Source organism: Apostichopus japonicus, chromosome 7 (assembly GCF_037975245.1).
Source record: "Apostichopus japonicus isolate 1M-3 chromosome 7, ASM3797524v1, whole genome shotgun sequence".
NCBI classification, from domain to species: domain Eukaryota; kingdom Metazoa; phylum Echinodermata; class Holothuroidea; order Aspidochirotida; family Stichopodidae; genus Apostichopus; species Apostichopus japonicus.
The window spans coordinates 18479158-18538575 of record NC_092567.1 but is presented as its reverse complement, the minus strand read 5'-3'; the positions used below and the strand labels follow the sequence as shown (position 1 = coordinate 18538575).

The 59418-nt window shown below is 37.9% G+C and overlaps 3 protein-coding genes and 1 long non-coding RNA gene across 4 annotated transcripts; 2 read left to right on the top strand and 2 right to left on the bottom strand.

The window, feature by feature from the left end:
* The first annotated feature begins 1541 nt into the window (after window positions 1-1541).
* Window positions 1542-14093, top strand: LOC139969563 (uncharacterized). The gene is made up of 8 exons (XM_071974654.1): window positions 1542-2006; window positions 4065-4291; window positions 6039-6308; window positions 8158-8609; window positions 9268-9443; window positions 9854-10281; window positions 10825-11112; window positions 11663-14093. The coding sequence occupies exons 1-8, from the start codon at window positions 1892-1894 to the stop codon at window positions 11861-11863; spliced, it is 2157 nt and encodes a 718-aa protein (XP_071830755.1). The 5' UTR covers window positions 1542-1891; the 3' UTR covers window positions 11864-14093.
* Window positions 14094-14641: 548 nt separating this feature from the next.
* Window positions 14642-30515, top strand: LOC139969590 (uncharacterized). Its single transcript, XM_071974694.1, has 9 exons — window positions 14642-14755; window positions 18047-18206; window positions 18871-18970; window positions 20060-20211; window positions 22236-22325; window positions 24177-24272; window positions 25451-25733; window positions 26742-26831; window positions 27850-30515. Exons 1-9 carry the CDS (start codon window positions 14723-14725, stop codon window positions 28223-28225), a joined length of 1380 nt encoding a protein of 459 aa, XP_071830795.1. The 5' UTR covers window positions 14642-14722; the 3' UTR covers window positions 28226-30515.
* A 13952-nt stretch (window positions 30516-44467) lies between these two features.
* Window positions 44468-47684, bottom strand: LOC139969561 (soma ferritin-like). Its single transcript, XM_071974652.1, has 3 exons — window positions 47445-47684; window positions 45944-46090; window positions 44468-45246 (listed from the first exon to the last, which is right to left on the bottom strand). The coding sequence occupies exons 1-3, from the start codon at window positions 47547-47549 to the stop codon at window positions 44977-44979; spliced, it is 522 nt and encodes a 173-aa protein (XP_071830753.1). The 5' UTR covers window positions 47550-47684; the 3' UTR covers window positions 44468-44976.
* Window positions 47685-51523: 3839 nt separating this feature from the next.
* On the bottom strand, window positions 51524-55858 carry LOC139969560 (uncharacterized). Its single transcript, XR_011793766.1, has 2 exons — window positions 55445-55858; window positions 51524-53151 (listed from the first exon to the last, which is right to left on the bottom strand). It is a non-coding gene; the product is annotated as an uncharacterized lncRNA (long non-coding RNA).
* Window positions 55859-59418: the final 3560 nt, after the last annotated feature.

Genomic DNA, 59418 nt, shown 5'->3' with positions numbered 1-59418 from the left:
ACAACAACAATCTATTCTTAAAGGCGCTTTCTAGAGGATTAAATATATTTTAAAGTTGAGCAACGATTATCTATAGAAACATTTCTAGGTTCTAATGTCCCCCCCCCCCCTTACCCACTTTTTTTGGACCTTTACATATCAAGACTAAAGTTCTGCCCAAAGGCATCCTTCAGTGGTATAAAGGTTTAGTTTCTATTTTGAGAATTGTTTGTTACACTTGTCTCTTCATGAAGCAAGATTCGTTTGTGACTTATGTATATATAATAAAAATCACTGTTAAATGTGATAATAATTAGATGTTTGAAATCTTTTCTTATTTGTCTGATAATTTAATTTTTTAATTTTTGAAAATATTTAGAACTTTTCTAGGGAAAGTTTTGTGTTAAGGATCCTATCAGTATTGGCTTGAAGTATTAGAACGCAGAAGTTTTAGATCGATTTATAGTGTTAGATCGAATAAACATTTTTCAACCAACTTTTTTCCGGATATAACGATTCTGCAAATTAGTTTCAGAAATAAAATTTGTTTCAACGTTTGTTAATGTGAAGAGAGGTGTACTTGTGTTAAACAAAAACAAAGAGAGGTATTTAAATATAGACAATGAAACAACTCTGTGAGCAAAAATATTTAGAGAGGGGGTAATACTGATATTGTATGTTGAAGTTTGATGCAGCTGAGTGACGAATATTACTTGACTTTAAATAACATATTTGGAGACATTATTGATGACTTCGAAACTTATCCAACTTCTCCAGAAATTCATTCGCAGTTCAAAAGAGATGGGGGTTTTCATCTGCCCGTGGGAGGGGGTGGAGAGGGGGATACATGGCAATTCCCTCTCCACCTGACCCAGGGGGTGGAGCAGGGGATACGTGACAGATCTCAACGCCATCATCAGTTGAGTGGAGTGGTCTGCTGTCCTGGCGTTTCTGGTGTATCACATTCTGGTCAATATTTTATAACATTCTGTAAAGTTTGTTCTACTGTACTACTTTCTATGTCTTGAAAAGTAATAGTAACAAAAATCATATTCTCTTACCTATAGCCTACTCCCATCAGTCTAGTTTTGTTGTTGTAGAATTCGTCATTTTTGTCAGACAAAAAGAAAATGCATATAGCCTATACCAGCAGACTAAGTCATAAAGAAGGAACAATGACCTGTAATACCTAAAAATAAAATCCACAATTCTTGTGTCTAGAAACTTAAAAGACTCCTCTTTATACCGTACTTTGGATTGTGGTAACAGCGCAGTATAAACTGCATAGCAATAATCGTCCGTAAAGCAGACAAACCAACTAGCATATTTAAAGGTATCCTGTATAGGCCCCAAATATGCTCGGATATTAAAATTTTGGTCGCCTTTGGTCAAAATTTTTAAACTGCCTTTATAACCACCCTGGAGAAAGTTGTCCTCACTGAGACATTCAGTCATCTTTTATGCTCATGTAGAATGTCTTACAACAATTATTGGAAATTAAAGACCTCCAGGAAAGTACCGTTTTGAAAACTTCAAGAAATTATAGCACGCTATAATCTTGGGCCTATACAGACTATACCTTTAACCTGTTTGCACGATATTTCATAACAGCCTTTGTGAAACAGTCAACCGGACCATTGACGTAATCTTTACATAATAGTTTTTCAATGTGAATGTCACGCTGGTATAGGCTCTGATAGTTTCCCTGGAGTCTGCATTCCTTTACAAATACGAGTGGAAAAGAGGTGAAACAAAAGTTCCAGTCTCCTTATCGCTTCACCAAACATATTTAAACCTCACTTTACTTCCTTCAATGGTTGGCTTTTCACAAAGGGTGAATATGGGCTTCGTGCAAACGGGATCGACTTGAATATGATAGTTGATTTGTTTGTTCGTTATTACACGGCAGGATATGAAACTTGTTTGTCGTTTTCAAGTATCAGATTTCAAAATGGAAAAGTTATTTGCAGCAACATTTTTCGTTTTTATACAAACTCTTCTCCTTTCTGGATGCTATGCAGACCATTGTGAGTATATACCAAATTATTTCCGTGGCTATGGACGCTGATTGTATGTCCAGAGGTATCGAAACCGGCAAGGAAGGTCGTAATTCCACTGCAGGGGTTTGCCATGTTTGGACATGTCACTTTGCTGGTACTTCTTGACTTAAGCCCGGCTTTTGACACCATTGACCATAATGTCCTTTTGTCCGTATTATCTAATCAAATTGGTATTACTGGTATTGTCCTAAACTGGCTTAAAGGTTTTATTGTGGGCAGATCGCAAAGAGTTAGAATAGGGGCTGTTCTTCTGACGAGATTACAATTAAGTTTGGTGTGCCACAGTAAGTTGGGTCCAGTCTTATTTAACATCTACATTCCTTCACTTTACGCTGAAGTTTCTAGAATGGGTTTTAATATTAATGGCTTCGCTGGTGATCACCAGGTTTATAAACATTTCAGGCACCACAATCAAGGATCTGTTCTGGTTTATTCTCTACAGTCCTCCTTTGGTTGTATTCAACGTTGGAGGCGAAAATACTATTTGCAACTCAACCCTGGCAAGACCCAAATACTTGTATTTGGTCCCCCTCCTATACTAAAGCTGATTCATATCAAGGGTGTTATTCTTAACACTGTTGATTGTGTACGTACGTTTTGACCAAATTGTTCGAAACCTTGGTGTTCATTTTGACGATACCATGTCTTTTCGGCATCAAATCTGTTCACTTAAATCCAGGTGCTTTAAGAATAGAAGAAATATTCCTAAAATTGTCCAATCCATGGTTATTTCGCATATTGATTATTGTAACTCACTTTATTTTGGTATCAACCAACATTTATATGATCAACTCCAATCTATTCAAAATTTTACTGCAAGAATGATATATGGTAGAAGTAGATATGATCATGTGACTGATCTATTCCATGATCTTCATTGGCTTAATGTCAAGGAGAGGGTCTTACTTTAAAATAATATTGATTGTGTTTAAATCTGTTAGACGACTGGGTCCTGAATATATCCATGATATGTAATTGGTAACCTCTGACCGTAGCAGAAATGTGTTATTAAAAGAGCCTCGTATGGGTATCGCTCGTTTGCGAAGGCTGGACCTAAATTGTGGAATAAGCTTCCTGTCCAAAATGCTGCTACTTTTAAGAGGCAATTCAAAAACTACTTATTTGTCAATGGTTCTGATTTTAGCCAGAATCTCGACCAGGTAATATATATATATATATATATATATATATATATATATATATATATATATATATATATATATATATATATATATATATATGTATATGTATATATATATGTATATATATATGTATATATATATATATATATATATATATATATATATATATATATATATATATACATATATATATATATATATATATATATATATATATATATATATATATATAAGCGATGATTTTATTGTTGTTTTCGTATTTTGCGTCTCTTTAACCTGTTGGCATAGGCCTATCTTTCTTATTTTATTATGGCTTTCTTTCCTTTGTTGAGCTTCTAGAAAAGCACAAGAAAAACAAATAAAAACGAGAGAGAAAACAAGAATTTTACGGATCACAGAATAAAATCGTTTGATACAGCTCGCTGCATTTTTCAATATCTGTAACGATAACAAAGCATACACAAACCATTTAAACAACAAACCTGCTGTAGTTTATATAGAGTTTTAATTTTACTGCCAAGGCCAAGCCGCAGTTATATTCAGACAGATACCCAAACTATAACTTAAAATTGATGTTGCTATACTATACCCTTTTAGAGGCTGATGCAACAATTATCATCAACTCACGGTCAAAGCCAGGGTCGCAACTAAATATACACCATATATATGCGTTACAACCTAAAAGGTGGAACGTTCTTCAATATTACTTCAAAACTTTCCACATATAACCACCCCACCCTACCCCACCCCCTCCGGACGACATAGCATATTAGCCCCTAACAGTACCAAGAAAACCATGAGGCTATCCCCCCCCCCCCCCTGAATATTCTTATTCTCTTCAAAATGTTCATTTTCATCTCGACACGATTGTTCTACTTTATAGCTTCAATCAGTCCATTCCACGACTGTTTCCGACCCTGTGATTGGCCCGCCAAACCAATGATATGTAGTTACCATTTCCGAGTAGAATGGTTGTCTTCGATGTCCACTTTTTGTGGCGATTGTCCTCTGAACAACACCCACTGTGATAACGATTACTGTATACCACTCAACGGAGTACAGAGACCAATATTGACAGTTAATAGACAATTCCCAGGACCAAGTATACAGGTAAGACAATCTATAATTAATTAAAAGGATGACTGCTGTAGACACGTATAAACCACTGCTAGTTTTGTCCAAATTGCGGTCATTTTTATGCCAATTTTTACTCTCTGAGAAATGACACCCGTTAAACATCAGAGGTTCTTAAAGTATGTCATCAGTTTTCTTATACTCTATGACACAGACCATAGAATAAGGCCATGGGATTCTTCTAAATTGATTTGTGTTCATAAGCAACACCAAACGCAATATAAATGCATAGGTCTGGATATTGACAAATTGCAGTGTACGAACAACGTATGCATGGAAATCGTAGGGGTACTTTCAGTACCCGTACAGTAAGGGCAAAAAAAAAATCACGCAAGATTTGTAACCTGTGCACGAAACCAAGCTATTTAGCCGTGATCCACTATCAACCAAATATCCTCTTGAATCGAGACTGCGACTGTGTTATTATCGTCAAATATGTAACACGAGGTGCCTTAGATGATCTAAGCAAAATATGCCCGTCAAATGAACTTAGACAAAAGGCATAGAAAACGGTAGGGGTTAGAGCTAAAGAGAAATATTTACTTTTCTCACATTCCTGTCAGAGTTTGATCAAATATTAACAAGCTTTCTATGGCCATTGCAAAAGTATAGTTTACACTGCACAATGGAATATTAGTTGTATATTTTCAATACTCCTCAAAGGTTGGGAACTTCATCTCGAGCCTATACTCAGACAGGGCCTCTATAAGAAATCACTTTCAAAAACTGCTATACAGCAATTTTTAGCTGCTTTATAGCATGCTTTATATGTATATATATATATATATATATATATATATATATATATATATATATATATATATATATATATATATATATATATATATATATATATATATATATATATATATGTATATATATATATATATATTTATATATATATATATATATATATATATAAATATATATATATATGCTATATGTCTGCTACTTAGCTGCTTTATATAACTACTATATTTTAGCTGATCTCTTGATGAAGATCTTTGTTGGGTAGTTGGGTGGGGGGGGGGGTTGGGGGGGGAAGGGAAATACTCTGAGATTAAATTGTTAAAAATTATGGTTATCTCCAAAATAAATTGTTTATGTAAAGTATATTGCTACATTAAAGCAGCTCTTTAGTTTGAAAACCAGTTGACAGTGTGTTTTATCACTAAAATGGTCAAATCGATGATCACGTGGGGTTACGTCTTAGACACAACTATAGTTTTAGGTCCGACTGACGAAGGAAAGGGTTATATGAGGCTACAGCCACGGGATCGTGGTTAAACTATAGGGTGCCCGGGGAAAATAGAGTAGACCAAAGGAATAATGCATTCTCCTTTTTACAGAAGAAAATCTTCATACGTCCATGAATTCATGACTCCTCATACCATCCACAGTTTTGTCCCAACCCGCCCCCCCCCACACTCAATTTTTAAGCTTTCAATGTTTTTCTTTTAAAGAATGTTATGAAATGAGAATACATTACTTAAAAGGTACTCTGAACTACCAAAAGGGGTAATTTATTTTAAGAGGAACCTTTGAAGGTGTTTCACATTGGGGGGGGGGGGGGGGGGAAGTGGGACATATTCCCTGTATCCCTCACCTCACCTCAGCCTCCCCTGTCTTGGAGACACTAACATATGTTAGCTTAACCTCTTACGTATACGATGTAGGCTTTGAACTCCATTCGTTCTGTTGTCGATTTCTCCCCGTTGTATAGGTTTGTGAGGGCGACACCATTAATGTCACAGTGCAGAATGCGATTAATAATCACGAAGAGCTCGCTATACACTGGCACGGTATCCATCAGGTAGGCACGCCTTTCATGGACGGCGTTCCAAAGGTCACACAATGCCCCATACCATTTGGAAGCAGTTTCGTCTACACCTTCAACGCCACCGAGTCAGGAACCCATTACTGGCATGCACACTCTGGTCATCAAAGAGCCGACGGTTGTGTTGGTTCTTTGATAGTGAGACAGGCACCTGAGGTAAGAATGTCATATACTCTTAAAGGGACATTCTGGTGGAAGAAAATGTAACACTCAAAAAGAGAAAGAAAAGAAAAGGTTATTCCCCACTCTGCATGCAAGTTGGGAAACCCCATCTTATCATATACTAACAGAAAATGTCATATCGATTGATTTTGGTTTTTATTAGAATCAAATGTTCCTTTGATGAAAAGCTAAATGTGTTAAAAGGTTCCTTTCATCAAATTTCGGCATGATTTGTACTATTATTATTATTATGAGTATATTTCCAAATCGTTTATCATGAAATTGGCGATAAAATTAAATACGAAGAAGAAGCTTGTTTCTTTGGTTTGATTGGGAAGTAACCCGTGATAGTTTATTGTTTTAGGGTACCAATCACAACAAGAGGGAATATCTACCGTACAACATAATACACCTACCAAAAATATATGAAACAACTTGCTCCTTAATGTTTATTCCATGGGAGTAGCCTTCTGTATAGTTTACTGCTTAGAATGTCAATCACAAGAAGAGGGAATACCTACCACATAATACACTTAACCAATACTTTTAGTTTCATAATATTTCAAATAAGTGCATATAGATACATGTGCTGCATACACTGTGAAAAGAGACAAACGGCGCTAATATTCCATTCATGCATGTGATTAGTAACACACTAAACACAGCCGCGCAATACTTATGCAGTTTCGTGAATACGGGTACAACTTTTAAATCTCCATTTGATATGAATACCGGTATGAGTACAAGGCTCTTAGTGCGTGTACACGGGTAGATTATTATTGTGAGTGGCCTACTCACAATTAAACTAACTCCGTGTAGCACTCACGTCATTGGAAACGATATTTCGGTTAGGCCTATTCTAACGACTGATCAGTCTGCAGTGTGAGTTCATGCGATGCTGCAGCTTCCAAGTAACAATATTGGGTATGGGGGTTTCCGAGTAGCGACATGCAACTGGCTGGTATTAAGTTAAAGAATTCCCGTCGTATACGGATTAACGTCGACCGCAAGTTGGTTTAACTGAGCCTTTCATGCATTTTGTAATTTTCGTCCAATAGTTCTTGTAGCCCACCAAATGTCATTTGTTGGGGAGGGGGAAGGGAGCAGGAAGACATTGACTGGGGTGGCTCCCCCCCCCCCCGCTAGTTACGCCACGGATGGTGTGCCACTAGAATATGACGGTGGTAAAAATGCGGAATCAGTAGTCGGTATATGCATTTGTTTCCGTGTATATATATATATATATATATATATATATATATATATATATATATATATATATATATATATATAAAGTATCTCTTTCGAGATCCGGCTTTAGCAATCACAAATGATTTACAGTCGGTTAGCATTATGTTTGATCTCTAGAGCAAGGCAAATACGTCACCAAACCAGAACTAGTATTTTTCGATACAGGTGACAAGCGCCTACAGTTCGAATCCCGGTGGAGGCTGGAAGTTTTTTCACTGTTCTTGATTTTCCAACTCAGTACGATAAACAGATAGCTAGACAGCTAGACAGACAGACAGACAGATAGACAGACAGACAGCTATACAGCTGGACAGCTGGACAGACAGACAGCTAGGCAGACAGCTAGACAGACAGACAGCCAGACAGCTAGACAGACAGATAGACAGATAGACAGATAGACAGATAGACAGATAGACAGATAGACAGATAGACAGATGGACAGATAGACAGATAGATGGATAGAAAGATAGAAAGATATTTATATACAGATAGACAGACAGACAGATAGACATATAGACAGACAGATAGACAGACAAACAGAACCAAACCACATATCATTTATATTCTTTATCTTATTTCGCCCTGATCACAGAGAGACGCCCACTATGATTCGTATCAGATTGATGACGAGTCACACGTCATTCTGTTACAAGACTGGTTCCATAACCCAACGCTTATGACTTTCGTTGGCCATACTTTGGCTAACCTACCGAATACTCCTGATGCCATACTCATCAATGGACACGGCCAAAGTGTTAGCTTCGAAACACATGACAACAACGTAGATCCACCGGTGTATACTGCCCGGGAAGTACTGCAGGTGCGAACGGCAATGACGCAGAGATTCCGTGTCATCAGTAACGGAATAATAAACTGTCCGTTACAAGTATCCGTAGACAACCATACACTTTCAGTTATCGCGACAGATGGCCGACCAGTGCGAGCGAAACCTGTCGACTCCTTCGTGATATTTGCCGGCGAAAGATTTGACTTCCTTCTGGATGCTGGACAGGACGTTGGTAATTACTGGTTGAGAGTCAATGGGTTAGTTAGATTGTTTTACTCATACGTTCGGATTAGGCCCGACGAGAGAGTGGGTCCGAGGGGTCTACAGCTCTGGGGCCACCAATGGGTTATTTAGGGAAAGGGGAGTGGAAATATGAAGTACCCCGGGAATTGTGGGGTGAAGAATAAAGTCTTTTTCATTTTCCTATTGTAAAAACATTCTTCCTATTGTCAAGACATTTTTTCCTTTGCAATTATTTGACATTTTTTTTGACATTTTTTCCTTGTAAAGCAAATTTTTTCCTATTGTAAAGAAATCTTTTGTCCTACATTATAGTACTAGTAGCAAGTGTATACATAGGTGCAACCACGTATATTTCCTGTGGGTGGGGGGGGGGAGGGGTTGGGGTCCCCGCTCCAAAATTCCTAGTGGATAGGATGTATATGTGATACAACCTAAACCAGTTGAAACTTCTTCGACGTTTAAATAGTAAAATATAGCATATGCATATAAGCAACTCCAATTGACTAAGATTTCTCAAAGGGGAGGGTCCACCCTCCCTTTAGAACCATCCCCTCGGCGAACTTAGCCCCTCCCTCTCCCCGATTACAAGAATGACGGTTCTGCCCCTAAGTATATATATATACTGGTAGTCTTTTTTTTTAATTTTCACCTTCTTTTCGTTTTCAAAACCAGACTTGGAGATTGTTCGTCTCGCCAGGAATTGGCTGTGGTTCGATATGAGGGCGCTCATTCAATCCACCGTCCATTACTTCCTGAACATTATCGAGTTATAGGCTCTGTCCTGAATCCATACAATGAACTTGACGTGTCTGGAGTGTACGAACCATTGCATATGTTGGAGTCGTTAGGTGAGTATAAAAAAAAAAACAGCTGCTGCGTTGCCATGGCTTTACCAGTTGAGACTTCAAGCCGGATTGTTATATGCAAATTAATTTCATATCAACTCACTTCCAAAACAGTTAATCAAAGACAGGATTCTCAAATGGCCCAGATACTTTGTCATTGATTGATTTCTTTAGGGGTGGAAAAGAAGGGTCGAGACAGCTAATATATGCTGTGTAAAATCAATATACTCTTATGGGGTTTCTTTTCATGACACACCTGAACTCGTGGACCCGATATATTTATAGACAAACGCCCCACCTAAAAAAACAACAGGAAATACGCCACTTTGTCTTACAAGAAAAAATAAAAGATAGAAATGAAACTTAAATTTTGCCTTTATGATGAATAATTTCTCTTTGCGTTCATTTTGTAGAGGAAGATAAAGATGGCGTGTTAGGTGATACTGTGACTACGTACTACATTCCACTTGACTTCAATAGTGTCAGCAGGTTTGGAGATTCCGATGATGAAGTCATGACGTCACACGACGATGGAGGACATGACACAGGAGGTGAAAGCCACACCCATGCGAAACGAGCTCATGACCCCCATGGCTCTGACGAGCACCATAATGATACTGAAGATGTTCATCAAAGTACCGGCAGCGGAGGCCACGCCCACGCCCACGGGGAAATAACTGCCCAAATAAACCACGCCTCTTTCCGTATCCCTGCTGCAAATCTCCTTACCCAGTATGACGATATCGATCCATCGACTTTCTGTGACGTCAGAGATATCGATCCGAAGTGCAAAACGACTTATTGTGAATGTACACAAGTTTTGTACGCTCAAGTTGGAGAGGTAAAAGGCTATATACGAGTATATATAGATACCGTTACCGTGGGGCCTGCAATTATACTTTTCACACTAAACTGTCTTAATTACATAGTTATTACATAGTTTAACGCAGATCAGTATATTATTCCAAGGGCATCATTACAGTCATCTAGGCCTGACTTAAATTTCCTGCCAAGGTCTTTGTCGTAACCCTGAACTCTAGAGAATCGGGGGCATGGAGGGGTGAGGGGCATCAAAAATTAATCAATATATATGTATACATATGTGTGTGTCTTGTAATGTTACATAGCCGCTATTATTCGATTTTCATTATAGATTTTCGACTTCAAGTCACGCTGTTTCGACCTATTGAAGATTTTGTTATATATTTTTTAAATTTTACCATATCTCTAGCAAACCACCGTACTGCAGGGAATTGAGCGTACATTTGTTCTCCGACTTATATATATATAGCTTGTAACATAATTTCATGCATTATTTTATTGTAATTATTTTTTCTTCTTCTTCATCATCTTATGTTTTTGTCTCTCCTACTTTACTACACAGGTTATTGAATTAGTTCTAGTCGATGAAGGTTTTGGGGCGGATCAAAGTCACCCTATGCATATCCATGGTCACGCTTTTAGGGTGTTAGCACAGGAGAAGAAAGGGGATAGTCTCACTGTGGACCACGTGATAGAGATGGATCGAAATGGTAATATCGATCGAAACTTGGACTCTCCGCCCTTAAAAGACACCGTAGCTGTACCAGACGGCGGTTATACAATTATCCGTTTTAATGCTTCCAACCCTGGATGGTGGTTGTTCCATTGTCACCTACAGTTCCATCTCACCGTAAGTAGCTTCGTCAAGGCTGAAGGGTATACGGGGACGGTGAGGGGGTGTCAGGGGGAGGTGAACCACCGGGTAACTGAAACTCCAAGACATTATAAAACTCAATTAAGCAAATGAGATTAAAAGCCAATCCAATACACTTTGCACATGTACGATTTCATTGATAAAAGCAGAGTTAGCCGAAAATGCGTTGATAAATGTTGTCACCGAAAGTAGACGGTTATATGTTCAATGGAGTGACGTCCCCATATTGACAAAGAACTTCATGTTTTATTATTACCAATATCGACAATATGGCTGTGTAAAATCACAACATGTCAGTTTTGGAAAAGTGGCACGCGCAGGGCGGGCGGGAGCGGGGAGGCCATGTCCTTCACCTTTCATCGAGAGCTCGTTAGAAAGACGTTCAGTCGGAGTACGTTCATACATTCAGTCGTTGAAGAATAGCCAACCCCCTCAGCAGGTGCACAGTTCTTCCCTTTTCAACTTCACAGTAAAATTCAGGAAGTCAAGCATTTTATTTTGTTCACTTAATTTTCACCCAATACAGAACGGTATGAGTATCGTCATACGTGTTGGCGATAAGGAAGACCAGCCACCAGCCCCGTACAACTTTCCTACTTGTAATGACTGGCGACTCAGAGAATCATCAGCTGCGGGACCTGCGTTTGATTCTGTGATGAAGTCCTGGATTTTGTGGCCTTTGGTCGTGTCACACATTATCTTTACTTTCTTTTCAAATTTGACCTAAGCTGGTGCAAGGTGGTTAATTCATCCAAATATATTCATCTGGAGTATCACTCTCTTTTTAAAGAAAATTAATTGTTGTACATTTTTTTGGGGGGGGGGGGGGGTTGAGGGATAGGAGTGGTATTTTCTTTTTCGAAGATTTTATTTTGGAATTATAAACAGAACGAATCGAATGACGTGTTTTATTGCATACTTGAGTTATTATTGTTCCTGTAACATGAAAATACTGTACTGTATATTCACCTTAGCTATTTGCGAATAGGTATAAATTACATTTGAGGGAAGAACAGGGCTGCAGAAAATGATATCACCACCGCCTCAACTATTATTCATTTATTTGGTCAACAGTCAGTGGCGTGCACAAGGCGGGGGCGGGCGGACTGGAGTGGTGGGCGAAGCTCTTCCTTCACCTCCATTGCCGGTCGGGGAAAAAATGTTCAGTCGGAGACTTTTTTTTACATTCAGTCGAAGAAGAATTAGACACCTTCTTTGGGTTCTATGCATAAAGGGTCATGCCGCCCTATAGGCTAATTCAGTCGAGGAATTTAGAATGTTATTTTTGTACTTGGGGGGGGGGGGTTGGGGGTAAAATGTTAATTCAAACAGGAGAGGGATATGTTCTCTGCAAAATATTACTATATTTTGCAACTTTTGAACGTGTTGAAGAACTTTTGAATGTTTAACGGCTGAACCGCACATAAACGGTTAACTAGACTATATATTTATATACCTTACACAAATTTTTTGTTGTATTCTGTCTGACATTGGTGAAGGGGGTCCGGGCGGGGGGGGGGGGTGTCCTGCATCATACAGCTGTCTTCAGTTGCTTTTGATAAATTTTATCATGCTGTTCGATATTATATAAAGTCCAGCTTGGCTAGATCTTATATGCAAGTTTCCTTTAAGATTTGAAGTATCAAAATCTAATAATTTTAAACTTTTCAAATTTTCAAATTTAACATGTGTATAAAATTTTACTGCCATATGAAATAGAACGTAAGAATTAGAACGTAGAACAAAGATAATGCAATTTTATATGAGGAAAAAAATCTGTTAACTGTGTACGGGTATCATTTGCTCTTATCCGATTACGTGCCTTGCACCATTTTATATGCAAATACAAGTAGCATATACACCAATAAATCCCCCCCCCTCCCCTCCCCATATTGACTTGCATACTAAATCATCATATTAACGTGGTCTCATATCGTTTTATACTAGTTGTTAGCAGGTTAACACAATTGATCTCTAAATAACGACTGGATCGAGCCTCTATTCTTTCATTATTTAAAGATCAGTGGTTAACGCTCATTTTCAATGGATGGCAGCACACGTTGGCCATTCGCGGTGGAACTTTTGGCGTTCCGTATTATGGCCTTGTTGAATTTTTAGCTATGCAGAAAGCCCCAGTCCAAGTGTTTGTCACTGGTAAAGAAGTAGGCTATCTTTCTTTACCTCCCCGAAAAAGCAGAGAAATCACCCTCTTATCTGTACATTGAGCCAATTAAATTTTCTTATTTATGCAACAGTCAAACCACATATACACGTATACCATGCTCTAGAACGCACACCACATAAACCAAAATGGATTTGGTAATTAAGATATCTAGAATATGTTCCTCTGCTGCTTTTTGACACTCGAAATTAAGACTTATATCTCAGAAGTTTGTCGTCTTATCTTAAATTTCGACATATTCTTACTGACAATTTTTGACATTTATCATTATCAGTTGGGTATTTTTATGTTCAAGAAGTTGCGGGAATGCTTGCTTCCAACAAAGTTTTCACCTTTTTCCCACTCCTACTAATACAATTCATGACCATAGTACCAGACAACAGTCAAATGTATTTCACAAACATACCTATTCTGCAACTTCACAACTAACTGTTAGATACACTGGTTCTAGGTTTTGGAATACCCTAGAAACTCAGGTAAATAGTTCAAAATCACTTTTACATTTTGAAAAACAACTAAAACGGTCTTTATTAAATAAGCACGTGTAAAGTTTCTAGTTTCTTTTACTTTTTTAGGTGTATTTTGGTGGTGGTGGTGGGGGGTTGTTGGTGGCCTGGCCTCGATAAGCTCTGCTTCTGCAAGGTCTCCCCCACTTCATATCATTTGTATATATCAATTATTTGATTCCTATGGAATGTATTTGTGTATGTTAAAATGTTATATGTTCACTTTGTTTATGTTACGGTGAAGTGGAAATAAATAGTTTCAATTTCAATTTCAATTTTCAAAAATTTGACGCCCTGTCTAACTCTTTTCCCCCACCCCCACGTTCACATTTCAAACTTGATCCGCGATCCCCGTCGTATGTGGAACCACATTATTATTGCACAATGCACTTTGAAACTAAAGTGAACATATATAAATAGAGTTTGAAGCGAAACATGTTTCATTTTATTCTGGCCAGCCACCTCAATTAATTCCCACATGACAACGCCAGTATAATTGGAAATGTTGAAGTATAAGAAAGCCAGCTTTCCCGTTAGACGTAAGGATATAATCCCCTCTTTGCGTACCAAGAAAGTGTTTTCAAAGCGTGTTTGAATCATTGCGCCAACAACATATTACCAGGGACGCCCTTAAGCTACAGTACCCTGGAAATTACAGTAACTTAGAAATTATCAATTCATTACAAAAAGTTAATAATGTACTATTTTTCAGATAAATATCCATTCAATATGAATTATTTGTTTAAATTTTCTTTGAATAAGTTTAATTACTAAATAATCTTTATACTGTATAAATATCACGCAAATTTCAAACTATATTTGGGGTTCTAGCATTTGTATTTGGACATTCCTTTGCACAACAGCATAATAATAGCAGAAGCTCAGTTGTCTATGCCGCATGGATGACTTTAAATTGAACGCAGCAAAGATAGTAAGACTGTACTCTCGTGATATTACCATTAATATTATTTTTATTAAGTAATGCTTTGTCGTTCGTTACAGTTCGGTGAATGTGAAATACTCTTCGAGGTTCAAAATTTGTTAAAGGACAGCAGCAGTCTAGTCTGTTATACTAACAGGGGTAGTTTCGCGAAATTATTTCCAGCTGTAAATACTATAGTATAGACTAGTATACTGCGTGTGGGAAGTATCGTATGCGTAATAGTTACTTTAGTTAAAAAAATAGTTAAAAGTCCTGGATAAACGTTTAAAGGTATTTAAGAAGTTGTCATTCTTACATTCCTTTGAAAGGTCGTTCCACTCCATAGCATTAACATGAAAATGTTTTCTGATTATACTGCCCGGTATTACCACCCTCTTTGTTTATTTGCATTACCCATATTTACCCAAATATGTTTGCTGCTGAAGTACAGTAGTACCTAGGCCTACGATAACCCTTGGAAGCATAAACTTTCAGTAGCTTATGCCAAAGGGGGAAAAAACGCCAACTTAAAGATCTGCTTTATTGGCTCCAATTATAGCACGCTATAGCTAGGAAAGTTTTGTGATTACGTTTACAATCGACCGGCTACGGTTGTAAATCCACCTCAGCGGCTCTAAGACTAGCCTGCATAGCTTCTTAACACCATTAGGCTCTTTGTGTAAACACTGTTTGGAAATATGTTGGAAGCAGGACACTTCGCCCAACAACCATTTCGCCCAACTGCCATTTCGCCCAACCTTACCATTTCGCCCAACCAGCCTGGTCATTTCGCCCAACCAGCCTGGTCATTTCGCCCAACCAGCCTGGTCATTTCGCCCAACCAGCCTGGTCATTTCGCCCAACCTTGATGAAATATGATACTTGAAAAGTAAACGTTCGGGAATTGTTAACGTTACAGGTTACGAACCGAATATTAAGGAAACTTGAGGACCGATCAGTGTGTTGGGGGTTAGGTTTGATAGTAAACGTTCGAATATTAAGGAATATTAAGGAAACTTGAAGTCCTTTTCTTTGTATAACTTTAGTAAGGAAACGTTACAGAATACGAACTATCCTCCAGAAAGATGAAAACTACAGTTCCTCAAATTTGCAAACGGCTCTTCTAAAGGCCACTTAATGCTCCAGAAAAAGACAACTATTCAGTTCCTCAAACATGCCGATTCTCCTTTGTTTTTATAATAACATAACTTCCATATAATAATAATAATAATATAACTACCAATAATATAACCCAAAATAAATCAAATTGAATTAGTGAAATAGAAACGGTTATATTATTCCACAACGGTTCCCCTTTGTTTGTATAATATTATAACTTCCAAAAAATAACAATATAACTTCCAATAATTAAACCCAAAATAAATAAAATTGAATTAGTGAAATAGAAACGGTTATATTATTCCACACCGATTCCCCTTTGTTTTATAATAACATAACTTCCATATAATAATAATAATAATATAACTACCAATAATATAACCCAAAATAAATCAAATTGAATTAGTGAAATAGAAACGGTTATATTATTCCACAACGGTTCCCCTTTGTTTGTATAATATTATAACTTCCAAAAAATAACAATGTAACTTCCAATAATTAAACCCAAAATAAATAAAATTGAATTAGTGAAATAGAAACGGTTATATTATTCCACACCGATTCCCCTTTGTTTTAATAATAACATAACTTCCATATAATAATAATTATATTATAACTACCAATAATATAACCCAAAATAAATCAAATTGAACTATTGAAATAGAAACGGTTATATTATTCCACACCGATTCCCCTTTGTATAATAATATAACTTCCATTGTATACGTAAACGCCTAAAGTAGTGTAATCCTCACATTATACCCGAAATAACTGCTCAGACTCCGATCGATATCGAGCAGACCTCACTTTATTTACCTATTACGAAGTAACCTCACCCAAAATAAATCAAATTGAACTGGTGGAATAGAAAAAGTAATATTATTCTGACTGAATATTAGTAAAAGTAAGGTTGGGCGAAATGACCAACACGGTTGGGCGAAATGACCAACACGGTTGGGCGAAATGACCAACACGGTTGGGCGAAATGACCAACACGGTTGGGCGAACTGACCAGGCTGGTTGGGCGAAATGACCAACATGGTTGGGCGAAATGACCAGGCTGGTTGGGCGAAATAGCAGTTGGGCGAAATGGTTGTTGGGCGAAGTGACTAGAAAGCAATATGTTCATGTCTACAGTGTAGTTAATCATACAGTGTTCACACAAAGACCCTCATACAAGAAAAAAATATGTGGCCGGCGTTGCAGAATAATTGGTAAAAAGAGGTCCTTTTACGACCAAGGCAGGTCAATTACGTAATCTCAAGAAACTTTTGCATGATAGCATGCTATAGTTGGGATCTATACAGCAGACCTTTAAAGGAAGAATGGGGCAGCAGTTAGTATTTAATTGTATACTTCTTACCCCTGGAAACACATCTACACGGTTAATCTCTGCTTACTATCACCGAATCCATATGGGAGTTCTCATTTATGACAGGTTTAAATTACACAATTGCCTACAATGCATATAATTTCCAATATGTGATTCCATCTTTGTTTAGACATAACAATACATCCTGATCATTTATGATGCAATGAATAATGTATCGTTTCACCAGAAAACTAACTTGTCCCAACTTTCTAAAGGTCTTTGTGATGTTAAAATATTTCGCTGAACGTGTTTGACAATACGTAAATTTATTACAAGTACACATGTACTGTAGCATGCATCAATATCGTGACCGTTTCAGAAGCATGACAGATGGATAGCTATATTAGCCCCACACGCTTGGGCTACATTCTAACATCAGGTACTAGTTAACACTATCGTTGATGTAGAGCTCCAATTCGTGATATTATTTCTTCAGTATTATTTCTTACATTGAGTGTAATGTTGGTTGGGATGCATGGTTAAACTAAGGACTCAGAGTTGCACAACCAAAGAAATATGGTAACCCTATCTTTGTTAAGCTGCTGGGCGAAAATAAGACAAAAAGCAAGAGCACAGCTTCTTCTGCTGGGTGAAACAAAGTTTCTTTTTACCTGACAGCCGGACAAATAGTGAGGACATGCAACATCTCTTGCAAGGCATAACACGATACATTTTCTTATAAATTCACCCAGCAGCAGGATGTATATTGATCATAGCGTGGCTCCATATTCCACCAGGTAATAGGCCCAACCTTTATTATTTAACCTGTATTAAATGTAAGGTACATTTCCCCCTTTTGCGAGTTACAGATTGCTGCACAGCAGAAGAAATCTAGAGCCCAGTCACCCGACTCTGTAAGTAATTGGGATAGTTCTGAACCAGAGGAAACAGTGAACAATGTCAGCTCAGGGGAAGAGATCAGCACTCGGTCGACGAGATCGCAGAAAGATCGCAGGTCTACTTTACAAGGTATTTGTGCAAAAGAAAATTTTTTTTTAAAAATTTTAAAAGAGTAGGTACTTCAAAACTCTAGTTTACTTCTAGGATCAAATCTTTAAGCTCTGTAACTTTTACACATGCGTTTTCCTACACAGACGTTTTACAGTCGATAAGCAGAAGCTTCCCAAGTTTATCTCTCTATTTTAATTTAAATTAAGTTAAATATGTTTATAGTGATAAAAGAATCATTCAATAAGGTTGGCGAAAGCATTTTTAGTCCACCGGCCAGATTTGAAAGTGAAACAATCTTAAAGAGGCTGCATGAAAATCAGCAAACCTGAAGTCAATCCTGTATTTGTTTGGGTTATATTGTTGACAAGTATTTTGTTGTTGGGAAGTAAGTTTATCAGATTAAACAGATGATGCCAGTCGGCAAAGAACATAACAGAACGTAACCTCAGGGCCCCAAATTCGTGGATTTGCGGCCATGACCTCTTCCAATAATCTTCACAGTAACCATTTTCATACAGAATTGGTGCCAAATAAACATAGGTCTGGCTCGGAGTAACTTCGACCCCATCCAGCCCCCCCCCCCTCCCATATCGAACCTGTGTCATGGTCCCTGAAGTTTTATTGCTTGTCCGTTTTCATATCTATATTAATTACAGTGTGTAAATTTCTGTCAACTTTGCAGACAAAAAGCCCAAGAAAAGAACTTCAACATCAACCCCGAAGAAGCAGCAAGAGCGATCAAGGGGCGCACCGTCCAAAGCAACAGACGTTAGCTCCTCAGGGTAAATTCTTCTTCATTTTACTATTAAATAGTTCTCTCATGTCAATACATGATGTATATGATGTACATATGTTTATCTGAAATAAATTCATTTTAGAATATTATTCCTGGACTGCATGTGAAGTTGTTAACTAATATTCTTTGATTATTAAAAAATTCCGTCTATTATCATGGCATCGGTGTCAGTTATCGAAACTGTCAAAATTCCACCTTAAAAACATGAAAAGAGAAATCTCTATAATTTATAAGCTTAAAGGATGATTAGTTGGATTTGTGTTTCCTTGAAGGTTCAATGGAAGCTTGCTAAAGGCTGGCTTTTTATGAACCACCACAGTGTTATTACTATATACAACGAAAATAAATATAAAAGGATCAGTAACAGAGGAATGATCTGCATGTATGGGAAAGCTCTGTGGTCAAATGCCTAGGTCAGTTGGCCTTTCCGCGATCTATGAATTGCAGGTGTGAGTCCTGGCTGTATCATTACGAAGGGTCCATGGGCATGGCTGCCACAGCCTCTCTTCACTCAGATGTACAAATGGGGAGGACCTTGTGAGCTTACTTGAAAATATAGTTGCTTTGCACCGCTGTGTGGCCACACAGCGTCATTTGGGAAGTCTCTCCAAGGACAAACAGTTGTTGCATGCTGTAGTATCCTGGGAGCAACCATTTGAATTGTGCACACTGGTGTTTGTGTGTGTGACAAGTTACCAGTGACCAGGCATTAGCTCTTGTTTCAAGAAGACCTTGTCCTTTAAATATACAAGACTGCAAACTGTCAAATATTAATGATTAGTTGAAGAAAGGGAAGGGGAAGGGTGGGGAAGAGAGAAAGCTAAGTGGGGGGGGAGAGATGTGACACACAGTAGTCAAATGGATTTTGTTTTTATTCTTGCATTAATTGAAAATCGTTAAGCCTTTCACTTTCCTTGCAGTGGGTGGTGGTCGGGGATTGGAGGCATTTTAAGTTCATTTGCTTGTTAAGTTGCTTTCAATGAAGTCACTGTTTACTCCTAATCATAAGATGCAAGAAGTTTGCAAAGTTTTTCTAGTTGAGGAGTTTCATTGACATCTTTTCTGTTCTCCTCAGATCTAACATGAGGAAAGGAGTCAATTCATTCGTAGATCGCCATGCGGACGACTCAGTAGAGAGAACTCGAGACGTCGAGAGCAGAGGCAGCAGAAAGTTAAAGGATGACGACAACCCTCCGTACGACTTTAGCAGCGCTCTCGGAGCTAGTGGTAAGCATCCTTAGGGTACGAAAAAACATTTAAAAGTAAGTTGGCCTGACGTTTCGATCCTAGCAGGATCTTCTTCAAAGGCTAAATGACAAGTAACAGTAACAGAAGGGACAAAAACACGCACAGAATACAGACAGGTTAATGAGCATGGTGAACACAAAGAGATAGATCTTGTAAGGGGATTAGTAGACAACAAGGGATGGAGAGAAGAAAGAAAGAAACCAACAGGGCAAGAGGAGAGGTAGGAGATAAACAGTGGAGGGACAAAGAGAGGATTAAGGGAAGGGGGTAGGGAATAAACTGGAGAAGGACAAAGACAGAAAGGTGTGGAAAAAAAAAGGTGGAAGAGAGCTATGAGAGGAGGAGTGATGGAGGGGGGTACGAAAAAACAAAAGATATTTACATAAAGTGATTAATGAGGAGTTGGTGTTTGATGAGGTAGGGTAGATGGTGGCATGGGGTGGGGTGGGACGGAGGGCCATTGAAAAGGGCTGCAAATTGGCACGGTAATGTCTGGCGATGCCACAGTTGCCAACAAACTTATGGTCTCGTCATGTCAACATTTTTCAGCAAGGTTTAGAGAGCTGTTCACTGCTCAAAATTAAGTTTATTATGTTTACTGTCAAGAACAAAAATAAAAACCCAAAAAAATTTGGGCTTTTGAATTTTTTTTTTTTTAAAATGACACATTTCTGTAGTCACCTTCTAGTTTGTCCTCCAAACTGTTCTTTATTGGCAGAGTAAATGACAGACTTCATTGCCAAATAAGTGTCAAACATGAACAAACTTTACCACACCATGCAACCATCTCGTTTGTCTTGCCACATGAATTTCTTTCCCACCACCTCGTGTTAACACGTTTCTGTCTCAATGTGTTAAGTATATAAACACCTTTCAGTTTTGTAAAAATGCAACCTTGCTGTTTCGCCAAGTCAATATCTGTCTTGACACGACAACATCAGTCTCAGCTGTTAACCTTTATCTTGGCTTAATAGCTTTCTTCCAGTCTTGCCAATCAGTTGCATAACCAAGAATGTGGTGGGGCATTCATGGGGGTCACATTGTACCCAGATGTTTTTTGCCCCCCTGGTTCACCCTAAAGAGATTTGCCATGAAAATTAGTCAGGACAATAGACAACTCTTTGTTTTTAATTACTTACATCAAGCTGCAAAGTTTTGCTAATTTCTGGAAATGAATAAAACTGTAGAGCTTTACTTTGCCCCCACTGGGGACCCTATAGTGGTCCCCTAGATGCCATGCTAACATGGATTTGTGCTCGCCCTCGTCATGGCACCTGATATGCCCCCTTGCATTACCTGCATTCTCTACCTCCCAAACAATGCTCTCATTTGGCTGAGTCTACGCCCCTCGCCCCCCCCTCTACCCCCCTCTACCCCCCCCCCCCCCCCCCCCCCGCCACCATCCCACTCCCCCTCCGAGCTCCCTCCCCATGACACAGTTGTCAGCAAATTTATTGTCTTGTCAAGGCAACATCTTTCAGGAAGATAAATGTTTGCAAGTTGTAGTGCTTTTTACTTTCAAAAACGAATATGGAAGAAGTTTGGGCTTTTAAGAAGTTATCGATTGTTTACAAAGAGCAGATGTCCCTTCTCTTCCTGGTCATTTGTGTAAAAACATTGCGTTGAAAGTCCAACAAGTCATGAGAGTATGTATTATAACGTTTTTGTTGCTGAAGTTACATTGAAATAGAACATGGTTGGCTTACTTTCAGTAGCAATAGCTTATTCGCTATGGCATGACAAATTGGCATGCAAAACATGGGTGAAATCACCGTTTCACAAGTGGAAAAGTTTTTTTTTACAAAAGAAGCATCATATTTTCAGGAATTTTTCTTAAGAGATGACAAATTTCATAAGCCTCGCTGGTTTGCCACGTATAAAAGTCAATCTTGTTTCCTTCCTGCATCTAAACTCTAGATGAGTCCTTGTCAAGATTCCGAACATTTAAGTCACTCCCTTTCTTAGATTTGTAATACATTTTTGTTCATCTCTTTACCTAACAGATGCCAACAGAGGATCCCCTGCAGATCTACGACCCGGCCAATCGAGGAAAGGCAATAATTACGATATTCCAGAGGGTTCTCCGAGGCAAAGTAAGAGAGAGTGGGAAATGATGTGAGCGGTAGTCCAATGCGTGATTTATGTACGGTCAGTAGTGGTACATGAATGAGTGACACATGAATGCATGTTACTGTGTGTAAAAGTATTAAGAGGGCCTGACGTTTCGATTCTAGCAGGATCTTCTTCAGAGGCTGAATGACAAGTTACAATAACCATCCCTTCCCACTCACCCCCACCTCCCATCATTAGTAGGTGGTAAAATGGCTCAGTCTGGGGATTTTTTATTTTACATTCCGTTAGGAAGAATTAGACCACGCCCTACGGGTGTGGACCCACCTTTTAAACCACACACAAAACTTCACAAGTATTTATTAGCACAAAAGTTTTGCATATAAACCTAATTATAGACCTAATTTATAATCTAAATATGCTTTGTAATGCCCCCATTTGACCTCTAAACTTTAAGTTTCTTTTTCTGGGGAGGACCCCCACATTCCCCCTCACCTTCATGGGAGTCAGCTTTAACAACCACCGGGGAACACCTTTACTTTATAAATTCCCTGATTGTCCTCTGGCCTTTCCATGAAGATTCCTGTCCTACCCAAATCAGTCAAGGGAAATTTAGAATTTGCCACCACCCTCCAACACCCCACCCCACCCCACCCCCACTGTGAACATTGAAATCATGTTCCCGCCACTGGTATATGTATAGGTAGTGGTACTCTGCACGTAATGATTTGTGATGAGTGAGGCATGAGTGTAATGACGGATATTGTGAGAGTAATGTTCATACTGTCTGTGTAATGATCTTTAAGTATAATGACTAATGTCGCAAGGAATGATACATTAATGTAATATGTGTATGTCAATAAATGCATGTAAGTCAATGTTTTTCATAAATTCCTATGTTTTACTACAGTGTGTAATAATAATAATAATATTAGTAAAAAAACGGAAACAGGTTTTCGTTCATGTGTAAGGACTTTCTTTGTGACATATCACTACCTTTTCAACTAGAAATGAATAATTTTCAACACTTTCATGTCATGGAAACAGAGTCGTGAAGATGAGAGTGTGGCCATTGAGTCTCATTCTAAACTGAAATGTTTCTTCCGTGGGGCAAAACTAGAGGAAATACACTGGGCGGTTTTGAAGTTATCGTACTAACTAGGTTTACAAATGTGACAAATGTAATAAACATGTCACGAAAAGCCAATAACTAGGTGGTTAAACATTATGTAGGGAGCATGATTTAGCTTCTCTGTATTTTGAAATAGCGCCATCACCTACAGTGCAACACCAAGTCAAAAAGAAAGAAGGAAAATATTCCTTGGCTGTAAATCATTAGATTTGAAAATTGATGTGCATTTTTGAACAAAAAGATAAATACTGCAAACAACTTTCTTCTTTGGAAAGTGAGAAAACATTCAGTTTTCAAAGACCGATGCTTAATTTGTTAAAAACTCAGGCTGCTCTGTAAATTAACCAGTCAGATACAGTGTTACATAAACTACAAGTTCTTTGGAAAAAGAGAATACATTGAGTTTCCAAAGACTGATGCTCAATTTGTTTAAAACTCAGGCTGCTCTGTATATTAACCAATCAGATACAGTGTTACATAAACTGCAAGTTCTTTTGAGAGTAAGAATACATTCAGTTTCCAAAGACTGGTGCTCGATATGTTAAAAACTTAGGCTGCCCTGTATGTTAGCCAATCAGATACAGTGTTACATAAACTACAAGTAAGGATCATCAGGGTTCACCAATGGAAACTGATATTGAAGCACCTTCAGCAATACTATAAAATTAAGTTCAATAATTGTTTTGAATATATTTACATATATTGATATAAATACATATTTTCTTCTTCTAAATACCCATAGAAAGGAGAGGATCATGGGATGTGAGTGACGAGGATGAGAGAATCATCATGGAGGAGCTAGGAGGAACAATGGAAGACCAAGGAAAAGAAACAATAGGTAACAAGTACAATGGAATAGAACAATAGAATAGAACAATAGACTGTTATATATCTTGGTATGGCTAGATCTTTGCAAAGTACTGTGTTCTTACTCTGCAGCAGTAATGATAATTTTAACACTGTATCTCAGAGATGACCCACTTCTGATGGCAATGTTAGTATAAATCATTTTGATGTTCAAATTGTTGGTGAACGCATTTTGTAGAAAGTACAGCAAGTCGCATGAGAGGTGATACCCACAATGGGATATTCCGAGACTGAAGTTTTACAGCCTGTCAAAATTGTTGGAAAATTTCTGTGTCTCTAGATAAAAGTCACATGCATAATCCTCATAGTTTTTTTGTATCACAAAGATATCATTTTCTCCCTTCAAATTTTGTGAAGGCATCTGGCTAGAGCAGCTGGATTAAATGATGCCATTGTTGTGAAAGTTGAGCTGAAATTGTCTTTGTTTTAATTTATAATATTTTAATCATTTAAACAAAGAAGAAATAATATTTTTTTCAAAAGAGGTTGCATCATGGTTAAATATAGATAAACATTGACGGCTAAGCAGACATTCCAGATATGTATCACATTTCCAGGATGAATAAATTTTTCATAAATTAAATATTTATCAATAAATTCCTGTTTCAATAGGAAAGTTGATGCTTTTGAAGAACGCCCATCGTTGTCATGGTGATGAAGTCACAGACAATGCACTTTTATCCAATTCCTGGTGAAACAGAGCTGGGTTTAGCCAGGACTTCTTAATAGGTTATATGCTATCAGCTGTACAACACATTAGCGTCGAAAATATCGAAATTGATGTTTCTAGCATTCCTCTCGTCTGCCATGAGAATTTAAAACCTTTTAAGTTTTACCTGTACTGGAATGTAGTCTTAAATATATGCAAGACTGACTTGGTAATTTTTAGCTCGAAAGTTCAAAACTTCCTCCATCATCACAAAAAACAAAATGTTTGGTAAACGTTTTAAAATTAGTAGTACTCTCTTTATCGATTTTTTTTAAATTTCTTTGCTTGTAAATGGGTCTACTTAAGACCCATTTTGTCACTTGTTCTTTTGTTATTTAATTTACTTTCTTTGTAAAGTGCCTTGAGCAGTGACGTTTGTTTACTGATTTGGCACTATATAAGTCTCATTTATTATTGTAATTATTATTACACGAAATTAGCTTCCAGTCATGGAGGAGGAAGAGGAGAGGCTAAAAAAGAGGGCGACAAACACAAATCAAAGTGGTCGTTGAGAAAAAAGAAGACGACGTCTGGAAGTAACAAAGGAAACATTAACAATGCCATGAATGTATCGCAGCAACACCTGATAGCCAATTCTGGCGACTACGACGCCTCTGTCTTATACAACGAGGAAAAAGACTTCTCGGTGGTGGAGGACCAGGATCCGTCCCGTAACGAGACGGTAGAAGAAGCGTTGATGAGAAAAGAAACCAAAGATGCAAGGTGAGATTTAACTATTCCGTTTTTATCCCTTTGGTAAAACGCAAAAGTGAAAACTGTGTGACTGTAATGGTGTGCGTATGTGTATGCCCATGTGACACCTTGATTTAAAGGCACTGAAGAATCGGCCCAAACCGCGTGCGGCCATCTGAAAAAGTTAATTTTCTGTTGCTTGCAAGTGACGTTTTGTTAGTGTCGCTACAAAATGTAGACAGTAATGAAACGTGATACTTTAATTGAACCTTTAGCTGGACCTGAGATGTATCGTTTGTATACTGTGCTGTGGATATTGACCGCAGCTGTATGTACTGACTGTACACTAGTGTCTTATTACGGACGGTAGCAAGCTATGTTTGTATTTTCTGTGATCGATGGTGGTGTTTAACACTTCTGTTACACCTCATTCGAAACTAGGTCAAATTACCGGCATTAGACGTTTCTTTTTGCGCGAGTCTTCACACCCTTTAAAGGTAGTCAGTATAGGCCCCAAATTATAGCACACTATAATTGCCAGAAGTTCTCAAAAAGTACTTTCCTGGAGGTCTTTACTCTCCAAATTGTTGGCAGACATTTTAAAGGAACACGCAAGATGACTGAATGTCTAAGTGAGGAAAATTTCCTCAAAGGTTGTAATAGAAACAGTTCAAGAGTTTTGACCAAAGGTGACCATATTTGAATATCTAGCATATTTGGGGCCAATACAACATACCTTTAATTGTAGACATGACATATGAAAAAGTACATGATGGAAGAACTTTATACTTTGCATACGGATCCACCTTACCCAGTAAAAGATCACTATTTGCTTTCTGTGGAGGTCAAAGGTCAAGAAGAAGTGTTTCTTATGAATGGACTTGTAAATCAACTAAAAGAGGTAATCTGTGAACAAAAATATTGTAAGTAATAGAAAGAATGTCTGTCTGCAGAGTTTGCAAACTCCAGACAGTAACATCCTGTAACAGGTTTTATTACCCCTCTGCTATGCTCAATTTGTTTTTATTATTTCTCTAGGTACATCTATCATTTTCATCAAGGAAGTACCCGATATTTTGATACCCGAAACGGTCAAAATGAGGTTTACATGAGCAATGTTGCTGACAAGTAAGTAATCCATGCTAATTTGATTTCAGAAAAACAGTCAATTGTTGATAATCTTACCTTATGAGAGTGGATGTTGTCCAGAAACCCCCCTCCAAAAAATGGGAAATAGAATAATAAGGTTGCATATATACTTTAGTGAAATTCTAAGGAAATTATTTATTCAAATATTGTGTAACACTTTTGAGGATTCTGAATTTTGATTTGACTTTTATAAAATACTGTTTCCTGTGTAAACCATCGCTATATACATCCTAGGACTCGTATTGCAACTTGACCATTTTTTTGCATTGCGATAGTGCCTACATTTTATTACCCGAATTTGCTTCTCTGGTGGACTCAATGACATAGTACACAATATGAAATGTACTAGGCTACTGTGAGATGTTTAAGCTTCTGTGTGGTTCAGCCACTTTGCACTGTGTGGTGGATCTTCTAATAGGCAGATGGGCCCCAGTGTCTAGGGCCATCAATGTCAGAGGGACCCCCAAGATCAAGGAGCCTCTGTGAATGCTTCCAGACAAGATATCATAAATATCTCTTGCTGGTTGTACCTGCAAAACTTAATAAGGAGGGAGGGAGGGGGAGGGAGGGGTGGCAGGACCAAGTATATGGTCCTTTTGGGGTGACAGTGGGTGTTAATCTAGTGCTGGCCCTAACTGTAGATGATCGTACGGAATACTGTAAGAACCTGCTCGTAGAAGTATTTTTAACTGTGCTTGACATTTTGTTTGGGCTGTCGTTTACTAAATTTTCAGTCAATGTGCAATAGGTTGGGAAGAATGAGTGTAGAAGTCCAAAGGCTGATGGGGGTCTTTACTTTTAAATGCAAAAACCTTTTTTGAAGATTTTCAACATAAGACATGATCATAAACGCAACAAGGAGACGCATATATTTCTGGTCACCCTTATGCGATGTTGAGAGAAAAATAGACATGCAAAAAAGACCAGCCGTCTTAATAATCCTTCAAAGTCAATACAATTTTATTTTATTTTCACGGTCTTGTTTTTGAATCTGTAGATCGGAAAAATTAGTCCGTCGCTGCATTTCAGAAGTCTTCAGTACCCTTCGCATTGTCGCAGATTTCTTTGTGATACTGTTCTTGGAATTCCTGCGATTTTTAACTTTCCGGATAATCGGCGCGTGTCTGGTCGGCGTCGTGGTGATCGCCGGGGATTTCCTCCTCAAGCCGTTTCTCACGTCCTGTTTTAACAGCATCTGTCAGCCGGTCGCTGCTTTTAGCTACAACTGCTGTGTAGCCTGTAGGACTATCAGTTTACCCTTAAGGGATACACTCACAGCTCTGTGCACCCCTTGTGCAATGTTGCTAAGGGCGATTAGGTTAGTTGAAGTCAATTGGAACAGCAATAAAAGAATGGATGTTGAAGAAGTTTGATCAATCTATGAAATCAATCAGTCTCTAATGCCTCTCTGGATCTTCCACCAAACTTTGTCTTTTGGATGAAGTACTGTTTGAGTACCTGAGGACTACTAGAGTACAGGGTACTTTTCGAGTACTGCTATTCTGTCATCGGGTAGATAATTTTGTGTTTGTGCTGTTTAAAGGTTCACTAGGACCTAAAGAAGTTTTTTTATTGATGATACACGCCAAAAGACCGTCCATTGCTTGACACAGACCCGTCGCATCGTCTATCGTATGACAGAATAGCAGAACTCGAGAACTCCTCTGTACTCCAGTAATACTCGAGTACCTTGTTTGAGAGTCCTCGTAAGGCCTACTGGCACTCGACGAAAAGTACTCGGATGGTACAGTGCTAGTACTTGTAATCAGTTTAAAGTACTTGTCGCTCGCTCGGGACGAGTACTTTACGAGTACTCACATAAAAAGCTAGTTATTTGATACTGACGTTACATCAGGAAGCCGCATAATGTTCTTATACTATCGGCATTCTATTGTATTACTCTCCGCTAATACTGGTACTGTTGTAATTGGATCCTAGAAGCACTACTCAGACACTGGTACTCTGTACTCAGGACCGCAAGTAGTCGGAAGTCCTGGGACGAAATTATTCGACTTCCAAAATTGTTGTACGATACATATCAGAAGACAGTCCATTTGGCTGACGTAGACCTGAAGAATTGTCTATTGGAAGATAAGTCCAGAAGACTGACCATTGGTGTCCATCGGTGTCCATCGGTGTCCATTGGTGTCCATCGGTGTCAATGTGATGTAAAAGTGATTAAATCTGGATCGACAGTCCTCCTAGCACACTCACTCCGGTCAATTGACTATCCCATTTTCGATGTCGGGTCAAGTTGAATTGGGTGTAACGTGAATAATACTAAATAGTGCCATGAAATTTCCAATATTTTATTACATGTATTACTGTGCACAGGTGAAAATTACAATTGACTCTTCCCAGTTACTGAGCTTCCAATAAGCAACAGTTTGGTTAAATTTTTTATTACCAGAAATGACCTTTATCTGCCGAACGGTTTTGGTTAATGCAGATGAATATTCAGCTACCGTCACATACCTTGAGAGCCTTAGCCATCTTCTCAGGAATTTATTGTACGTCGCTTGATTAGAGTTTGATTAGCTTATAAATTTGGAGGAGGGGATGTGTGGGTTACAGATGCCAATGATTCATTTAAAAGCTTAGAATAATTACAAGGGGGGAAGGGGATGTGAAACCAGGACCATTGAAGGGTACCACCAACTTTGCAAAGTACGGGCGGTTAATTGAAACTCGACGGCAAATAGATAGGTTTATCAGTTTTAAAGATAGGCCTGGAAGGCAGTTAGTTTACAATGCCAAGCAGCAACGTATGTATGTGGGAGAAGCCGAATGGCTAGTTACTTACACTGCAGGTCAGATGGCCTTCCAATTTAAAATTTTAGCTAATTTTTTTTTTTTTAATCAATTTGGAAGGCCAGTTCAGATGGGAAACTGTAGTTTTGTCCTGGATGCTGGATGCTTCAAATACCACTGCCGTTATCCACTAGACCATAGCACTGTTTCAAAGTTGAGTGAGGATGTGTGATGAGAAAGCTAGCAGTGGGATTGGAGTTGGGGTTCGGGTTGTTTATCCTCTTCCCATGCACTTCCTCAGCATTTTTCTTGTTACCCTCCCTCCCTCTATTTCCTTCCACACCCTCATTTTCTTCACACTTGCTTAGCTGCATTAAGTGTATGATCCATGTTGGGTTTGTCAGTTAGTGGGGTTTGAAGTTGTTTCTTCTCTTCACATGCCCATCATGCAGCTCTTTCTCCTTACCTCCCCTCCCCCCTATCCCCCTATCCCATTCCATCTGCCTCCTTACATCCCCTCTCTCATCTGCCTCCTTACCTCCCTATTCCCTCCACCTATTCTCTCCCACCTCCTCATTTCCTGCACTCTTACTGAGCTACATTAAGTGTATGATCCATGTTGGGTTTGGCAGTTAGCAGGAATGCATTAGGGAAACAGTCCCCTTACACCGAAGGTGCAAAATTTTCCACTTGAATTGTTGCAAAGTGGCTGCTTATCTGGCTATACCACACATGGTTGAGCAGGTTTTGTAAGATGAGCAAGATAAGAATGACCACAAGATCGCTTATGCGAACTAATTTAATTAAACCAGTTTCACAGGACATAAGGGAGTATATGCACTTCAATGAGCAATCAAGACAGTATAGAGTGTATAGCTGAAATGATATTGACTTCTTAACGTGTACTGTGTTGAGTGGAAGACTTGTATTTAAAACTCATCTCCGTACATGTCAAGACCTCAACTATCTTGTAACTATGTTTCTATGTAATAAATAATAACACAGATTTAGGATGACAGAAAAGCGAAGCGAGGGAGGGGGGCGGAATGATACTTCCGCCCCTCCATATCTTTAACAGGGGGTGCGGGGGGGGGGGGCACTGGCGCCCCCAGCCCCCCGGTTCCTACGCCCTTGTGAAACAACACCGACTCTGTTAAAATACAATCTTTCTCAGTCCGTTTTCTTGTATCTGCTTATATAAAGGCAGTTAAACAAAAGGTTGATGTGTCAGCTTTATGCCTGGCAAATACATAGCTGAAGGGCAAAATTATATTCTTTATGTTATTGCGAGTCCATGATGCATGTGAACTGGATGGAAAACTATTTGAGATAAACTGAAAGTCTTCTACTGTGTTTCAATTTCATGTCGTAGGCACACTAATCCTTTCACCAAAGAGTGATTACAATGATAACTTTTGCATTATGAATCTTATTTGCTGTTTTTTACAATATTTTTTTTTATATTGCTTCCTGGGCTTTGTTGAGCTATTACATTATATCAGCTCTTGGGTATCGAAAGTTTCAACGCGCATGTTGAAATAACTAGCATAGTGTTGGTTTCCAAAACTTTCCAGTTATTATTTGCAAGCCCAATTTTTGATAATTCTTTTATTTCCATTTTTTTTGTAGTTGTCTCCACTTTACAGCGTTAATTGTTTTGTATCTGTACATTTAATTGTTTTTGTATTGCTATTTTTTACTTTTTATGTATAACGTTGAATGTAAAAAGCAGGGCCTTATTGGAAATCAGCTTTTGCTGAATAAGCAACCCTGGATAAAAATGCGAATAAATAAAAAATGTCGGGCATTCGGGCCCTCCATACACTCGCTCAGCGCCCGCAACACAATTTCATAATCTAAGATACCTCCCTCCGACCATCCTATTGATATTATGTGCTATCGCCTCATAAGAATAGGAGGATGCTGTTAGCATTGAATGTTATAAGGGGATCCGTAGATACAAATTGGCACCCGTGATCAAATCTCCGTATATTTAACTCGGTTAGCGTAAAGCTAACTTCTCCCGAGGACCTGAAGTATCATAACCAATAGTGAAATGAAAAATATAATAATATACAATAAACAATAAGAACATTAATATAAGAAAATGAATAATGACTGGGAGTCATTTTCCAAGAACAAGAGCCATTTCTGAAATCACGTAAAGGTTGCCACATATTCCAAACTAGTATAAGCGCATGAAAAGAAGAACGATAGCCGCCCGTTTTTTCCCTTCAGATCTCAGTACGAGAAACATGTATTTTATTTGTATAATAGAACAACTTTCGTTAATATTTTCCTACCCTAGCTATATGTCGATTTTACAAAACCTTCATGAAAACAGACTTTTTGAAAATGGATTTTGAAGCTCAGTCAACAATTTAAGAAATGCTTAGGCCTACCGTTAAATACTGGCGTCAAAAAAATACATTTCGTATTTATTCCAATAAAGATCCACAACAGATAACAATGCTAAGTAGAGCTTACTTAAAGAGAAATAGAAGCTGCATTTACAGCATGGTCATTTTAAGTATCCACTATACAAAGAGATCGAGTTCACCGAAACATCCCTTTTCCTTATCACCTGAGGAAAACCGTCTTTTATAAATTATAGTAGGCCTACCATACAGTACTTTACATTTGATACAAAAGTTTCTTCTATACAACAGTTTCCCAAAATTTGTATGTGTCGCAATAGTTTTAAGTTTTAACCAAGGGCAGTACCATTCATAATTTGCATATTACACCAAAATTTACAATCGGCGTCCAGATGGCGGGAAAATGTAACATAATGTTCAATCTGTTGGGTCGTTCCCATGGTGCGATGAACTTGGGCAAGTTGCCAAGTTCGAATGTCGATGACCTACTTATGTTCCGTGACCAATGTCAATGGGAATTATGTGTGTAAAAACTCGTGTTTTTCCACGTGTAATATATATAGAAGTTTTACGTAAGGGGAGCGAATTTCGGGGCGGCTCGTTGATTGTGAGGAAGCACTTATCTAATCATCAATTTTTGTGAAAAATATCTTACGTTTTTTTTTCTCCAGAAATGATGTTTTTGACTAGTAATTGGAAACTCAATGTATCAAGAAGTACTGAGTCTAGACCTTATCATTGCATTTTGGGGGAAGACAGATCTTCAAGTGCAAAATATTGTTTTTTCATTCAAGGTTATCGTGGTTTTCTTGCGAGGTGTATACGGCGTAACTTTCGATGTAGGCTTAGAATTAGGATCGGCCGATGCCTACCTAGTTTGCATGAATTTTTACCTAAATTCAATTTAATTTAACGGGAATCACTAAGCATGTCGGAAAGACAGGACTCGACTTACTACTAATACTACTTTAAGTTTAAAAGTTCACAATGAAAAGTTTTTAACTATCAACATTCAACAAGTCCCCACCTGTTTGGAACTTCAGACAACAATAATGTAACTTAGGGGCTACATAAATACGGGATTATAAACTACATATATAAGAATAGTACAGATTTATTTATATCGTTAATCGGCTGTTGTTTACTCCAGAAAATATACTTTCAATACGTACAATATCAATCTTCGTACAAAAGTTCTTAAAAATAAAAAAAAGTAGCGAAAGATAACTAGAAATGACATCGTGGAACCCCCCCCCCCCGCATTAATAAACGAATCCATTTCATTACAGCATCAACTCTCAAGTGTACCGAACAGCAGTGTGTAACAGTACCGTACCCTATGCCATAATAATATACAGTCCCGTGCGAAGATGGATTTAATTTGATATGCTCCCTTCGGTTTTGGATCAAAAATTATTAAATCGTTTAATTATTATCACAAAATGTGGTGAAATGCATAAGGGTGAGATTTTGTACATGGGAACCTTCACAATCATCGTTTGAAGGAAGAATAAATAACGAAAATTTCTGAATAACTTTGAGGTCTCGTAACATGCTGAGTTCACTAACGTTCGATATTTGGTGTAGGCTATAGGTCCAAATTACTACGTGAAAAGTTGATTCGTTAATATGTTTAGGCCAGTGCGTAAATTGATAAGATATTATTCAAACTAAGAACACAGGAACCAGAAATAAACGTGTTTTCTTTTCTCTAATTTAAATAGTAACACGTAGATATTTTTATTATGTCCTGGATTCCCGGGAATGATACCGAAACGAATGTAATAACCAGTTGTTTTCCCAATACCGGTAGTAGTTACACATTGCACTGTGATCGGGGTTAGTCAAAGCCGGGATCGGGATGCCGGTATTCACTTGACTACCGGGATCCCGCACCGTGAACCCTAGTAATGAAATAGCCTATCTTCCCTCAAAATTGGTACATTGTACTTAATGCAACTCTTCTCATGCATGTAACAAAGGCTTGTATGTATCCTTGTGTATGTATAGGCCCCTACTAAACCACCTCAGGAGTTTCGCAGAAAAAGAAAAAGGATTTCCAAAAAAAAAATTTCCAAAGATAAAAAAGATGACGATTGTCCGTACCAAGTAACCATGTGTTTATGAATAGCGAATGGCCTAACCTACTAGATGTGTTAATGGCCCGAAAAGCGCCAAGAATAGTTACCCAAACTTTCCATCTCAAAAAGTATCTCAAACAAATCATCCATCTTCAATCTTTACCAAAATGTTAATTTTAATACCTAATTCTTACACTCCAACGTTATTTTGTACTTATGTTCAATATAATTCCGTTTATGAACAAATAAAAAATATGCAGAACTTAGTGTTTAACATCCTTGTTCGTCACTATTATTAACTCCATTCAAGCTCAATTAGAAATTTAAGCTTAGGCCAATCAAACTAAGTAAATAGTGACAACGTAACTAGTGTAGGATTACTGTTTAACGTTTCCAGATTGATATAAAGGAATGATAAGAACTAAAAACAACTCCAATGATGTTTCTAATAATAAAAAATTGCATTTACTTGTGCAGCATTAATTTGAACAAAAATATAGACCGTATTCAGAGGCCGGTTTCTCAATGTTACAACATAGCATTAGGCCTAATGCGACAGCTATGGATTCGGGGCACATGAAAATCTCAGGTTTGGATGTAGTAACGTTTGGGAAATTTCCAAGCGTCGGTTATGAAAATTAGCGGTCGTCTGGTGTTATGTATTAAAGGCAAGCCAGACGCGGAAAAATCAGGAACCGGTGAATAAAAATCACGAAAATCCGAACCGGCAGCTAAAGGGAACTAAGACACGGAATACACTTCATACGATCATATGTCGCGAGTACTGTATGTACGCCTGTAGCTATAGCTGTGCATGCCTGTGAACAACGTTGATCTGTTGATCACTTGCATATAGCTGACACACTAGCTAATGCCGCGAGCAAACCGCATGTTCGTTGGTCCGTGTGATAGGGTTAAGATAAGTGGTGTAAGCAGAGCTGAACCTCGAGATAAGCCCAACCCGAGCTCCCCCGCTTGAGGTCGGGTTGGAAATGCAACTTCGCTGTAAGGGGACTGTTTCCCTAATGGAGGTTGTTTGCTCCCTTGTCTCACCCCATTCTTTCCCATCCTCCTCCTTTCTCCCCCCCCCCTCCCCCATCCCAATTTTTCATTCACACCCACTCCTTTCCAACACCTTTGCTTAGCAACATTTAGGTCTTGATCTAAGTTGGGTTTTATGCATATATCTTATCAGTATCTTGTACATGGGTAAATTGCACATAGACTGTATGTACCATAAAGTTGTGGCAGTTCTTTGTAATGACTATATTGCTAGGAGACTCCTCCATAATATTCATGTTTTTTTTCCCTTGCAACCATGACGACAGGATAGTTAATGTTTGTATGGTTTGTTTAAGTGCTCTGTTTTTAATATGTCTCTAGCTAGTTTTTTTATCGGACCTTACTGTGAAGTGAAACAAAACTGAAAACTGACAAACTCAAGGTTCTGTTAGTAATACACATACATGATTACTACTACATATACAGCATACACACTGAGTGTATATATAGTATGTATTGTATTGTAATGTAATCCCATTCAGTAGGTCTAATATAGTGTGCTACCGTGTAGTATATATGGCACAGGCTTTTTCAGCACATACAGTGCAACAGTGTGGTGTAGTACTGCAAAGGATAGTGTTATCAGTATGGCTTGTAGTGTGTGATTATTATACATCATAGATTGGATTAGTCTTATGTGCAGATCGGCCAGACCAAATAATAGGGGAAAATGTTTTTTTTTTGGGGGGGGGCGGTAGATAAAAAGAGCGGATGGTTGGGGGAGGGCAGGAATGCCTGCCCAAACTGGATTTTGTAAATGGGAGCGTGTCATGTTGCAAACAGGGTAAAGTTGTGTTCACTGTGAAGGGTACTGAAAGGGTTTTTATTGTCATATGTTACTAATTTTTTGTTTTGCAGATATACATTTTCATTTCTATAGTTTATATTCTATCAATTCACAAAACTTTATGATAGCAATATTCTTTTTAGTGTGCTTCACTCCAGGTAAATGTTTTCTACTGATTCGTCTTGAACCGTCTATTACATGTAAAGCATAATTTGTATCTTCATAATTCTAAAGATAGCCAGTTTTTATTATATATTTACTTTTGATAAATTTATTTATGTTTTTTATTTTGTTATTTTTGGAGGTTGAATTTTCCCCGCCAACTCTAATCACCTTGTTTCATGTTCTAACCTTGAAAAATAATAATAAAAGACAGGAACATTTGAATTTTTTTAGTTCTCCATTATTTTATTAAATTGCATGTTTGTGTATTAAAGGGTTATTCAGGTGTGTAGGCAGTGTAATATTATTATTTTATGGGATTAACAAACTAATAGTGGAGTGTTAGCTTAGTGGTTAACGCCGGTGCCTTTCAATCATAAGGGGTCCCCGGTTCGAGTCACTCCAAGATTAATGTATGTCCTCCAGTTACAGAACAGAGTTGTTGACAATTCATAATCGTGGACGTTAAATATGAATGTAAGAGAATGACTTTGGTCAGCTTGCAGCTTTGATAAGCCAATGAGGCTTCTTCGCGAGTTCCTGCTTGCAGGAGGATCTTAAATACACACATAGTGAAAAATAAATTCCTCATGTGTCCTATCTCAATATTTTATTCCTAACTCAAGATACGGTTGATTGAATGTATAACCTATTGTTGACAGGCTAAACCCTCATTTATTCTAGGAATCCAATCACAGTACTTAAGCGGTCTGTGATGTCATCTGAGTTAATTTTTTCTCAGAAGCTTTACATTCCTATTTTAATCTTCCTGTTGATCTGAGCTTAAAGGTATGCTGTATAGACCCCAACGCTATCATGGAAAAGTTTCTTGAGATTATTTAATCGACCTGCCTTGGTCGTAAAATGACCAATTTCTACCAATTAGTCTGCTACGCCTGCCACATATTTTTTCTTGTATGAGGGTCTCTGTGCGAACGCTGTATGATTAACTAAACTGTTAACATGAACATATTTCCACACAGTGTGTACACAAAGAGCCTAATGGTGTTAAGAAGCTATGCAGGCTAATTGTACAGCCTGAGGTCGATTTACGACCGTGGCAGGTCGATTACGTAATAACAAAACTTTCCTAGCTATACCATGGCTATAATTGGAGCCAATAAAACAGATCTTTAATAGGATGCATTTGGAATGGTTTGTATAAGCTGTCAATGTTTCATCTATGCTCAAAATGTCCTTAAAATGCAACTTGTTTTTGTTGTAGAAATATAATTTTTCTTGATGCATAAGCAAGTTAAAATATCATAAAGAGAAACAAAGACATTTTCTGCTGAATTACCATGGTGACTACTGTTGCCAGATGCATTAACAACAACAAAAAACCCTCCAAATTAAAAAAAATAATATATATATATATCCTCGACATACAAAATGCTATATGGATGTAGCTTTGAAAGATTTTGAAAGATACCCAGAAAATTTCTAGCAATCAACTTCATCCAACAGACTATTTCTTTAAAAGACAAAAGAAATTGACAATACCAACATTGTTAATGGAATGGAGTGAAACAATTGTGGAAATATTAACTGTCAATTATTTCTACGAGGATATGCCACGCCTACACTGTTATTCCCCCCCCCCCCCCCCCCGCTTTACTTGGTTTTTGTTTCAAGCGCACAATCTTCATACAGCAGAACCCCTTTAATTGACTGCTACACGTTAACCAAGGAGTTGTTATGTGACTCGGATAGATTTGAATACACAGTGAGCCGCCATTGTTAAAGCTGAGGCGTGATTATAGTAACAATTACCATGACAGTACGTGTGAATTTAACCAAACAGAAAATAGAGATATAGGTCACTGAAGCGGTAAGCCTATTAAGGGCTGACGTAAATGAAAATCAAACACAGGCCCTGGAATCCTAATCCGTGTTGGCTTTATAAATCTACTACTGATAACTAGCTATAGTCACGTTGTCCATATACGAGCCTAAAGGACGAATTATTTACGTTTTACATTTCTTAGTACAAAAACCAACAACAAACTTTACAAGAACACATAATTAAACAAGCGTAGTTTTAGTCAATGATAGTCCACAGGTCAAAGTCTTTTGGTAAATTTAGAGTAATCTGTTTATTTATTTACTCTTGCATAAGTGTAATCTTTTTTCTGGAAGTTTTTGAACTCGTATATCACTAATTGTAGGACCCATTGAACTGATAATAAAGTTGAACATTTTGTTATTGTTTATTGTTTTATCAATGTACTACGTGGCCTTCAATTACCCAGGAAGTTGGAACAGACAGCTCCCCACACAATAACCACGTTTTATTCTTTTAAATTATCATATTCTTTCTCTGTTCAAAACACGTCACTTTCGAACACTACCACGAGCAACTTACTACTAAACAACACAACCCCTTTAAAAGTAACTTCGTGTGTCCGTATCGCGTGACTTTACAAGGTGTTACGTATTACAGGCGTCCAGCTCTTCCATTAACTTAGCACACCCCCTACCCAACAATAAGTATGCTACCAGTAATATATTACAGGACATCGTAAAGTGGTGTCACGAGAAGGACACCATCTCATTTGCATAAACACTATATCGATTTTCAAGGTAAGGGAATGATGGCGCGAAAGCTCGATCTACCTACCAATACCACCAAATCATGTATGTAACCCGTACGGCATGACCCCCGGAAACGTTGATTGTACAGATTAACCTATGCTATAATCGGCGGGTGAGAAAGATTTTGATTGCCAGCGCTAGTGTGGGCATTGACAAATTGCCACTATACTATATGTACATAATGGTAAGCAGTGCGGGTCAGACATAACGTCTATGGTTGGGGGGGTCAAAACGACATGAGTAAAGAAATCCCTTTAAGCGCTTTAACAATTGCTTTTACCACGTTAAGGTTACAGCCAATCAAACCTCCAAAAAGTGAAAATAAACTTTCTTACACGTCAACAAATGTTTTTAAAGGAAACCTTATTTACGCGTTCAAATTCGTCGTATGCTTTAGCAGTGCTATAAATAAAACAGACCTAACGTCTTAGTACATAGTGTGCACATGTTTTTACGTGTTTCGCATGCCAGTGTCAGACTCAGTGTACCACGCCCTTCGTTAAAACATTTGAAGTAGGTGCAGACCTAACCGCGAGGGAATTTGTAGTACGGGCGTCGTATTTATTTATTTATATTTATTTAACATTAAAGGGTATACTCGGCGGTTAGCGTAAAGCTAATCTCCCCCGAGGACCTGAAATAAAATAACTAATAGTGAAATGAAAAAAATATAATCATATAAAATAATAATAATAAAAAAAATAAGACGACAATGAAAATAAAAATAAGAATTGACATGGCATAAAATACAACATGGAACAATCAATGAAAAGAAATTAAGAGCATAATAAATTAGTTTAAGTCCTGGATAGAACGTGTACAAGTATTTAAAGACTTGGCATTCTTACACTCCTTTGATAATTCGTTCCATTCCTTAGCAGCAACATATGAAAATGTTTTCTGGTGATACTGAGTATAACCAGTATCACCAGAAAACATCACCAGAAAACACCAGTATCACCAGAAAACATTAAAATAAATTGTTTCGTGTGGTGGACCTTAGAGAGTGGTTATGTATATTCAGTGGCGTAGGAAGGTACTTTTGAGTGGGGGGCTGAAGACTGATGGCCGGCCTAGGGGAGGGGTCTAAGGGGAGGGGGTGTCCCCCTCCCCTTTGGAATTTTTTTGCATTTCCAGGTGGCCTCAGATGCAATTTGGTGCAATATAGCACACTTCAACCCACCCACTCCATTTTGTATATAATTTTGCATTTTCACCTGGCCTTAGATGCAATTTGGTGCTCCAAATGAGATTTTTTTCTCATTTGGAAATGAAAAAGGGGTTTTCTGACTTGCGAAGTGGGGGGGCGGAATGATACTTCCGCCCCTCCACATTTTTCACCGGGGGGCTGGCGCCCCCCAGCCCCCCCGGTTCCTACGCCCTTGTGTATATTACCGTACTTGTGTAGCGGAACATTTTCACAACATACTGTGGAGCCAGACCATTTAAAGACCTATACACCATTGTCAATCGTTTACATTTTAAACGTTTTTCGAGTGAGGACCAGTTTAAAGTGTTAAAAAGGTCTTCAGATCTATCATCAAATGTTGCATTGAGAATAATTCTTGCTGCAGCTTTCTGTAAACGACTAAGTCTGAGAACATTTCTGGCATTACTATTTCCCCATACTAAACTACAGTACTCAATCATCGGTAAAATATATCCATTATAAAATAGAATACAAGTATTGGTATCAATGAATGGTTTTATGCGTCTAAGAAGAGCCAATCTACTGGAAACAAGCTTGCAAACAAAATCGACTTGTTCATTCCAAGATAATACATTGTCGATTTTTACGCCCAAATTCTTTTCACAGCATACACTTTCAATTATAGAATCTTCGACGGCAATATTTAATTTGTTATTTTGAATGGATTTCAACCTTTGTCTTGAACCAATCAACCTGCTTTTAGTTTGATTACTATTTATAACCATTTCATTTTTCTTGCACCATTTGCAAACATTAACTATATACTCATTTGGTATTTAAATCATCCATAGACTTGCCCTTCATATGAACTGTTGTATCGTCTGCATACATGTCCGCATTGCAATAATTAATACTTTGACCCATGTCATTACTAAACAAAACAAAGAGCAACGGGCCCAGAATTGACCCCTGTGGCACCCCACATGTTACTGGCAGTAAGGGGGAAAATACACCATTTACACATGTAGATTGTTGTCTATTACATAAATACGACTTAAACCATGCAACAGACTGCTTTCGGAAAGACCATATATAGATAACTTATTTATTAGAATAGAATGGTTTACTAGGTCAAATGCTTTTCTCAGGTCTAGAAATACAGATCCTATAAGATATCCGCTATCAATAGATTTATTCCAGTCGTCGATTATCTTTAGTAATGCAGTTTCACAAGAGTGCCCATTTCTAAAACCTGACTGGGACGATCGTATTAGACCAAATACATTTAAAAACTTGGATAAAGCACCATGAAAGTGTTTTTCTAATATCTTAGATAATACAGGCAAGATTGAAATGGGTCGATAATTGGATACTTCTAGATTTGAATCACTCTTGTAAATGGGAACAACTTTGGCTTTCTTCCACTTAGTAGGAAAGACGGAGTTTCTGATGCTACTATTCAGTACATCGGTGATACTGTTTGTTATTTCACTAGAAGATAACTTCAGAAGATAGGAGCTAATCCCGTCCAGACCGGTGGCTTTAGTATAGCATCCATTGAAATAAGCGCTTTGTAGACAAATTCATCAGTCACCTCTGGAATTTGGAATGCAACACCATTGCGTAATTTGGAAGAAACAAACTCTTTAACACTTGCTAAATAATCACTATCCGCATTGTTGTTAATACCAATAAGATACTTAGACGATACAGACGTAAAGAATTCGTTAAATGACATAGCGATATCGATTGGATATGTTTCTAGGTTACCATTGTTGATTATCGTGCTTATTTTCTGCTGACTTTTCATATTAGTATCATTGGACTGAACATTTCTAAGGATTTGCCAAATAGCTTTGGGATCGCCTTTGCCCTTAACAATAGAATCTCTGAAATAACTTTGTTTAGCCGATCGAATTAAACTTACAACTTTGTTTCTCCAGAATCGATATGTCTCTGGATCTTTTAATTTTGACGAAGTCCTCATTTTAATGGCATGACTTATCTCAGCATTGAACCACTTGGGCTGATTTTTTATTTTGACCCTTTTTTTCTTTTTGGGGAGCATGCTTATTAACGATATTAAGAAAAATATTTTCCCAATTTTCTAACGAACGATTTGCATCTGCTACCTGCAACACAGATTGCCAAGAACAATACCTTAGGTCTTGCTTGAACGCATTTACATCCAATTTATTTGTCGCACGATATTTCATGGTTTCGTGACCCGTCTTTTTTGATGATGGTTGGTGTGAGGCAGCGTGTTTCCAAGTGAAATATATCGGGTAATGGTCACTCAACTTAATTTTTGGAACTTCAGTATTGACAATTGGTCAGGGGTATTCACAGGACAGGGTTCATGTGTAGCGGCATGCACCCTCATCTTGGCCAAGAATCTAATAAATGGGTGTGGTGTTAAAGCATGACCGTTCCTTGTGTCCATGACGACCACATGCTCTACACTTAATGGGTCGGTCAAATCGACATCTTTCTTAGTTGTGGTTACTTTCCCCACAGTTGTATAACAACCCCTTTCGTATCTGTTATACGGTCTTCTGGAGAACTGATGGTTGGTCCTCTTGTAATTAACTGGTGTGGGTAATCTTTGATATTTAGTCTGTTCTTTTCGTTGGAGTGGTGAGGGTTGTAGGGCTGAGGCTGATGATGCGAAAAATCCCTATGTTGGCGACTAGATCTGGTTATTGTAGCTGACGGGATGTCTTCTATAGGTATGGCATGTTCCATTATGAGTTTTAGCCCTCATTTGATGATCGAGACGAACCTAGTTCCGGAGACAAACTGGTCCTATTGACGTGAATTTATATTTGAGTTTTATCACTGCCTAGCTGGCTAAGGTGTAGTTTATCATCACAGAATCGGGATGTGTCGACTTCGCCATCACCGTATGAAAACGATGGTATGTTTTCAATGAAGTTACAGTCACATTTCATGGCTAGTTCCTTTAGACTGTTGTTGAATTCCTTGATAGATTCGGAGTGTGGATCCGTCCTTGGGCAGGGACCTAAGATGGTTACTTTTGTCGAGGATGTATTCTTCGTCTGTATTGAAGTTACAAGACCTTTATAATCGCTTATAATTACTTGTACTGGGGTGTTATTTGCAAATATCATTAGTTCCAACATGTAAAATGACGTGATTGGTGTCAAGGCTTCACGTTCTTCGATATTCAGCTTTGGGGCACTGATCGTCGCTCCTCTCAAAGACAACACATTGACATTGCTTTCAAAGTCATCTCTTGAAAAATCACGCCAGATCGAGTCCCCAGCTATGAGAACTTTGGTTGTGGGTGGGCATCGTATACAAAGGATTTCGTTTAGTCGTTTTTCCTTACAAATAAAAAGACCCACGTCCAACAAGAAATCTTCATCTAACTTTAAAGATTGTTCCTCCAATAGTTTGAACAAATTATAAAAGCGGCCGGCTTCAGCGCGATGGTGGTTGGTTGTCTCCCTCAAGTTTCGGTACTTTCCACCCCCCCCCCCCCCCTCCCCCACCTAAGGGACGGGCGGCCTCTAGTTATGCCGCTGGTTGTACCTCGTCAGCCCTCATTTATTTACATCCAAATAAATTGAATAGATCGAAGGGCATCGTTTCTTATACGGCATTCGTATAAGCTTGGACATGTGGCGTCACGACGCCCTCTGAGAATAATAATGGGATAACCCTTCCCGCCATCACCCCTCCCCGACCTGGTTTCTCTTGGGGGAGGGTATTGCCCTTCAGTCGCCAATTTGGAATCTTGTATGGTACTGCCATAGACGTTCACGTTGATACAACCAATACTCCAATATCGTGCTCTCAGAACACTGGTATTGACATTACAAACAGTTCCTAACCTTGATCTGATAGAAACATGATATTCATACTGCTCGTACTGAAAAAGAATGCCCCAACTGGGTGGCATGTTTCAAGCAACTCATGCATATGCACACACAATTGAACCATATAAGCCTTTGTATACAAACCGTTTAACAGAGCCTATGTGGTACTACGAGTAGGTTTTAACGTTAGGGGTTGTTGATGTATAAAGAATGTGCCGTACCTTGACGATGGCTGGGACGAGTAGGTGGTTCCATGACCTCATAGTAATACTACTGCTGATAGTTTGAGAATGGAAACTTTTTCAACCCTTCCCACCTCTGCTTTAAAGCACACCCATCCCTACCCTAACTTGTCCCTCCATTTGGTTCAACTTCTAACTGGTTTAGATATCTTAAAGGAGCAAAACATGAAAGCTGACACTGATCCGGGGAATTTTAAATTACTACCGATGACAGGATATTTCAGGAACTATGGGTTGCAACTGTGGTAATGACACCATTAGTTAAAGCCAGCAACTCACAGAGTTGGCTAGCTTTTAGTTGTTAAATAATTTCGAAGGTCACTTTCGAATTTTACTCTTGCTAGTATTTTTATTCACTCACAAATTTCGAAAATTAACCAGATGCAAAGAGCATTGTGGTTTCATCGATGTAATGAGCAGTTTTCTTCATGGATCTTACGTAATCAATGTATAGAGAGGGTGTACAACATACTTGATCTTTTTTTCATAGTTAAAAGCAGTGTGTTGTGACAAGAATAAAAAGTATTAGCCACTGAGATATATTAAGGACACAAACAAATTTCAATACATATTTTTTCTGTTTTTATTTTTATTGATCACCACACATTTCCTTTAAAAAAAAAATTCATGCATACAAAAAAAAATCATATTTAAAAGTCCAAATCCTGTGGGTCTCAATTTTTTAATCTTTCCTTTTATATTTTTTTTTATTCTTTAAAATTAATTACTTCACATGTTAAATGTGCTTCGTGTGGGTCGGACTCTTCATAACTTGGCTTACTTACAATTGTTACACAGTTACAATGTCAATTAACTTGGAATAGTGGTACATTGATTTGTAATTTTGCACAGCATTGGAATGACAGAATTTGTGCAGACAATATCTTAATCCCAAAGATTTAGTGAATAATTCCCAGGTTGGTCTCTGGCAATTGTACTGAACAATAATTCTTTTTTTCATTTTTTTCATCGGTGCCTAGATTTTGTTTTCGAAAATGTTTTAAAATGTTTCTTTTTATTCTTTCCTAAGGAAGTAGTCTGACCGTTCCACGGCATCCGAGGGAGGTCCGGGTCTTAATCCTCCTTCAGGTTCTCCTTATCGTAGATGAATTCGCCCAGGCCGGTGCCGACGCGCTTCAGATTGGTGATGTGGTCACCGATCTCCTTGATGGCCTCCACCTGTTCCGTCAGGTAGTGGGTCTCGATGAAGTCGCACATCTGCGCGTCCTTCTTGGAGTCTGCCAGACCGTGAAGGTCCAACAGACTCTGGTTCACCTTCTTTTCCAGTTCCAAGGCGACCTTGAAAGCATCCAGCAGGCTGCCCCATTCTTCCTTTTCTGGAGCCTGTAAAAGTACAAAAGAGTTCGGAGATGCTCAATTTTTAATTCGTAGCAGTCGTTGTTGCCAAAGAAAAGGAAAAATTTACCAATGTGACCAATTCACTTAAAAACCATACAACTGAATGACACAACTGTCATATAACTGTGCTATCTGGAAAATGCCTAATCTAAATGTTAAGTTCTCAAGTATTGATGCCTGAATTAATTAACGATCACAGGCCCACCTTTTCCACAAAGTCTGTGCACATATAAGAAGAATATTTTATGTCATATATGATACATATTCCTCCCGGCTAACCCCCTGAATCAAACGTATTCATATCCCATCCAACCCTGTGGACATAACTGGTAAAATAATTATCTTTACGGAAAAAACTGACAAAGAAAAACAGCACCAAATTTACACCAGAAATCAAATACCTATTTGCAATATATATATCTACTAGGATTCAAACACATGCATTTATTATACCCACAGAAGTTTCCTGTAAAGAATCTTTTTTCACCTTTTTTTTTTGGCCAATTTTCCAAATTCTTAGAAAATCAAAAACTTGAAAATTAAGCCAACCAAATTATCCTCAAGTAACAAAATTTTGTTTGGACTAACTCCCCAGGTCTCACTCCTCCATGTACCATCCTGCCATTTGCTTCACTCATACTGCACACATGTACCCGGTTTTTCATTGGAAAAACATACATACCGTGATGTCCTTGAGCTTCACGCGACCACCTCGCTGGTTCTGAAACTTCATCAGTTTCTCGGCATGTTCACGTTCTTCCTCTGACTGCTTCTTGAAGTACTTGTGGGCTCCAGGAAGGGCGACATCATCGCGGTCAAAGTAGAAGGCCTGAGAGCGAAAAAAAACAATAAATAACGATGAAAATAAATGTCTCAAACTAACCAAAATTTACAGAAAGATAAACGATATTAAAACTGGGTGACAATTCTATAAAGAACATGTGAATACCTAGCGAGTCTGTTACTTAAGAGGCGGCATTTCAACAAAACTATAGGTCTGATAATGACAAAGCAAAAACTGCTCTCTATTGTTGATAACAAATGATAACAAAACAGCTCAGGCAGTCATATGACAAGGGTCACCTGGGTGTGAATGCGTGAAAAAAGGCCAAGGTTGTTCAATGAACTGATCTTTGGCACTCGTGATTCATTCGCTAAGTGATTAAACAAACAATGGTAAACAAATAAAGGGAGCCTGATGATTCACATCATAGGATCTAAATATGAAGAGAACATTTCTGCTGTCTCATCACCCAAAACTATCTCTCAGCAAGCTTTTCATGTCATTGATTTTCTACTGTGAGCTACTGTATATGAAGATGCTATACTATGCCTGCTCTGAAAACCTCTTATATACACTCCCCCCACCCCACTTCACCTTCCCTTAAAAACAACTATGATAATAAGCACCCACTCTACTGGTTAACTATAACATAGTCTTTCTTGATATTAATGGGGTCGACTTAACAGTTTGGAGTCACGAGCTGGTAGGCATTTCCTTCCAGGAAGTCAAACCAACAGCACCACTTCCTGAAGTCGTTCCCAGTTGAACATACATGGCACATAGCCAACTAAATGGTCAATGCAATATGATGTTATGCGCATGTATCCTTGCCCCTTCCGAAGTGCCATGAAATGTATGTTCAATATTACATTACACCCTGACAGGAACTGTGTTCTGCAACATATGTAAAGCCCCAAACTCATTGTTCCCTAAACTTAACAATACAGTGAGAGGGCTGTACATCAAATTATCTAACATAACCAATTACTCATGTTACATGACCTTGTGGGATAAAGATATAACAACATACAGACATCGAAAAGAGCAGCAACTTGTGACATGATACACGATTGAAATTAGAAGTATTTGAAGCTTGCAAACTTATTTTATTCTTGAATGTTTCTGGTATACTGTAGCCTAGTATTACTGCTGTGTTACTTTTTCAATCTAGGCGATGACCTTGCACAACTTGCACAATATATTCTTGAAGAGCCTTTAGGATTGCATACTGAACAAGTTCTGGCTGAAATATATGGTCTAAACAATCGTTCAGGCACACCAAAAAGACACACCTATAATACGAACGGTCTTAAAACCTTAACGTTTGGGCATGTTCGCTAAGCCTACGTTGTCCTTATCGTACTTGAATATAACACACTAGCCTACGGTATATACTTACGATGGAATGATAGGTGTAGGAAGCATACAACTCCAAGTTGATTTGCTTGTTCACTCCGGCCTCACACAACTCATGGAAGTTCTGGCGGACTTGGCTTGGCTGCATCTTGATGTTTCTTTTTTGGGCGAAAATATCACACGAAAAGTACAATATCTGATGGAATTTTGGCGGCAAGTTTGTCTGGTTTCGTCACTGCGAAAGCGCAAACAAATATCTTGTCCTGTATGTAGTAGTGAAGCATTAACTGCGCAACGCTGCTTTATATACCATATGGGACTGTGCAATCTAAATAACTTACTCCCTACTGAAAATTCCAAAGATGGCAAACAATTCACAATTTTGTTTTATTTTCTCTTAAAGTTGAGATCAAAAACAACTTTCTGGAATCTTTTCATACCCATTTGTATTTAAAGTACGATAAATAAGAATATAATTGATAATTTGGAGGAGAAAAGTGAGAGATTTGGATATCATTGAGTAAAAGTAACAGTAAATTACGTCATTTCTATAAATTGTTGGCAACCATGACTTTGCATAAAGTATACTGAACATTCTAGTTACACAGGCTGTTGATTGGTCACAGACGTGCCTACAATTGTGAAAAAATGTCGGCAACCTTTGTTGTCATTCTGCCATGTGACCATTTTTTTTTTCATGTGGGAAATGAAAGGTGGGGGAGGGGAGGGGGCAGAGTTCTTTCATAGAAAAAGAAATTATTTGCACAAGTACAAGGGATTTATTTTGGCACATTCCTAAATTTCAGTTGAATTTGATGACAAGAGATTAATTTTATTATTTTGAGGGGAGAGTATGACTATGAGGTAGGCCTAGGACAGTTGGATTTGCGTTACACTTGAATACAGTTATTCCTCAATCGGATTTCTTCTCGGTTACCATAACAACTGAAAACTGGAAGTATATCATAATAATATGCGGCCTACTGTAGTAGTATTTAATTCATCAAAAATATAGTTTTGTATGCACATAAATAAATATGATCATGAATAATGTATCATGGAATGATTGATCAATTAATTAACTGATTTATTGAAAGATTTTGTTTATATTCATGTGTTTGACAACGAGTGAAATAATGTATCATGGAACTGTCACTATTTTGGGGTAAGGATATGTTTGGTTCAAGGGTATCGGGCGGCAGGAGGTTTTTTGCCAACCCCAAAATTATACCGGAGAGTATAGTATTTGAATGTTTTTCAACAAGAAAGCACCTTTCAAAAAAGAATATCATCTTAATTTGGCAACGATATTTTTCATTAATTTTTTTCTATTCCTTCAACAGAGGAGCACTTTTTAAATAACAAAAGAGGCGCATGTAATTACTAACAAAATTGGAAAAAGGTACAGTTTTGTGACCAAATGGTGCATGTAAGATTCATAAAAAGGGGATCTTTCTTCTGATTTATTTTTCACAAAATTGGGAGCCTTACCCCCCCCCCCCCCCCAATTTATAGTTCATTTCTATTTTAACCAGGAAATGCAGGATTGCAAGTCATGCATGTGGACAATTAATGAAAGGCTGCTTTAGTTGTCAGGCACCAATAAAAAGCACGGCATAGTCTCAACACAAAATGGTAGAGCGCCCTCAATTCGAATTACAGCGGAATAGAAGGATAATAATTTTCTGTATAGAATCAACATACACTCATAAAAAACATGTTAAGCAAAAGATGGTTTACCTTTGCATTTAGGACATTAATTTTATACGAAGGGAAACAAACCGCTTTTAATCTTCTATCACGGTACGACATAAAATTGTGGATTCAAAGATGATCGGATTCACTAATATTTATGATATCGAAACACACTATTTGAGGGCCTATTCGAGACGATTATAGGGTGGGAACTGATATTACATGAGGTGGGGGTGTCGACGGATAACCCTCATGATCTTGTGCTTTGCACTCGTGTAAACCCACTTTGGCTATGCTGAATTTCAATTAATGTGCCGCGTCTCATCTAAGACTGAACAATGCATTAAGATATATGTAACTTCAGTACACACTGCACAACATAAATTGGTCCAACTCCAACAAAGATCCACACATCAGAACACTATCCCTTACAAACGGTGGGAGGTGGAGGGGGAGGGGGGGGGGTATTCACCTTGGCGTTCAATAGATTCGTAAACTCGTGCATTTTTTAAAATTGTTTGCATTTTTCAAGTATACCACTTGTGACACAGGGAATAAAGGTTGAAGTTGGTACTTGTTTATTTATAAAGAATTATTAAAGTTAGAAAAGACTTTAGTCTTCCTTTATCGAATCATATAACCATGCAAATGATTCATGATATGATGATTAACCGAAATACACGGCAGATATTGCCAAATTATGTCTGAAAACAGATTAGAAATTAATTTCGATAACAGTTTGATAATGATGACGTGGTCATGCCGTAGACAGATTGACGGTTCTGCATGGCTAAATACACATAACTCACTGTCATATGATACGATTTGGTATTGCACATCTTGCGCTTTTCCATGCCTCCTTCCCCTTTCCGTCCTCACAGGGGCGACGAAGAGCAGGGGGCAGAGCCGGCGGCATGCATGGTTTCCCACCCCCCAACCCACCCCCAGTTTTGACAAAATTCCCCATTTGCAAAAACCTTACAAAAGTGTCCCTTTTTGAGTAAAGAAAATTACTACCCCATTTAAAACAAATTCAAACTTGCCATTTTGTTCTATGTAAAGCGCCATTTTGTTGGAAAATTTATGAAAATGTTACGTAAAATTGACCTGCTGTCGAAAACTTATCAGAAAAGTTTTCTAAAAAGTGCCCCTTTAGTATTACATGCAATGAGGATCCACTTTGTGGTACTAAATGCAAGGAGGGTCCACTTTATCTGAAAATCTTTCAGGTAACTATGGAATATATCTCCTCAATTCAAAGTGCCACTGCTCCTCGATTTTCGCCCCAGCAACAACCCCCCCCCCCTCCACCTCACAGGCACTGACATGACTGTTATCGAAGCGTCACGATCCAATTGGGTGCCCTACTTTTCATTCAACTTAAGTGAGTCACCCAAAATTCACCATTTTAAAATACACAACGGTGACAATAAGTAAACTAACACTTCAATTTTAGAATGTTGACAAAGCGAATACATAAAGAGTTGTTTTGTGAAATTTAGCCTTTGTTAGCCTTTGGCCTTTGTTTGTGGTATACAAAGGTATTCGCCCAGTCATAGAATCCCATGACTGAAACTCACGAAAAGGTTGGTTCAAAAATAAATAAAAAAATCCAATCTTTTCGCAAAGCCGCTGTTAATATACAAGGGGCGCAACCACCAGTTTTTGTGGGAGCTATAATTTGCTATATCCTCCGGGGGGGGGGGGTACCCCATCGCTTTCAGAAGTGTTGGTAAAATGGATGGTGCCTATAGATGCAAACATGTGCTTTATTTTGCGAATTTGTAACAACGTTACCTTTAAGCATTTTCAACTGCTTATATATATTGTACCGAGTAGGCTACCTAGTACCTATTACATGTATATCTGTACTATAGGTGTTTTTGTACGGTTTTGTATTGCATTGGCGAGGGTATTGATTTTTGTTCACCCCCCCCCCTCTCCCCATGGATACTTAATTGCGCGCCTTGTATTTGCCGAATTATGTTTTCCATAACTAACGAAAAAGTTTGTTGAAAATATTTCCCTTTTTGGGTTGAAACGGTTATATAAATATAGGCTAAACGATTTTTATACACAGATAAGTTTCATCGGTGTAATTAGTTATAATCTATTTATGGGGTCAGGTTACCAAATGGTCAACAGGACCCGAGGGTGGGGGTGGAGTGGAAAGAGAATGGAAATTGGGTGCATGTCAGATCATCAATTTAAGAATCCTGAGTGATGGGGGTCCGACTTCATGTTCCAACATCAAGATGGGGTGCGGTATAGGGAGAAGGTATCACTATAGGTCATATGGTATATACGGGGGGGGGGTGGTCGGGTGGAATGGGAACAGAATGGAATTTAGGTGGACATCAGATTCAAAGTTTACTACTCCTAACAAAAAATGTGTAAACAAAAAAGAGGAATCAAAAGAAAATCGAATACGTTCAGCACAAAATATATTATCATTCTTCATACAGTTATAAAATCAGAATGTAGTACAAAATATGATTTCATTTTGGACTGGCGCCATCTCACTGGGAGAAACTATTGAAGAACAATACATGTACTGTTTTCATTACCATAGGTTACATTTTTTTTTTTACAGTAAGTCAAACGTAATGAACACCTGAGGAAGATATGTTTCTGTAATAGCCATTGTACCCCTTCCCCCTACCCTACATACCCACCCCCCTATCCTGTGATCATACGTACAGAGCCAATATCTGAGCAACATGTACATAAGCCATTCCAAGTATATGCGCACCTCAGTTTGAAAACCATGAAGTGAGGCTATGAGAAAAACCTCCCCCTTGTATTACAAATGTATGTTAAGTATTAAGTTTGGAATTGATGTATTCTAAAACTGAGAAGAGCTCTTTTGATGATAATCGATTTTCAAAATGACCTTTGACATTATACCAATATCACCATCAGTTGCCTGGTTTACTTACATGATTAATTTAAATTCAACTTTATCATACATATACACTTTCTATGCAAAAGAAATCTTAAAATATTTACAGAAATTTACAAGCTTACGAACTTCTATACAATCTATCGTCGGTACATAGACACAGTGGTGTAACCAGTTTTATTCTGTGCATCCGCATTACGAAAATTAGAGTAATTATGCTAATTTCCCGATCCCTCATTCCTTCCCATGCCCCAATGGTTACACCAATGTTTCATCATGCTATAATATAGACGTTCGTGTAACCATATACATGCCTAGGCCCTACCGTTTCAATGGTAGTATCGTACAGTACTTTCAAACAACGTTCACAAAATCCGTGATTTTTTTTTAGATTTGCCCATTGGTATATTTCGTAACCACCATAAAATATGAGGGCGTTGGAGATAATTCATGTCCTAAATATACGGATGTGTTTCTGTTGTTAGACAGTCTGTGGTAAAGATGGGCTGGCGGTTACTACGAAGTACGTGCTGTTAAGTCCTTCTGACGTCACAACAGCGAATCGATTGTTACAATTTGATAATCGAGAGGAAAAAAAGAAAAAAATGAATCCATCCACTGCCCATGAGTTAGACTCCATTGGCATATATGGGTCTTTATAGAACCGTTCCTGCGTCCCCCTCGTAGCAGAATATCCGTGGACGGACCATGACTTCATATTTGGGGAGGGGGTTGTTAAGAAACATGACCCCCTTCCCTTATTTTCGAACACTTGTGTCCTATTGCGCGTTTTCCGCTTAAACCGTATCAAGTTCACAGTTAAGCAACAGCCCCGGCCGCCGCCGGTGCAACGGCTGAACTTCCCTTAGTAAAGAAGATAACACCCGCTGCTGTGCCTCCAACTACCCCTCCAGCGACGACGGTGCCCCCAACGGCGATACCTGCGATAGCTCCCGCTGACAAGCCGGTATTCGGTTCTGCGGTAGGTTCAACAGCTTCCATCGTCATTGTGTCGATTTCTGTGATGATTTCGGTGATCAGAGTATAGTCCGGTTCGTATGTCGTCTGGCAGAGAGCTGGCAGGACCAGGGCCATCAAGACAACCAGGCATTGGATGGTAATAACTTGAGAAGACTTCATCTTGATGTTATATCTGTGAATGATAATAGGAAATAAAATAAATGACATTATAGAAAATGAAAATGCTTCTAACTTTAATAACAAAAGCAAAGAAAGGAAAACTCGAGAAAATAATCGAAGAAACAAAGAGGTGAGAAATAAGAAAATTTCGATGATTGCAAACATACAAGCGCATACGACTAAATTTTATCGTCACAGATGTTATCAGATAGAGAGAGATATTGTTTGATGGCGTTCTGTGTGTGTTTTATTCTTCGATGTGGGTTTCACCCTTCCCATTCGCCCCTGCTCAAATCGATACTTGAAATGTTTTCAAGAAATTCCTGTTTGGTGAAGGAAATGCTGCTCATCAAACCCTACTATCCACTTCACTACATAATCACCCAGGAAGAAAATAACTAACAACCCCCTCCCCTCCTTCCAACAACCAACCCCGGCCTCCTACTCCTAAATTCTCACTTACACATTCTTATCACCTCTCATCAAAGTTCTTTTGTTATGTTCTACCTAGTTTCTTCTTAACCCCCTCCATTACCCCTTTGTCCCCCTGAGATTGCCAATTTACGTCTCGTGGTATATCTTAGCTACACTATAAGGTCGAGTGATGAACAAGAATAGAAAAAGAAAAAACAGTTTAAGCCACCGCCGGCGTTGCCTGGGACCACTAGGTTCAGATCGATAAAAACACTGGCCCCTCCTGTATACGACTTAGGTCGATATTTTACACAATACCATTGTTCTGCAGGAATTCTATGGGCGGTGTCGTCTGAATCTTTTCTCGCGGCAAAAAAAATTGGTAACTCTTAAAATCGATCTGAAAAGCTGTCCCAAGTCGCAGGATGTAAAATTAACCAATTTGTCGAGCATTCAAAGTAGTATTATTTATTTTATTGACTTTGCTTGGAATGTTGGAAACTATGAATATTATTGAAAAGTAGTCTCAAATGCATCGAATTAAGACATATTAAAATATTTTTAATTGATTGAAAATGGAAGATTTAAATTAGCCTACATTACTATCTACCGTATTAGATTTTGCCCCTCCCCCCCAAAAAAAATAATAATAATCATAATAATATTAAAAAGATGTCGTCCACTCAGTTTTCGATATCTGTATCGCTCACATGTAACAAACAAACTAACATTCCCGAATCTAAAAAAACATTTCAAGTGTTCTTTTTTTTTTATAATTAAAATTGATCAATCAATTCATTATGGAATTTTCTCCAAACAGAACAAACAATACCAAAATTGATACAAATACATTCAGGACTTCGCGCAAAAACTAACTGCTTCATGTGCAAGCACTTAAATCAAGGGCATAAAAATGGTGACCACATTTTGTTTAATTATACAGCATAATTTAACCTTTCAAATAAAGTCCATAACTTGCGGAGGTTTCAAACATGTAAAGAGAACTTACGCCAAATTCAGTATTACCCGATTCACAAATTAATGCAGCATAATTGTAATGCTAAATGAATTTATATAACTTATAAATTTGGAATTAAACTAAATAAAAACGGTTGGCTAACCAAAGGCGTCTAAAATAAAGTCAACCTTGTTAAATAAAACCGAATTTCGTTTCAAAGTAATTCCACTTCATGACGAGAAATGTCTTCAAATGAATATCCAACTTTGTCGAAAGAGAGTAAATTATGTCAAGCAACTTTAGAATCTAAATTAAATTATTAGGAAAAGCAACCTATATATGTTTTTTCCCAATATATTTATCATAAGATGAACGCCAAGTGACTTTCCGCATTGAGTTGTTTGGACGCGTACCTTGGTTACCACGGTAATGCGAACAACAAATAAGCCATACTAGATAAGCTTGACACGTGCATGAATTTATGACAAGATGCTGCAAATAGTTTAGGAATGATAAAAGAAATTATATACTAAACTGGGTTCGTTGATAAATCTATATTGTTGATGGTTTATGAATCTATGTAAATATCTTAAAACCAGAGCAACATGTTTGTTTGGTTTCGTTTACAAACGTCACTGCCATCTTATACTGTTTAAACAGGAAGCAGAAATCCTATATTTCTTAGTAAGGAACCCAAAATATTGCTTTAGGAAAACTAAGATATCGCTGAGTTTATGTGACCAGTGTTTTTAAGCAGAAAGCATCCCTTTTCGCATTATTCTTAATAACCGGAATTGGTAACTTTGGACTTAAATTCATGAAAGTAAATAAAGTAAGATAAACATGTAGGTAATAGAGAGTAAATATAAGTCTTGAAATGAACTTTAAAACAAGGTAAAAAAACAAACAGAAATAAAGTAAAAGTTTAACTTACATGTTTAATTTCTATATCTGCGGCAAATGTAAATATATCCAAGAGATTTCGAATCCGTTTCTTGCTCAAAATGTAAATGATAACGTGGACAGTTGGCTAAGATGAGATGATTACAAATATGCGTGGTACTCTTTGAGTGTCTAAAGCGTGGTCTGGCCCATCTGTCTGTGTCACTAGGGTCCATATATGTTTTTCAATGAGGGTAACCACTGTATAGCTTACTTGCCATGGTGATACCATGGCAACGGCAACACCAAGCAGTGCCATGCTAAGCTTATGGGTATTGATGTGGTTAAGCTGCTAAGAATTATATGGCGGTGTGGATCAATACCATCTCCACAGACATGTTACAAGCAATAGTAAACAATACATAGTTTCCAATATTCCTTTAGCGATGAATGCAAATTGTCTTTGTTCTCCCTGATAGGCTGTGATTGATTTCATGTATGGTGTATAGGCTAATGTGCATAATCGTCCCACGTGGATGTATGCACTATACGTGACCGTATAGCCTATATCATCGTATACACAAGGACAAGAACCGCGAATGCCTAGGCCTACATGTGTGTATATAATGATGTGACTGTTATCCACGTTGACTTAATACCACTATCTTCTGTAGTGTAGAATTAAGGACATTTTGTTAAGAGTAAAAACAAAGTCGCTTGGTTCCCTGAATACAAGATTTTGGGAGAAAAGTTAAACAAATCACTTCCCTGAAAATTGTTAAAACGTCACTTCATGATAGGCCTACTTTATCAATGATAAAGCCAGGGTTCTTTTTGATGATTTGTTTTTGGACAACTTATGAAACGGTTAAATTTACAGAGAGAAATTTCCTTTCCGTTCATTTCCTTTATTTTATTTAGAACTAATACAGTACCCTTATTTGTCAATTATGAGTCATGTCTTATTCCTTTGTTAACTATTACATACAAACAATTATATGTATATATATATATATATATATATATATATATATATATATATATATATATATATATATATATATATATATATATATATATATATATATATATATATATATATATATATATATATATATATATATATATATATATATATATATATATATTGGAATAACGGAATACTGTTAAACAACTATGCTGCATTTAGAGAAAGGCTGAATCTCGGGTGAGATACAATAATTAGGTAAGTGATTGGAAGTAAAACAGCCAATGTTTGGTTTTTGCAGAGCTTTCGAGCAAAACTAGCTCTTCCTCAGTGGATTAGGCAGAATTTTGGAAAATCGGATTATTTTAATCCGTGTCGGATTATTTTAATCCGATTCCGTCGTAATTGCAAAGGAATTGTTTTGGTTTATCTGGGACGGCAAATCGTTTCTGATGTTTAAACCGAATGGTGCCGTGGTCTTTTTTCTTTTCTAGATTTATCTGTCCAAGAATCGTTTTGGTCAATGGCAATAACACGCAACTTCTCAATCGAATGATTTGGGAGATTGAAGTGATTTGCAATATATATATGTAGTATATTCTTTGCAAGTGCAAGAGAAAGTACTGTAAAAGAAAATACGTTTATTTAACGTGGTACATTTTAGATAACCATGCCATAACAATGACCCAATATAAATGCAATGTATTTACAAACATTCAGTTTTAATAGCCTAATAATGAAACTGTCGAAAATTTGTGATTTACAGTTTGTGTGCGCGTGATATCCCGTTATAATTCATGTACTAAAAGGGACGCCGTTGAGACGATGTTTGTGAATCGAAAATGTTGTATTGAATTACTCGCTAACGGAAGTTCCTTATGAGAAAAAAAATATAGGATTGTGTCTTCTTTATAGTTAATCCATCTTAATAAGAATTACTTAATTGGAATTTTAATGTCGAGTATGATAATAAATTTATGATTAAACGCGAAGGCTTCAAAAGGGTTATTCAGCAATATAACACTTATCTGTGTGGGCTGACAGGGAAAGGGGGTGGGGGAGGGGGTGGGGAGATGTACACCTTACACTCCCCCTGTTTCCCTCGCCTGAATGGAAGCGGTTCTATACGAAAAACGATTCCACAAAGCCCGTTACAAAATGGAATACGTGCATGCGTGAGGGAATTATGGTGGCAGATGGCATTTTAGTCGCGGATAGGGGGTAGTATAGGCTGGGGAAGAGGGGGAGGGCAAAGCCCATCACAAACATTATTAAATGTACACTCTAAAAAATAAACGGGTAGTTCTACACTGTTGTCAGGTATTTTAACACATGGATTGTTATTAAACACTGGAAAAGTGTATTATAAACATCCACAATGTAGTTATACCATCACAAAGTGTAAATATAACCATTGCCTTGGCCATTACCCGATATACCCCGAGGTAAAGCCGGTTTGTGTATTTCTGATCTTTGTGGGTAAATTTACATACTGTGCGTGTAATAAGACACAATGATTTATGTACATTTACACATTTACAGTGCTTATTTTACACTCACTTTTCAAAAAAGTACCCTTTTTAACCAATAGGGTAATTTTACCCACATAACATGTACTTTGCACGAATTATGTATACCTTAGTAACAAGGTGTAAAATAACCCTTCTTAGTATGTTGTTTTAAATCAAAAAGGGTATAACACCAACAACACTTATTTTGAAGTATCGTAAGAGGGTAGAATCACACAAGATAAGAGCTATTTATACACTTCATGTGGTTGTATTTGTTCTATACACTTGTGATTAGTTTAAAATGCCACCCTGGGGGAATAATCACCCAGTATTTATGTACTGAAGTATAAATTTACTCGTTCATGGGTTAATATATATCTCTACCAGTATTTTTGGGTCTTAGCCCGTCATTATTTGTATGCACCCTATAGTACCCTACATGTACATTTTGGAACACAGAGCTGCCCCGGCGACTATAGGCCCAATTTCTAAAGTCCCAACAACCAATGCAAATTACTGTCAAAAGGACGATACCATAAGAGATCTCAAATTGGGGTGACAATAGGCCAGCTGTTTAGCTTGACATTTATTTATTAATAGCCTATCGTATTATAAATATACGGCAAACTGTACAGATATATGGAGTATCCCCGAATTTCCCCGTGGAAATGTCTGCATGGTGATTAGTAAAATAATAACTGTTTCTTATGTGGGGGTGAGAGGATATGAATGGAGTCGTATAGGATAGGCCTATATGAAGTTTCGTGAAAGTTTAATAAGGCAAGACTAACTAATACAGTCAAAATAGCAAATGATCCTGAGGTAATGAACAGATAAGGAGCTGCGCCCAACCTATAAATACCAACACCTGATTAAGGGGTGCAGACAATTATCTATAAGATCTACATAGGTCTGTAGTGATTTAGTTTCGTCCACCCTCCTTTGGAATTGAACATTCCGTGACGGGTTTCCGGAAGCCCCTGATTTTCAGGGGTTAGAAAGTTTCTAGGAAGCGTGGGCACAACCGACGAGCGACGCGAGCGATTAACCTGGCCAACCGTATATATTTTGTAGCGAACGACTTCTACAGCGATTGATTCTCGTATTTTAGTATATTTAAGGATCTTTTAACAGAACGTTTATTTTTATCTGTGGATTTTACTCGAGGACACTTTATCCAACCTTAAAGTCGACTTAACTTCGAGGAACATTTTAGCGTTACCAATTATATATAGCCTACCGTTGATTCTGCCTAAAGCACTTATACGTAGGTCCGCCTTACCTACTTTTACTTATATCTACAGCCATCGCGCCGAGCGAGGACTTATATTTTATTATAACCTAGATGTAGCGTGAGCATCAACACTTCTAAAAGGGGCTGGCGAAAATATTCGCCACCGATTCGTGGAGTGTTTACGTGTTCATACATATATCTTTTTAGTACCTAGAGACTATTCGGTCGCGAAAGCCTTCACGCGATACAGCATATACCACTTATTTACTGGAAGCCACTGGATCGCGAAGCCGTATATTATTTAGCGTCATAGC

Coding starts and splice junctions, on each gene's coding strand:
- LOC139969563 (XM_071974654.1), top strand. CDS start 1,892: ATGAAACTTGTTTGTCGTTTTCAAGTATCAGATTTCAAAATGGAAAAG. Junction 2,007..4,064: donor TGGATGCTATGCAGACCATT/GTGAGTATATAC, acceptor TCTACTTTATAG/CTTCAATCAGTCCATTCCAC. Junction 6,309..8,157: donor TAGTGAGACAGGCACCTGAG/GTAAGAATGTCA, acceptor CCCTGATCACAG/AGAGACGCCCACTATGATTC.
- LOC139969590 (XM_071974694.1), top strand. CDS start 14,723: ATGGATGACTTTAAATTGAACGCAGCAAAGATA. Junction 18,207..18,870: donor TCGCAGGTCTACTTTACAAG/GTATTTGTGCAA, acceptor TCAACTTTGCAG/ACAAAAAGCCCAAGAAAAGA. Junction 25,734..26,741: donor AAAGAAACCAAAGATGCAAG/GTGAGATTTAAC, acceptor TTATTTCTCTAG/GTACATCTATCATTTTCATC.
- LOC139969561 (XM_071974652.1), bottom strand. CDS start 47,549: ATGCAGCCAAGCCAAGTCCGCCAGAACTTCCATGAGTTGTGTGAGGCC. Junction 46,091..47,444: donor CCTACACCTATCATTCCATC/GTAAGTATATAC, acceptor TTTCGCTCTCAG/GCCTTCTACTTTGACCGCGA. Junction 45,247..45,943: donor TGAAGCTCAAGGACATCACG/GTATGTATGTTT, acceptor GTACTTTTACAG/GCTCCAGAAAAGGAAGAATG.